Here is a 72089-nt window from a genome sequence, read left to right on the forward strand (position 1 = left end):
TCATACTGTATTTTCATAATAATTTTTAAACAAATACCCCACCCCTGCTAAAAACAGGCCCAATTTCAGTCCAATTTTATTGCCATACAATTACAAAACCGCTTTCGTTCCAAAATAATATAATTCATGAATTTATTGTTTGTAAAATATGTCCATGAAAATTTAGGCATTCATCGATTACAGAGAGATTTCAAACAAAAATGGCATGAATTTCACCAGCTGTTGCACGCAAACTTTCTCTTTTGATCAAATAACTTGTAGACATTGTGGTACTGTATATTGTATATTGGCATGCCAAATACGTTTATGAGGGGGTGTGTAACCCTGTACATTTACCGTTGATTTGATTACTCTGTACCCCGAGCAGGTGTTGTCAACAAACACCGTGAGAGGCGTGGGCTGCCCTCGTCTGTCGGTGTAGGGATAGTGGATGTACATGAACCTAATGAGTTTTCTCGACACCCTCAGTCAAATTAATTGATCTTTATCCCATTCTGTCCTGTCTGCCTGTCGCCAGGAATGTCTTCCATTAAGGTTCGTTCCCTAAACATCCATTAAATGTGACAAAAAGCTGTAATTTCTGATAAACTGTACTTTTTTGGTATGATTCTTAAAACACCATTTTACTGACATGCAAAAAAAAAGGTTCAGCTCTTTGCATCTTCAGTTAATTCTTAAGGAAACTGACTATTCTGATATTTTATTTGAATTTTGCTTTCCATATTTCAGCATTGATAGTGATGGTAGTTTTTGAAGAATTATAACATTCACTGTATAGCTTTGCTGTTACTTAAAGATGAAGGAGAAAACCAATTATTTCAATAATTGAATTAAATTACATGTATGAATGTGAAATTCTAAATATTCATGTGCAAAGGGTAGCAAACTTTAAGGGGGAAAAACAATGTTTTGTGTTTTTTGAAACTTTACAAACATGAAAATAATTTAATCAGAGAGATGAGGATTATAGAATCATTCAAAAACTTGAGAATCTTGTAATTTCTCTTGGGGAGAAATTTTGCTAATATTTCACTTGCCAGTAGTGCTTCAGTTATTGTTTAAAAATATTTTATTGGAGATTATTTCATAACTTATTTACACTGGAAGTGATTTTACAGACACAGTATTGAACATTGAATCAGTGTTTACACGAATGATTGTTTCATATCAATTTATATGCACTTTTTTTATATTTAATTTGAGATTATTCTTTTATAATCTGATTGCATTACAAGTACATATATGTATCTTTAACATCTAATTTGACCCAAGGCTTTTGTGCTGTCATGGGCAACATTCTGAAAATCAATAAAATTCATCTCACGTTCTCCCAGTATCAAAAGGTGAGAGGTAGCAGCGATCCTTTGAAGTCTAAAAAATAAAAGAGCTCAAGATTTTAAGTGAGCATGAGTGCTCTGCTTCTGACATATGACTGCCGGCAAATTAATATTGTTGGTAGGAAATACAGAGTCGCCGTGGATCCTCCTTGATTGTTCACACAAAATGCTGCAATTTGGGAGAATTATGTTTGAAGACATTCACTGTTGATATTTTGTGCTACAATGTATTAAGAGCTTCTATTAGTAAGCCAAATAGTATTCAATATAAGACAAATAATGCATTTTTGGGGAGTGAAAGATTTGATCAAAGCAATTCATGTAATCATTCACTGTATTACAGGAAATAGATCACAAATTTCATTTCTCAGATTAAAAAAAATGAAAGAAAAAAGTTGAGTGATGTTAAATGAGTGGAAAGAAAGATTAATTTTTTTGGTTTAATCAGGTTTCCATGCAGATCCATTATTTCAGAGCTAATGGTTTATTCTACACTACAGTGTGTTATCCTGGTAATAATGATTTTTAAGCCTTTCTATCAAAATTATTGGCAGCTTTGATTTCTCGAGTTCAGCTTTTGTCCTGCTTGGAAGGCATGACCTTTGAAAAGTTTCAAAAGAGCAAGAACATTCCTGTATCGTATTTCAAAGTGATCCGATGGAGTTTGACATACACTATATAACAGGATGATAATTTCTGCATGAATGCAGCCATGCATTGGTTGCTTGATGTGGTGGTTGAATTCACCTGCATGCTGAAAGATAAATCATGTGTGGTGTCCCTCAGGGCAAGCTTTGTGGTACTCATTTGCTCTTCAATTTCAAACCTCAATCGCTAATGCATTCCCACTGGAATTTTGCTCTTTTGCATTCATGGTATTTCGACTGCATCATTGATGTCATTCTCTTTGTATATTTCTCAGTTGTTTTGTCCTTGCTCTTCAAATACCCTTGCTACATTCTGATTCCTCTGTTCTGGGTCTAACTGTTTTACATTTGTGTTTTAAAGGATGTCATTAATCGAACTATTCAGATGGTATACACATTCAGTCAGCATAAAAAGTATACACAGAAAAAAAATGCTGCTATTTGGATTTTTTCAGACAATGTTTTCTGTATAAAGTAGTGGTTTAATTTCAATCTTTAGCCATCAATAAATTAACCTTGGTTGTTTGAAATTTTAAACACCTGTTTTAAACTGTTTAATCAACTACCATACCATCCATACTTTTCATTGAGTAAGCAGCATTGTATAAAAACTTTAAACATAGTTTTTTTTATAGTGTACTATGTAAATGTCAAAAGATTCCCTTTTTGTGTAGTGTAAACTTTATTTATATTCTAATTTAACTGTTGATGGTGTTAATCTGACCTGTGCACATGTTTTCAAGAAGCTAGTTTTGCCATGAGTAAAACCTCTGGCTTGTTACATGTACATTCTTTGGTTAAAAGATAAGTTAGAATAAAAAAAAAAGAGCTTCTTTCTTCATTAGATTTGCCAGGGGGTAAGAAATCTTTTTATTGGGAAATCTTTTTGAATGTGAATAGCTTCCTCTAATTCTCTTGTCACATTTCCTCCTTGTCTGTCCCTGATGGCAATGGGATGCATTTGTGATGAAAATTACACCTTTCTCCTCCAGAGCGGATGTTCATGTCTTCGTGATAAATCCCCCCTACAGAGATATAGCTCCATTTTGTTGCAAGTTGATCTTTATGCTTGTCTTTGTGTTGACTACTTTTAGTTCTGCCCATCTTCTCAGCCATGATTCTTTATTTGATATGCTGGTATCAGCCTTTGGCTATTACATGTATGATGGCAATCGCTTTTCATGCAGGAGATTGTGCAGAACTTTACATGTATTTCCAGTTTTGTATCGTAAAAAGAAAGGGGAACTCTTTGTAAACATGAAAGCTTATTTTGCTTTAAAATTTCTGAAAAAATTCTAAAATCAAAGAAGTTGAATAATAGGCCTTTGAAATTGATATTATTCTGTACTATATTTTTTTATTCTACTTATTTTAAACATATTCCCAAAATAATTCAAGTACATTTCATAATGTACTTTTTAGGAAGTTGTTTGGTGTAATACTCTTTTAATGCAGGTGGAGGTTGTGGAAGTCTGAGAGTTGTTTATGACAAACAGAACAATATGTCTGATAAATTCTTTCATTATTATTGTTTGTTATAAACACATTCAATAAAGAATACTCTTTCTGAACGCATGGATTTGCAATCACATTCTTAATCACCCTATGTCTTTAAACTCTTCATTTTCCTTTGGGGGACGGGAGTGCAGTCATCTCTTCTCATTCCTCTATCTCGATACATACCAACCAACCACCTGTTGATATCTGTTTGTGCATTCCTTTGAGATTGCTTATTTCCTGTTAGTATGTCACATGAAACTAATCGCTGCGGAATTTGATTCATTTCCACTTTATGGTCGCATTGACAGCACCCAGTTTTGATTGTTTTGGTTTAATTCCCTTATAATCTAATTCTAAATTGTCTAATATGACTATTGTTTTCCTAGTGCTCTACTCCAGTTTCATCAGCTGCCATTTCTGAGCCTAATTTGATTTACCGCCCTTTCACAACGGTAAAAAAAAATCGTAATTTGAACGATGATTCCAGTGAAAAATAAGGCTAATGACGAACATTTAGCACATGTGAAACTAGAACATGATTAGAATCACGAACGCTAATCACAGTCACGATTACAATAGCAATCATCATTACAATGATGATTCAAGAATGAGAATTTAACATCATATAGATAATACATTGTAACTCAGTATAAAATGAATTCATACTGAGTTACAATGTATTAATTATCTATATGATGTTAAATTCTCATTCTCTTTTCTTTTATTGTGAATGGTTTTTATCATGACTCTTTCCTTTCTACCTCCTCCACCTTCTCTGTCTCCCCTCTCTTTCTGTTTCTCTCTCTCTAATTTATGTGTATGCATATGTGTGTGTGTTTTATTGTTACATATGTATTTTTAATGTATAATTTGTATTATGTTATAATGTATAATCTGTATTATAATGTTTACCCTAAATGTTTATGTTGGGACCCTGCTTACAAGCACTGTGCTTATTAAGGGTATCCCTCCATTTTTAAACTATGTATCGGTATTTTATGTCATATTTTTATGTACACTGATTATGGTGAATAAATTGAAATTGAATTGAATTGAAAAAAAAAGATTCACGTGTGGTAGTGGAGCAATTGGCTATCCATTGTGGTCACTAAATCTTCCCTAGATATGAAATAACTTTATTTGACCATCTTTGTGAAGAACGGAGATGCTTGCTCTGCAAGGAATAGAAGGCAGTCCTAGTGGTAAAGAATATGGGATAAATAAATAGCATACCTGATATACGTGTAATATGCATTTAAAGTTCAATTTAAATATTGATGACAAGTCGAGGGAGACTTCAGTTTCATGGCTTAACATGAAATGCCTGAATGTATCATTTTTTCACCATTTTGACTCAGAACTGTTCAATGAATATTTTTATCTGAACTATAGATGTTCAATTTGTGGTCTCTGCGTGTCTTTGTTATGACTTGCACAGATACGTGATACAAATAAGAGGCACCGAGTATAAAACAAGGGCATTATGGCTTTCATTTGAAAGTTACTCTCCTTTTTGCTATTGTATGTCATGATGTAACATCTTTTTTCCTTCCTTTTGAAAGATTAGCGTATTCCGTCGAGCCTTTTGGGTGGCAACATGTTTGTCTTCCATACCACGTGGTTGAGATGTAATGATATGATTGAATAGTGTGGGTTTAATTGGAAGTCACAGTTCTATTCTTCTGATATCCTGTGTAATAACATGCACTTCTTCTTTCAATCTTTCTTGACAGGAGGAATGTAGTGTGTCCAATCATCGACGTCATCAGTGACGATAACTTTGCCTTCCATACGGGTTCTGATATGACTTACGGTGGTTTTAATTGGAAGTTACAGTTCCGTTGGTATCCCGTACCGCAGAGGGAGGTAGACAGGAGAGGTGGAGACAGGACGTTACCCCTCAGGTGAGGTCTTTAGATCCCATTTTTTCCTTTGATTTTTGAAGGGGAAGTCCACCCCAACAAAGTGCAGGGAGAAAAATTAGAACGGGAGCTCAGGGTGATTTCACCTCCAAAATGATCCAAAAGGAGCCCTGGAAATAAAAGAAAAAGAGCCCCAGAATATCCCCACTCGCTGCCATGTTAATGTATTTACAATATCTCAGATATAGGCATTTGGTTATGGAAAGTAGCCCCAGAAGTTAGTTTTTTGCCTGATTCTTTGGATTTCCATTCTGTCTTTAAATTCTTAAACGGGAGGTCCACCCCACCAAACATTTTAAAAGTTGCTAAAGGAATAAGGAGAGAATAATCAAATACCGGTAAGTAAAATGCTGAAAATTTCATCGAAATTGGATGTGAACTTCACTGTAAGAAAGTTATGATATTGTTAAATTTCGCCTAACTTCATATATCAGCTATATGCGCATCCTGGTTAAAATGCTAATGAGGGAGCCAATGACGTCATCTGCTCACTATTTCTTGTGAATTATGTTTTATGAAATATGAAAATTTTCATTTGTTCTTGTTACAATGTGAAACAAAGCAAAGTTTGATTCCTCCCTGAACTCCTGGACATGTGGGATTTGCTATGGTTGCAACCTATTATGATTAGATGAAAAGTCTTGCTTTTGTCAAATCTGCAATGAAACATGAGCTATTGTACAATTTCATATAATTAAACACAAAAGAAATAGTGAGTGGGTGACATCATCAACTCTCTTTAATATTTTCATGACACTTATGTCAGTTATGTGCATATAACTGAAGAATCAGCAAAATGTTAAAAAGTCATAAATTCTTATGCTATATAGATTTAATGAAATTTTCAGTGTTCTGCTTTTTTTATTATTCTCTATTCACTCCAAATTAACTCATTGTTGTTTGGACTTGCCAATTAACACCTTGCGAGAGACAACTAAGCACCTTTAAAGGTCATATACACTAGCACCACATCCTTGTTATAGCACCTACAAGCCTGATGAAGGTCACATGGAGCACCCTGATCGTGCGTCAAAGTCATGAACTATTCTCTGTACATTACTTCATATACGATGGCAAGAGCAATCACAGAAATTCTGTAAATTAAACTTCATGTGAGATAGTCCCGTTTCATATAGAGTTGCAACTGTTGTAACTTTGCCATGAATGGCAAAGTTACAACAGTTTAACTCTTTATGAAACGGGCCCCTATTATGCCAGAGCAAAGACTGAAATACACTCGACCTATTCTATAGATGATACTTCTTGTGAGATCTGGGCCCTGTCTTTCAAAGAGTTGCGATTGATCCAATCAATCACAACTATGGACGGCCAGCAACGTCAACATCTATTATGCACATTTGTTCAAAATATGTTCTAACTATGATGTATATTCATGCATTCATTGTTTTCTTGAAAATTCGCTGTGCTTCTCTTCGTTTACGAAAAACATTGTGCAAATTTCCTGTAGAAAAAATTATGCCACAGATGGAGTTAAGATTGATTGGATCAATCGTAACTCTTTGTAAGATGGGGCCCTGATGTATAGTATTTGAGAGCAATGACTGAAATACAATCTAACTAGCGCTCTATAGCTGTTCTGTAAATTAAACTTGATGTGAGATCTGATGTATAGTATGTGAGAGCAATGGCTGATATGTGCTCTATAAAACTAGTGCTCTAACTATTCTGTAAATTAAACTTGATGTGAGATCTGATGTATACTATGTGAGAGCAGTGGCTGAAATGTACTCTCACTCCCCACGTTCACATTCCATCATGATCTAGGGGAAGACCTGTATCCAGTCGGGTCGGCTGAGTTCACTTTGAGGCGCATGACGGCTCGCAATCAACCTATAAATAGCTCTTGGGCAGTCGTGTAGTAGTCTATGCAGCGCCTACTCCAGTTTGCCACTTTAAGGTTGTTCAGGTTGTACATTGATCTACTGGTGTGATATAACTAGGAATTAATCAAATTGGTATGTTAGCTACCTGAATTAGCAGCATGTGAATCTACTCGTACCCACTCCATTTTAGATAGCTCTGAGATATGGCCTGCTTTTATAGGTGAAGGAAAATCAATATTTAGAATATTCCAAATATAAAACTGTTTAGTAGACCTACTGCAGGTATCACAGAATGAATTTTTACCCCCCCCCCCCAAAAAAAAAAAAGGTGCCCAGGCCTACATGTATGTCTGTAGTGGAGAAAGGGTGAAATGAAGGAAAGACATTCATGAATGATTCACGAATACCCTTAATCTTGAGGCACATTGCATTAGATTTGAGGCAGTCTGTGTCTGTAGAATAATTTAAATGGGGGTGTAATGTATGTACAGTAAATCCAGACACACAACCCCCCCCCCCCCTTACCCCATAAAGCTGATACGTGCTTCTCCCATTCATTCTCCGACATTGGTATTTGGATTCAAAACATCCTTTTCCACCTGCTTCATTGCTGCTCTGCATTTTGCATCTAGAGACACTGCCAGCAGCGCCTTGCACTTTCTGCTGCCATCACTTGCATACATGTACATGTAGGTCTCCTATTAAAGGCACTGCATACGTTTTTTGCTGCCCAAGCTGATTGCCTCCCGAGTCCAGTGAACTTTACGTGTGGATGAAATTCATCATGCACATGTACATTAGATTGTGCGTCCTTGTTCACTGTACAAGTCTTTGACGATATTTTGTTATCGATTCGATGTCAGTTGTAAATTCATTGACATTTTCTGTCGATTCGTCTTATTTCAATTTGGAAAAGTGTAAATCATTATGTCTCCTTTAATGAAAAACAAAATGATATCCGGATCATCTTTATATATACTCAAGTCTGGCAGACATGGAATTAAACTTTACTAAGTTTTATTGTCAGATACTGCATGATTGTGTTTATCACTAATGACAAGTTGCAAAAGACAAGAGACTACCCCATGGACCTCGCCTGTAATAAATCTGTGATAGACGATAGCCCTTGAAATTAAGCATTCCCCCTCAATACGTTACCCAAATTAAACTTTCTAACAAGACCTGATTTGCGCCTCAAGATTTTGTTAAGAGCGCGCCCGCGGAGACTGCGTTTTTTCGTCTGGCCATGTTTACACTTGGGAAATCATAGCGATCTTCTTTACGTCCCAACAGGATGGATAGGATTCGTGCTGTAATCAAAAGTGCAGGCGAAATGGCCGAGAGAGCTTGATGGGGTCTGCGGTGGTTTTGTCAAGTAATTGCTCAGGATCATGTGCAGTCGGGCCTATAATGTAATTATTCACCAAGCACATGGATGTCAGCAGCGTTGCAAGGTAGTGAAGTTGTGTGATATTTTGTACCATTCACTGGCCCTGAGCAGCTCTGAAGGATGTCTGATGAGGAATGTTTGGAAAAATTTTGATATGATAAAGAAATTCTGTGGAGCATGCAATGAATGAATTTCCATGTTATCCCATTAAAAGAGTTATATAATTATCTCTATTTGCAAGATTTGAATGTCATCTATCAATTACATTATCAAATGAATATATTTCCAAAAGTCTTAGACATGCTTAAGAGTATCTAAAAACTGCATCTAGACTTCCGTTCTGGTGCCTTTGAAAATGAATAATGCGCTATATATCAACTGTTCTTTTATCAGTCTTTATATTACAATTCACTTTAACAATTAAGGAAAATTATATCTCTACCCTTTGAACACCAAAATAACAGTAACAAATTCCAAATGAAATCCACACTTATACAAACCAAGGCTCCAGTGCATATCATATAATGGAATCCTTTAAAAACATTTGTATTGATTTTCATCTCTGAAGTCAATTTTGATCTTAAGGGCAATTCTATAAAATATGTATGCCCGACCCCCTATATTTGGGACCTTTGTGAAATTTTCTGTCTCTGATTTCTGGTTCTTTATATGACAGTCTGTAATGCTGTCAAATGACTATGACTTGGTTAGTTTATTTCCAAAGTGAAGTAAAACTTGAGAAAACCGGGGTCGGACGTACAAAAAGGTTGATCATTTTATGGAACTGCCCTTAAAGGACAAGTCCACCCCAACAAAACTTGATTTGAATAAAAAGAGAAAAATTCAACAAGCATAACACTGAAAATTTCATCAAAATCGGATGTAAAATAAGAAAGTTATGACATTTTAAAGTTTCGCTTCATTTCACAAAACAGTTATATGCACATCTCGGTTGGTATGCAAATGAGGGAACTGATGACATCACTCACTCACTATTTCTTTTGTATTTTATTATATGAAATATGAAATATTTTGATTTTCTCGTCATTGTCATGTGAAATGAAGTTTCATTCCTCCCTGAACACATGGAATTCCATTATTTTAACGTTTTGTGCTTCAGGCAAGGAGGTCCTAATCATCAAATTCGTAAAAATTGAAATATTGTATAATTCAAACAATAAAAAACAAAAGAAATAGTGAGTGAGTGACATCATCGACTCTCTCATTTGGATGTAACTGGCTCGTTCATATAACTATTTTGTTAAAAATAAGCGAAACTTTGAAATGTCATAACTTTCTTATTTTACATCCGATTTTGATGAACTTTTCAGCATTGTGCTTGTCTGATTTTTCTCTATTGATTCAAATCAACATTTTTCTGAGGTGGACTTGACCTTTAAGTTACTGAGATCTTAGCCACTTAATGCTCTGTAATTGCTCAACTTCTTAAAAAGCAATGTGAAAGCCAAATAATAGTTTCTTGTAATTTGATCTTGATAGATCTTGATTTTCTTCCATCGTTAATGTAAATACTCATTGGTATGCATTGCTTTTGAATCTGTTTAATACTAATTTGCCTCTGATTACTAGAGCTTTCTGCAGCATTAGAGAGGCGTCACACATAATTTCAGACACATTAAATGGATTTTCTATAGAGGTAGGAGGTTGTTGATACTTTAGTATGTACACTTCATGTATTACAATTTCAAGTTTTGTCCCCATTTTGTCTTCAATACCGCTTTAATTGATGCAAAGCATTACGCAGTATAAAATGGTACAAATGAATATAACTTTCTCCCTCTCTCTCTATTAAATTCCTTGACACATTTTTCTTGCTCAGAAATAGAACTGACAATAATGAAACTTCTCTCATAGAGTGAGCATTTGAATTGATATTATAACTATACATCCACAGAGCACGATAATATGCTTTTCATGCTTTTACTATTCACATGCTACATTGCCTTTAGTAGGAGGAATGGTTACTTTTTTCAAAAAGAATATTGCGTTATGTAATAATTTTGATCAAAATGCGAAAGCATTTAAAATATAAACATCATTTCAAGATGTTTAGAATCTATGTTGTGTTTATGCTTCTATCTTTTTCTTAAAAATGTTTAATGTAAATTTACCTTTCAATGTTTAAATGAAAATGAGCAAGGATCCGACTGAATTCTAACCACACAAGCAACAACTTTAAGGCTTGGTTTTGGCCTGAAAATCAAAAGCATAATGCACCTATAACATCTCTCAATACTGAGGCTGTTCTCACTACGTTCCTAAAACTAGTTTACTGGAAACTAGTTTAGTGGAAACTAGTTTAACGCGTAGTGAGAACGGTAGAAGCGGTCTTGGAAGCGATCTTCCAAACCAGTTTGGAAAACCACCTCGCGATGTAGTTTTCAAGATCGCTTTGCCTCGTTAAACTGGTTTTAGCGTAAGTGAGGACACAACCGTTCTTCGGGAAGCAATCTTCGCACATTTTGAGCGCGCTACTCCACACGACAGGTGTAGAATGCCTATGCTGCGGTTTCGAATTTCGCGCGAAACGTGTCACCCCACTGAGAGCGTTTCCATAGCAACAAGAGCACTTTACGCGAAGTGATTTTGAAAACCACTTTCGTGTGATCAAGTGGGAACGCTAGCAAAGCGATCTTCCAAAGCGGTTTCCTGAATCGGTTTCCAGTAAACTAGTTTTAGAAAGCGTAATGAGAACGGCCTCTTTGTCACTGGAGGATTTTGAGTGTGGTAAAACAAATCATATTGGGAATTCAAATGAAAAGATGAAGGCATCAGAAAATATTCTCTGCCTCCATTTTGATTCAACAAAAGGATATTTCCTGTGATTGAACAAGGCGGCCTTGTGTAAATATTCAAGAAAACACTCCAATTATTCTCTCGTTAAAAGCCATATTACCCTGGGGCTGTATAGTTTCGTTATTGCTTGAATGGATACTTCAGTGTAAGAGTGATTTTGAATTGCTCTACAACCGAAGTAAAAACAAACTTCGTAATGCAATTCTTTTGTGAATAGCAAGTATGGGAAAGGAAAAATTTTGATAGCCAAAATATATAAATCAATATGCTTTTATCAGGTTTCCAACACACTTGTTATACTCTATTATACTCTATGGGGTGGGATATCTAGAGGCATGATCAAATATTTCCCATTTTTCAGGTCTTGCAGCATAATATTGTGTAATTCCATCACTTATTTTTCTACAAAAAAAAATCAGTGCTCAAAGACAATCTGCAAGTCTTACTTACTACTATGTCTGTCAAGCCTCAGACAAGCTCGTGGCTGGTCCACAAACAGTATTTGCAAAAGATGACAATCTGTTGGATTATCCTAATATGCTAAAGTTGTTGGCAATGGGTCTTTAGAACTGGATATAAAGTCTATTCCAATGTGTACTGTTGCATATGATTAAACAGAATACAAGTACATGTACATTGTAACTACTAATCTAACTTAGATATGGCACAAGAAAAGAAAAGGAAAATATATTGGATGCATCTCATCCTCAAAAACCTTGTTGACATTGAAAAGAAATGCAATATATTCGTCTGGTTTGCTCCAGGCTTACATCCGTTATTGATCTCAATCACAGCTGAGTGGATCTCGGTAAATATCTGATATAATTGTTTGAAGTCGGTGGAGATAGAAGTGTTCAATGATGTGTGTGATTTATGCCTGTGACCATCTATGATCCTGTTCACACCTGGAGATATCTGCGGAGCTGCAGTGGTGAGGTTCATTTAAACTTCTAGATTTTCACATCACATTCAGTCCAGATTGCATCAAATCTTCAGTTTAACCTCTCTATGTACCTTCAGTTTAACCTCTCTATGCACTCCATCACCACATATTTAATTACAAGTGAACAACATAAAACTGCACTTTCTATAGGCACAAGACCTATTGCTTATACAGTGTCTTGTGGTTGGCTAAATGTGGAAAATGCATCATTCGCGTGAAAGTCCCTATGAGGAATGGCATTCTTTAGATGGTTGAACTAATGATTCACTCTGATTTGATGCAAAGAAGTATTACGGATTCTTCTACAAGTAGTTTATTATTGATCAGAAATACCTCCTTATTTCCCATACTCCAGATTTGCCAAAAATTTTATATAGAGATTAAAAGAGTAGGCCTATACCATGAGCAACCCAAGTCCCTTCTGCCCGAATGGACAAAACAAAGGATTTAACTTATTACTATTTGTATGTAACATACTGGAGATGAAATTTACATTTCAGTGAAAGTGATATTTTTTTCATTGCAGTGCTGGTCCTCATCAAAATGATTTTTTACTTTTAAAATATTGAAATGTTCTTGTTCAGGTTGGCAGCTTTGGAAAAAAAAGGTTTCGAAATACAATGGGTAGTACAAGCTAGATTACAATAATAAAAAAAGAAAAACCTGCTGTTAAGAGCTACCATTGTTCATAACAAACATAATTTTAACCTCACTCAGCTCGATGGGAACATTCACATAGCAATTCTCATTTCTCTTTCAATTTTCTAACCTAATTGTTATCCAAATTGATTTGGAATTTTATGAACTAGTTCTCTCTATGAATTCTGGAATAGTGATATTGATTGTGTTAGCTGTATATCTGGCACAATCAATTGAATGTTCCTTCAATAATTTATCCATGTCATTTTTTCTGAATTTGATATCTGATTGAAAAAAACAGATTGCCATAACAATAACTTATTTTCTTTCTCTTTCTCTCTCCCTTTCTCTCTTGACACTATTTCCAAGGATTCAAAATAAATCCAGATTGGCTGTGAATAGTGAACAGCCAAATTTTGAATTTATTTTAGATCTTTAAGGATTAACTTTAAAATCTCAAAAGATTTGAATTTAAATCTTGTAGATTTATATTCAAATCAACAAGGTTTAAATCTAAATCTAATATCCGGCTGGTCACTATTCACAGCCGATCAGGATTTATTTTAAATCCTTGGAATTTGAGTGTATCAGTGAGAAGCAGTGAACAGTATCAGTGTCTAACTTCAAATAGTTTTTCAAAATTTTCATCTTTAATAGTGTCATATAAATATGAAACATTTACTACAATTTTAGAGGATTCATATTTCATATCTTAGGGTCCTTTTCTGTGAAAATGTTTTTTGTATGCTCACCATGATGTGTAATAATTCTTAATTTTCAATTTTTATAAATACTGCACTTTTTAATTAGAAACATTAGAAAGTGCATAAAAATATCCCAGACCATTAAACTGAATATTGAGGGCATCCTTGGCCTTGGATTCATTTAAGCATGAATCGCAATGATAAATTAGAAATTAATGCAGTACTTAAGCAAAACTATTTCCAGCGCACGACACTGGCACTGGTCCGACGGTCCCAGACCGGTAAACATTGCTGTTGGGCCAGTAACTTTTCAGAAATAGCCAGATTTACTGGTCCGAAATGACCAGTAAAAATTATATCTTACTGATACAAATATTTTCTTCTCTTTTGTAAAAATCATGGCTCTGGTGTCTCACTAAAAATGCTCTTCAAAATTGAGAAATGCAAATGGCTCTCATGAATTATGTTGTGTGTGTGTGTACTGTTTGATTATTATTTTTTTTGGGGGGGGGGGATAACAATTTGCAAGAAAAGACGGCAAGGTAAACTCAAGCCTGTTTTTCTTTATTTTTGGAGACCATTAAATTTTAGGTTCGGACCAGAAAAAAATGGTAAAACTGACTATCTACTGGTCCGACATGATCAAGGTGGGCCAGTAGAAAAAAAGGGTTAGTGTGGAGCCCTGCTGTTTCTAATCAAAGAATGTGAAAAGTCTACTTATTTTGTTGCCATGTTTCTAAACTTAAACTCTCCTGTCTACCATTCGGATTGTCTATGACAGCAACACACTTCTGCAATTTTCATGCCAGATGATTGGCAGTATTGATAGGTTGTTGCCTTACCAGCAGAAAGGCAGTATAGGTAGCACGTGTGCAGCGATTTCAGATTCCTTTGTGGCTGGCTAGCATGAGGGCGTTCCTTGGTTAGCTCATGCATGCGCTATGTGAAATACATGTATACAGTGTTGCGCAAGAGTCCATGCCAATTTGTCTGACCAAAGGATTGGATGTTGACATGAATGTTATCCTAACGCCTTTCTGTCAGCATCGCTACAAGTTCTTGTAGTATATTGATAGAATTAGATCCGTGTTTCCAGGCCTATTTGAATCCACACTTATGCTCAGAGTACAATGAATTTCCTGTTATCATTCATTCATTGAATCCAAAGTTTTATTTTTTTGAAAATTCATCCTACCTACCTGGTCTGCCACACATTTTCTCGTCATCATATTGGCAGGAATGAGTTTTATCTTGTAATCCAATGTATGAATTATTGACTGTTGAGCAGGATTTACTTGGTTGGTAGCAGCATTTTGTCGATAAATCAATCCCACATTCTTTCATTCATCCCTGCATTTATTTATTCATTCATTCATGTTGTTACCGCTCTCAACATGCATCACTTTTCTTCTCGCTTTAGATCGCCAACGATGGCAGGGGGCTTATTCTCTATCGACAAAAGCTATTTTGAGGAGATTGGAACATACGATGCGGGCATGGACGTCTGGGGCGGCGAGAACCTTGAAATTTCATTTAGGGTAAGCAATTCGTCAAATGAAATGTTAACATTAACAATTCAGTGTTTACAGTAGGGACTAGGTTTATTCATGCAAAACTGGAATGATTTGAATTGCCGTTTTATGGCTCTCTTCCCACGTTTTTTCTTCAAATTTTCTAAGGATGATTACTTGTAATGTAGTTTGGCACATTAATGGAATCATGGTATTGGCAACTGGAGGCAAAATCTAATTTAATCAAATTCTTGCACCATGATGGAATTGTAATACATATATTCCTATTTATGCAAATATCTATTAAGAACTCACTCACAGTTTTAATGAGAGTAACTTTCACTCAAACATGCTATGACTCATTGATAGAATATGTCTCTGGATTGTGTTTCATAAAGCTGTTTCGTGCATTACTGGTGACTTATCAGGTGCTCTAAAAGATTCTTAGTCTTCAGATTCCCATTAGCTTAAAGTTGAAATTCAACCTTCATAAAGCCATGTTGCTGTAAAGCATCCTAATGCTATAATATTTTCTTTTATTTTTTATTAGGGTTGTTGTATATTGTATGTCTATAAAACAAGACTTGTTTTATTGAGCTATTTAGCACAGGTCTGATGAGGTGTGTGTAACTCACTGACACCTACTATAAATATTTGGGATCATTTCATTTTTTTTTATAGAAAAGTCAAGATTAATGGTTACCTATTGCACTCTTGTATTAAACAATACATTGCAAATTGAAATTACCATTCGAATGCAAAATGATACCCTGCGAAATGATAATGATGCCATTAGAGCTTCGAATGATTTATATCAATATTTTCAGAAGACTTAGTTCTATGGTCAATTTCATCAATTAATTTGTCAGCAAAGACTGAGTTTTGCCTGTGTGAATGATCTTTTTGAGACCCCCTAATTGATAGATAAAACATAGAAGCAGGCCGATAAATCAATGAAATTAATACCACAAGAAGCTATCAGACCCTGGGATTAATCGATCGTGTGTTGCTCCTTCCGACTAGGCAGAGTCAGGTTCCTTATTTATCAATAGCTTGTCTTTTTGGAAAGTAGATCACTGATGGATTTCACAAAGGTGGAGAAAATTATAATAATTGGAGAATAAAGAAAGAGAAGCAACCTAATTGTGGTCTGTTTTGGTGTAGTGTAGTAAGCCATAGTTGCCAGGGGGGGGGGAGATATTTTCCATGCTACGATATTGAACCAAACTTGAATTAAAAAAAAATTAAAAATTTGAGGTCTATGCAGCAGTCTCGGTAAAGGGGGCTTTCTGGTTTGAACTTTCAAACATTGAAAGATGTGAATTAATTGTATGAATACTAAGATATTGCAAGCCCCCAAGTAGATAAAAAAAATGATAATGATGGCATGGTCCAGGGCAGTCAAAAATCCCTCCGAGTAGAGAAGGGGGGAGGAGAATGTATAGCTGGGAAAGCATTATTGATCTGCATGAGGATACTAGATTCATCTATCTTATTGTAACATTGATTAAAAACACAAAAAGTGTTTATCCATCAGCCCGAGGTTGCTCAGTCTCGAGATTCTAGCCCGATTAGCTGTCTACGAGATTAATTTCCAGATTCAAGAAATCCAATCTCCGTCAAATCGAGTGGGGATTCTCGCTTGGCTCTGGAATGTGACTTTGGGCTGTAGAGGATCGGATGTTTTTGCTCGATGTTGGAGGTTTGAACAGTATAATCATGATCATGATCATGAATGTTTTGTCCTAAGCCAAAATCTGAGCATGTCTTCACCCGTAGATTGGCTGGATAATTCACCAAATAATGTGCCACCCCCTAAAAAATATAGGTATATATAATAATGATCACGAAGAGGATAATGGTAATTGTGATGAAAAAAATGAAAATAACTCAATTCTGAAAATAAGAAAAAATGAAATAAATGGAAAAAAATGAAATAAAAAGGCGATACTTTAAATAGTGATAATAATAACATTTTGATATTGCTGGAATAGAATGTTTTTAAGTCTTCATTTAAAAAAATCTCTACATTATTCTAAGTGGGATAATCAGCCAGATCTGAAATAGTGGAGGCGTGGCCTAATGGTTCACATGACCTTCACTCCTCCAACTGTCTTTACACAGGTTTCACTGTGGTTACAAGCATACCCCAAGCGATAAGGGGAGATAAAAGTCTTTATTCTGTATTTTGATGGCAAGCAGTTTAGCTCAATAGACTCTCCGAAAACCACCGCTCATGATTAAAATGAAAAAAGGTGGCATATTGGATTGCCTTCATAATAGGAGAAAAGTGCCCTCCACTGCGTTGACAGCAAACAAGAATTGCAACCGAATCTTGTTTGGCAATACCGTGGAACGTGACAGTCTTGAGGAGTCCACCAGCGCCTCAGACGAGTCGAAGCACGGATATTGTGTATCAAGAGGAGCGGTTGCTCGCGCAGAGCGTGGAGGCGGGAGGGAAAATAATAGGATTTCCTGAAGGGGAGAAATTTGCCTGTTTGTGATGAGAAGTCAAAAAGTATTTGCTCAAAATGTATGAACTTTCCTGCCTTGAGCAATGCTTGTAGATGATACAGGAAATGGTCTTTAGTTGTTGCCTATAGGTTTGACGGTTTCTGTCTCACATTGTATCAATTTTCCAAAAACCAGAATTTAGATATTGGTAAAAGAATGAAATTAGCAGCTGAAAAGTTAAATCTTTGGCTTTGGCTAATCTTCCAAAAGTCCATGTCAATATTTCAATCAATTATCAGATAGTGTATCTGCCCTAACATTAATATTTTCAAATAATACATATTATTAAATTGTCCTTATGAATATGATATATACTCTTAAAACAAAGTAGTCAAATTGACTAGACAAGTAGTCAGCTGGGTGCAACTGATATGCTAGTCACATTTCTGACATATATTCTAGTAAGAAATTACTCTAATCTAGCAAAATATGACTAGAAAATAGTCAAATATGACTAGAATAACAGTTGCACCCAGCTGACCCTATTAACTAGTCATTTTTGACTGATTTGTTTTTATAGTGTAGTATATGCATATATTCCCTCGAAATCAACTATATCCTATTTAGATCATAGTCTATATTCAATGATTTAAAGATATATTCTGTGTAAGGGGGTAGTAAGTTGTGCTCTGTTTGGGTGAAAAAGAAAAAATATGAGTTTATTCTTTTTTATATTCTAGGAGATGAAAAAGTACACGAGAGGGAGAGAGAGAGAGAGTAAGAAATAAATCATAAACATTGTAAAAACATCCAACTTTTAAATCTACATTTTCACTATGATATAACCATATGTTTTCAGTAAAACTTTCACATTCATATTCCCAAATGACAATAGCCATGATGATGAGAAATAGATACCACACACACAAAAGCAAACATTTGTTGTTGAGGAGAACCAAACCCAAGTAGGCCAAGACTGCGTCGCCATGGAAACAATACCATCAGATGCTGCAGCTTTCGTGATGATTTTCATTTTGCAGACAGCGATGATGAAGGGAAATAAAGGGAAAGGGTTTTTAGCAAGCGTGCGTATTAATGGCCAGGATTAGCATCGGTTCCGAAGCAGCTTTTCTCTCCTAATTAAAAATGAAATCCTAAACTCTTTTCCCTTGTGCTTTCATGAAAATTCAGAGGAACGGTCTGAAGAAAATCAATAAAAGTAGATTGTGGGAGGAATATTTACTCAAACATTGCCTCAAGATGAAACACTTTAATAAAAGGACTTTAATGTTCAACGGTATTTAAGGGAGATCATTATCCAGTTTTATCTTCCACTGATGTTGTTTTATTAGTAGTAAGTGGGAGGATCAAACACTTTCAGATTTAAGCTTTAAAAATGTGAGAGGTTTATGATATTAAAAAAAACCTTTTAAACAGTGTTTTAGTGATGTAAAATACTGGATGTTCGATATTGTCATTTTTTATCTCCAGTGATAGCAGAAGCGAGGCATACATGTATTTGCTACTTTTCCAAATTTCTTAGACCTACACAATTAACATGGAAGTTTCAGTTTTGAAATGGCACATGTTTTAAAGTGCTGATTGTATGTCCTTCTTTTAATAAAACTTTGAGTCTTTTAATAAAACTTTGAGTCTTGTGAAGGTACTTAAAACATTTTGATCATTTCGTATGTATCTCAGGTCACAAAATCAATCTCTATTTTATTTGATGTCAATGAACTTTAACCATGTTGTTGTATCAATACTAGTACCTTTTGGCAGTCAGAAACCCTTAAATGTGAAAAAAAAGAGTCATGCGTGTCATCTTTCCTGTCTTTGTTCTTTATGGATTTGTGAAGGAAATGTAGAGATTGTTGCAATTTCTTTTCTTATAGTGCTTATAAGAGACTACAGTCAGGGACCCATTTGATAATGAATCAGTCATGAGTTTCATTCTCTCATGCCTTTAGATATGGATGTGTTAAAAAACTAGTGATTTAACCATTTTTCTCATCGTGATGCTAATTACAAGGCAACCGACAAACGAATGCAGTCACGGACCCATACAGCGTACATGTATGTGAACAGCGTTTCATACTCTTATACTTTCAGATATGGATGTGCGGAGGAACTTTAGAGATTGTCACCTGTTCACACGTTGGTCACGTCTTCAGAAAATCAACGCCATACACCTTCCCGGGCGGGACGGGGCGAATCATAAATCGTAACAACCAGAGATTAGCCGAAGTCTGGATGGATAATTTTAGGAATTTCTATTACAGAATATCACCAGGCAAGTATCATGAATTTTGAATCCTCTGAAGTCTTATTTCAGTCTTCGTGGTCTAGTGGTCACGAATCTTGTCTTTCAATGAGAGGGACGTGGGTTCGAATCTCAGCCACGGCGTGTTTTCCTTCAGCAAGCAATTTATCCACATTGTGCTGCACTCAACCCAGGTGAGGTGAATGGGTACCCGACAGGATTAATTCCTTGAATGCACCTTTCGCAGCTGGAGCTACAGCCGGGGTAATATATAGTGCGCCATTGAATAGGAAACTAGATAAATCGGCACCTCATAGATGCTATACAGTGCGTTTCAGAAAAAAGGTAATCCAAATCTAGAGGGCCAATGTACGGATCTTATTTAATTCTTTGAAATTATTCTGCATGGATATAAAAGAGAAACTTGTCAGCTTTCCATTGATATCCTATTTGTACCATTTGCGACTAGCTAGTGGATAGCTTAATAAGTGTTTACTAGGCATACAGAGAAATTTTCAAGCAATCTCTCAACGAGCATGCACTGTTTGCTAGTTTTTAATCACCTTGTAATAAGCTCCATGTTGTGACACAGTTAAATTTCTCTGAAAGTGGATCCTCTAAGTTCAATTTATACAATGTGTAGAACAAGCAGTGTTCTCTCTTTCTATCCCCTTTCTTTATCATCTAGTTTTCTTTCATTAGTCTTGGCATGGATGTGTTGTTATGAGGGTGTTTGTGGGGTGGGTGTGTGTGGGTGTGTTAACTTTAAGGTAGGTATTCAAACAACACAAGGGTCATGTACATACTTTTTTTTTGTATTTGTAATGTACATATTTTATGTATGTATATTTGCATTTTGTTCCATTTAACATTTCTTGATCATGACCTTTCACACAAAGAGTTAAAATCAAACGCAAGTCCAGGAATTGAACGCAACTTGTTTTCAGCCAATCGGACTCTATTATTCTGGAGTTGTGCTTGAATTTTTGGTGGCGTTTTAAACACGCGTCTTTCTGCGACGTACCCCGGGATGCAATTTAACCTATCCAATCATTATCAGAGAGGAGTTAAACGGCGGCACTGACTTGAAACAAAATTTCATGCTGAAAATGAAGGATCGTGAATGATGTCTGTTGTCAGGTATTTAGGCCCGAGAGTCACTCCACAATTTAAGAAGACACAAGGGCTGTCATCTACGGTTGCAAGTCCATTTGTCACAGCGCGAGGGATGTTGTTTCGGGAGACATCATTACCGGCCACTTTGCATGATTTGATTGTGCATTTGTGGCAGGTTTGTGAAGCGATTTGAGGTAGATGAGGTTTTATGTTTCTTTGCGTGTCGGCTTTATCACTCCCTGTCCATCGCTCTTTGTCATTGCCACTCTCTTTCTTTGTAAGTTTTGTCTTGGAATGTGTATTCTCTCCCTTTCTCTCTCTCCTACGTTTTTCTCTCAATTTTCTTCCTCTGTCTTTTACTGACACCATTTTCTTTTTTTTTTATATCTGTTGTCCTATTTTGTCTCCTCTGTTTCTTACTCATTCTCTCTCTCTCTGTCTCTTCTCCCATTCTCTCTCCCTACCCCTTTTCTCTCTTTTCTTTTTTCTTTCTTGCTCTCTTTCTTCCTCTTTCTCTCTCTCTTTCTTTCTCTGCCGCCTTCTCTCTCTCTGTATTTCTCATTCTTTTCTTTCTCTTTGTCCCTATTTCTCTTTATCTTTTTCCCCCTTTCTCTTTATCTTTCTCCCCCTTTTTCTTTATTTTCTACTCTTTCTTTCTCTCTCTCTCTCTTTCTCTTCACTATCTGCTTATCACTTTGTACTTTTATCTCTTTCTATATCCCTCTTTTTCTTCTTCACTCTTTCAACCACCCACTATCTTCTTTGGGGGGGGGGGGGTTCTCATGTTTACCCCACCTCTTCCCTCCATTTCCATGCTCATTTACAATCTACCTTAGATCTCATTCTCACCCCTTCCCGGCATATATGCACTGTATTGCCCCACAATCAAAAATATTTGCTAAAGAGCACATTTCCTATTTACCCACCTTATCCCCCTTTTCCCCCTTTTTCTCCTCATCTCCCTCCCATTCGCTGTTCCTTTTTATCTTTTTATCCCCTTCCCTCTCTCCAACCGTCCCTGTTTACCCCATCTCCCCATGTATCCCTCCCCACCCCCACCCCCTATCTCTCCACCACCTGACAGTACCTATATTTCTCCTCTTCTTTCCATTGTCATTCCCAATTTCATAAACGTCTCCTTACAGATCCTCAGCAGATAGGGAAGAGCAAGTAGTAACTGGGACAAAATATGTAACACACTTCAGAAAATGTCAGAATCATCTGATGTCTTTACCATTATTCTTGCAAATGGCATGTAGTGTTGCAGGCCAGATTGACCGTAGGGGAAAATACCTCACATTGTTTAGCTTTATCTGCTAGCAAATTTATGGGTTTTTTTCCTGAGATTTTGACTATTTACAATTGCTCTATCTTTTAATGTTTTGTCGGCAGAGAGCATGTGGAATGTGTTGTATAGAACACTGGAGAACACAGAATAGGCATTTTAGGCATAGGGTAATAATAATGATAAAAAAGAATGCCCCTCGGAATAGATTGTTTCTAGATATATGGCGCTATATAAATGCCTATTATTATTTTAAATATCTGAAAAACCTATCCTAATCCTTACAATACTCTGAATTTAAAAACCACTACGGCAATCCTTAACCCTCCGAAGACCCCCTTCCCTCAAATTTAAGTCCGACTATTCCCTGCAGTGTGAGTGAATATCTCAGCAGGAGGGCTTTAATGTGCAGAAAGATCACATTGTTGAACAACATACCCAAAGCTAGAAGAGAGAAAAAACCCTGCACCTTTAGGTCTTATAATTACCGAAATAAGAATTCAAATTGAAGTCGACCGCTTCGCTACAAGCCCAAATTACGGCGCCCTATTTCGCCACAGTAGCGGTGCATGCTTCTGCATATTTCACATGAAGGACGTTACACCATTCAAGCATGGGTGGAGTACAAATGTAGGTTCCTCCTTGAGGGCAAGTACGCAGGCATGTTCATACATACTCTTAACGTCCGGTAAAATCTCAACTGCAATTTAAGTGCAGATCTGAAGTTGTCTTATCTAAATGGGGCTCTCTTTCGTCACAGTTGCTAGAGATCGTGTGTTTGAATATTAATTCAGACGAAGCACATGACGCTTTTGATCATGGAGGGGGGGGGGCATTGAACTACCCCAGAGCTCCCTGCACTTGTTGAAAACTAGCTGAGAGGGGGTCGTTGGTGTTCAATTCATACTTGTCTTCCTTCTTGCTGGATGATCATACACACTAATTTTTTCTTTGTGGCATGATTGATCCACCAAAACCTGCAATTTTATATTTTTTGTGGCCCACAAAGCAAATTTGGTGGCCGTAAACCATAGAAAACGTTTCAATTTATCAAAATTTTGGTAGCCCGGCCGGGCCACCAATTGTGGGCATTTACAGAATTTTGGTAGCCCGACTCTCAGTTTAGGTTGCCATAGGCCACCAGGCTAATGTCAAGCCCTGCCTTTTGTAAATAACACAGATGATTCTGATGAAGAGTTTGAATATGTGATATTTTGGATTGTTAACAAAATGCAATTCTTAATAACAATAACAGAATGCTCGATATCAGGAAGTGGTTTAAAAGAGAAAGGGCTGGCCACACTTACTACAGTGTATACATTGGTATATGCTGGATAAAATGTCTACGCGTAGGTGTCACAGTCCTTTTCAAGTAGATTGAACATTAATGTTTTAGATGACCATTCCATTATTCAATTTCGTTGTTTGGAAAGGATCAAAGAGGGATGTTTGCATGGCCACTTGCTAATGCTCAGACTTGGAAACAACCCTATTTTTTATGTTGATATAGACCTGGGTTAAAGTAAAAATACCAGATGTGAATGGAGTCCCATGCTATTATTGAAGGGTAGCGTTCACACGAGGTCATCACTAAACAAAAACACTTCACTATGAAGTCAGCCTGTCGACAATGACAGTTTTGAGAAGTGTGCTCTTTGGTGTTGAGTTAACCTTCCCTTCAATCGCTCAAATCAATTTGATTGTGGAAAACACATAGTGGAAGACACGAGATTGCACTTGGCACTCTTCTATAAATAGAAGAAGTAGGTTCAGGTGACAAACCTCAGGTCGGCAGTGATGGTATCTATTTCTTTCTCTTCATTCTCTAACCCCCTCGGTAGAAATTGCTGAACATACTGCGAAAGATTTGTTGAGCAGTCTAGGTGTTTTGCTTTTGAAATATCCATTTTAAATGGAGTATGCATCTCTTACAAAGACTTCATCATTATTCATGATGTGAAGGAGAAAGATTTGTTTCGACAAGCACTCTATCATTCATCGAAGTGCAACAAACGACCACTCGAAACATGTAGCAATCAATTTATCCAATAGATGTGCATTTTAACTATAGCATTTTCATTGTTTTGTCATGCGAAAAGGAAATCTGTTATGACCTAATACTTCATCTCTCATTGAAGTGCAATGGATGATTGCTAATGAAACTCTAGCAATCGATTGTTAATGAGCTTTTATGGAAGGGGATGATGCTACAGGCGGCTGGGGTGCATCCCCCTCCCTGATGATTCTTCAAGTAGTGATAAAGAGAATAAAATGGAGCAACGAGAAGATTTTAACAAGAAAGAAGAAAGAAAATTATCAAAGAGAGAGGCCTGGGTTGAGAACTCTAATACACCTGTCATTCCATTTAGAAAAATGGGACATCACCGTTGTTTTTTTCATCTGCCCCCCCCCCCCCATCAAAATACCTCAGTTTCTCCCCTATAAAGTATGCAATATACAGTGCTGTCTATGTTTCTTGAGAAGATAAAAGATAAGTTTCAACAATGAAGTGTTTTGTAACTTATTTCTAGGTTATTAAAAAATATGAATTTTTCTCTTCTCCTCATGACATGAGGAGATGGCGTAATGCATTTTCTCATTTTTATTAGCTAACATTCTTTCACAAATGAATCCGAAATGGTTAAAGTTCTTGCGAGTCAGAACACACCCAAGGAACCATGTGAACCATCTAGGTCCTATTTTGTACATGTACAAGTGTGTAAATATGTACCCATCATCAGTCAACTCTGAATATCTGGAAGTGAAGACAAGTGCGCAGAGTGCAGTCATGCAGTGCAACGAGACTGTACTGTACTCTCTCCTCTGTGCATGTATGGTCTCACAGGCATCAGTACTTCAGTCAGACCGGAGAAGCAGACTTCAGGCCGACTATAGCTGTTATGTTATTACCAATGACGTACCATAGTAGCTTTGGAGTCGGATTCGTTAGTGTGACTGTTAACCATCATTAAAGGGGAACCCTGATGTTAGGAAGGTCGTTTTCAGAAGCTGAAAACACGACAGATAATTATGAGTAAATATTGGAGAGTATGATGGTAATGAATGAACAATATCAGTGGGAAAACAAGACAATCAAACTACTTAAAGGTCAAGTCCATCCCAGAAAATGTTGATTTGAATAAATAGAGAAAAATCAAACTAACATAACACTGAAAATTTCATCAAAATCGGATGTAAAATAAGAAAGTTATGACATTTTAATTTAAAGTTTCGTTTATTTTTCACAAAACATTGATATGCACACCTCGGTGACATGCAAATGAGACAGTCGATGATGTCCCTCACTCACTATTTCTTTTTTTTATTGTTTGAATAATATAATATTTCATTTTTTACAGATTTGACTGAACCATATAGTATTGATTGAACCATATAGTATTAAACAATGCTTATTCCACATGTTCAGGGGGAATAAATTGTTGTTTCACTTGGCAATCAGGAGAAAATTAGAATATTTCATATTTTATACAATAAAATAGAAAAGAAATAGTGAGTGGATGATGTCATCAGTCTCCTCATAATTTGCATACCGATCAGGATGTGCATATAACTGTTTAAAACTGCATAAAATTTTAAAATGTCATAACTTTGTTACTTTACATCCGATTTTGATGAAATTTTCAGTGTTACATTTGTTGGATTTTTCTCTTTTTATTCAAATCAATTTTTTGTTGGGGTGGACTTGTCCTTTAAACAACAATGATGGTGATTTGTACTACTGATCAGGATGATGGTGGTAATAAGGATGATGATGATGATGATGATGATGATGATGTTTGATGGTGATGATAATGATGAAGTGTTTATTTGGTGGCATTTTGGGTAGTTAAAATTAATGTAAAAAAAATCTTGCCAGTGTGCTGCCCCCTGGACCCACTGGGGGCTTCATCTCTAGACCCCAAACATTTTCAGACTTTTTGAGACCTAGTGGCATAACTGATCATTATAATTCTTATCATTATTATAAAAAAGATCATCTGTGCAATGTTCCGGAATTCTATTTGCTTATAATACTTTAATACTACTTTTTAGACTCATATATTTCTATATATTTCAGTTATTTCCTCATTCAGTCTTTCATTCTCTCAATCAATTAATCGAGTATTAACATCTCTATAACTTGCTGTGTTTGAAATCTTGGAAAAAAGGTGATCATGATCCCCTTTTCACCATGCTTTGTAAGCAAGAGACAATCAACTTGAGACAGAGTGACATTTGAGATGTAGGTTGTCTCAGTAATTTGATGATTATTATTGAACCCATTTCACCATGGTTGTGACATACATGTATCTCTTGATAGCGACTGACGTGTTTGTCTACATGCCCAGTCACAAGTGCAGATTGAATTCAGAAAGAAAAAAAATGTTTTAGTGATGGCCTTGTGACATTGGAAACATGTTTTGGCTGGCTTGTGAGCCAACATACCTTTGTGTACACATTTGTTTTTGCACAGCCTTATTTGATGTATGGAAAGCTATGTGTGTGCATTGCGATTGATTGGCATTTTTGTGCCTCTGTGTGTGCATGCATGTTTGCATTTGAACTTTGAAAGTGTTAATTTTCATGCAGTATTCGATGAAATCCATAATTTAGCTTCATTGCGTATAGGTAGTCTCTTGAAGTGTTTCGATATGAATTTGGAGTTATTAATTGGAATTATTCAAATTCAGAATTTACTTTTAGATAATATCATATCAAGAAGTTCTTTATTTACCTTTGCAATGTGATGACAGAATCATTTCAATGTACCTTAATCATTCTTTACTTTACTTGTTGGCTTTTTTCTTGCTTGCATCAGTTTTGTTTTCAATTCTGTATTTTTGTTGGAGGGGGGCAGAAAGTTGGAGATGGTAAATTTATAGTTTTCTTGTATTGTCTGATGTTTTACTTTTAATACACAACAGATTATTTGCAGTCTGTGGAGTTTTTTCTGTTTTAAAAATCCATTTAACAAATATCTGTGTCATGTGCTTATTTCAATCACCATCTTAAATGGTGTACTACTATCTGTTAATTGAGGTTTTGGAACAAATTTATATCTGTCCATTATCCTATTCATTTTTATGTCTCATTGCTAATAGCAAGAAGTCCAAAGTTGTACAAGTATAAACAGATCAAAGTAAATCATGTTTTATTTCATCTTTTTCTGCTCTCTACCCTATAGGTGTGAGGAAAACAGAATATGGTGACGTTACGCAAAGAAAAAAGCTGCGAGACAGGTTAAAGTGCCACACTTTTGAGTGGTATCTAGAAAATATATATCCAGAGTCCCAGTTTAGATTGGACTTTAAAACTATAGGAGAGGTATGTATAGTGATGAGGAGTTCGATTCCATAAGGACCTAAATCCATTCTTTCAATACTTAACAAAAATGAAGAATTGTGTTGTGCAAATGAATCAAAGAAATTTGATATTAGAATGGAGATTGTTAAAATTTAGAAATGTTTGGTTTCAAGACTGTTTCATCGTGGAGAGTATTCTTTGATCAGAAGCTTCATTTTCATGATAAAATGGATTTAGTTCCTTTTGGAATTAAACTTGTTTAACATTCAATCAATTTAATAAGATGCAACTTTAAAAAGGATCTTGATATTTTTTTTTTTTTCAAAGTGCTCATGCTTCGGCTAAACATTTTTCGTTTATTTTCTTCTCTTTTTTTAAAACAAACAAATCAAACTTGGTATGAGTGTGGACTGTCTCCCCTAGCTCTCGGATAGTGTCTCCAAAGACTTGGTAACCTAGATTCCACACAGGGTTGAAGGACACTATGATATTCACATGTATTCTTGAACTATTAAGTCCATTCTTGGTCACGTGTGGGACCGTAATTATGACAAATCTTGACTTCAATTAGTTATAACTCTAAGATTTGAAATTTTTGTGAATTTCAAAATAGATTAAATTTTCAAACTCATCATAATTAGTTATAAATCTCTAAAAAGATTAGATTTATAACTATTAAAGTGAAGATTTTTCATAATTTTGGTCACACATGTGACCAAGAATGACCCCTTAGTGGTATACTTCACTAAGAGACCCTGTTCACAATCACCTTGGCTGGGATTGGAACCCATGACCCTCTGTTGAAAGATGAGAGACAGAACCACTAGACCATGACAGACCCAGTAGATTCTTTTCAAACTTACAAGAACTTCCAGAGGAATGTCTCCAAATGTGATGTTCAAGAATGTTACAGGCCTTTTGATATGAGGTGAAGTGAATGCATAAGGCAAGAGAAATGTGGCAAGCTCATAGCTACAGGAACTTGATTGGGGTTAGGTGGATTTTAAACGCACAAAGGAATTCCACGAAAATGATCAAGTTCTCAGAATTTACAGACATTCAATTCAGTTTATTTTTCTCAGTATAAAAACATCAATATAGATAGTACAAACATGAAATAAATCAGACATAGAAGTATTATACTGAAAGGGTAGCAGCCAAAAAGAAATTAGCCTTGTGTACGGTCGACCCAAATAAAATAATATATTATTTGAACAATTAAAGCAGAAAAGGGGAAAGAATTACCTACATGTAACTAACCCAAACAAACAATCAAAATAATTAAGTAAAAAATGAATAAGTAGTGATGATTTGGTATTTACATTCTCATGATCGATCGGGTATGAAAGCATCCATTGGAAGAATGGGGTCTTCGGAAGTGTTATCCTGTCCAGAAAAAAAAATCTGTATGTTTGGATGAATATATAGCCTGGAGGATAGAGAGAATGTCATCTAGGGTTCAAGTGTCCCAGAGGGCCAAGACGCACAGAGGAAACTGTTACAACTGCTCTTTGACTGGCAGAGTGGGTGTCAGGTTTCATAAAGTATCTGTACTGCCCAACTTTGGCAAAAGGAAGCAAGTGACACATCAGTCAGATTTGAGTTATTGTTGTTTCTGAAAAACCCTTTGTATGTTGCACGTTCAGGCAAAATTTGGGGAAGAAATTATTGTTCTATGGAAAGATATTGAAGAAAATATCCTGTTGAATTGAAGAACACACATGGCTCATTTACAACAAATGGTACTTTTGTAACTTGCTTCCTTTTTGCCAAAGTACGGCAGTATAGTATACATGTAATTGTACTCCGATCTTGTTTGGTTGCTTTTTCAAATCGGTTCACTCTTCTTTGGATGTGACTTTGTGTCTTAAAATTTATTCCAAAAGTATTTTATTGCTGTCCAGGTTCCATTATCCTATTCGGACCCCTCCCACTCTTTATTACAACCTTTTGAATTATACCAATATTTTTCAAAAAAACTGCAGGGGTATAATTCTATATATATATTTTTGAATATTATGTAATAGAATTTGAAATGGATAAAATCCTTTGCCTTTCTGTTCATGTTAATTCACGAAAGAAGAAATTTCCTTAAAACTGCAGAGAGATAGTTTGAAACACATCCAGCATTTTGAGACAAATCTTACTAAACAAGATAAAACCGACAAAAAATGAATCACATAATATAAAACACCCAAATTATTAAAATTCCATCATTGTGTGACGTATCCTGCACAACAATTTAAATTAGAGAAAACACAACAACGACCCTGCATCATTTTACATGTAGCCTACATTATATTCAGCCTTGACATCACCAAGAGGTGTTCTTAGAGCTCCCTAGAGCTTCTTGGCACATAAAATGAGAACTTGGAAGAATTGGTCTTTGGCTGTTTAAAGTGAGTATAGTGTTTCATTGCTCAAGTGCACGAAAGTCACCAGGGTTAGTATCTGTGTGAGGCACTTGATGATCGCTGGAGGTTCAGTTCTATGCATTTAAGTAGGGTAGTAGGTGGGAGGTACATGCAAGGTACAGTGCTGCCATGTAAGAGAATGTTTGATCTGTGTTTGCTCATCGAATTGCCAACGTTCATTAATTTGATAATATTAGATAAAACATGAGTTGAAATGAATGATGAGGCAAAATTTTCAAGAAAAGTTGCCAATTTGCATTTTTCTATAGTAATTTTATAATTTGCATGGAAATGCCAATTTAGAGTATTTTTTACCTTGGAAGAATTGGTCTTTGGCTGTTTAAAGTGAGTATAATGTTTCATTGCTCAAGTGCACAATGTCACCGGGGTTTCCGTGTGAGGCACTTGATGATCGCTGGAGGTTCAGCTCTATGCATTTTAACAGGGTAGTAGGTGGGAGGTACAAGCAAGGTACACTGCTGTCATGAAAGAAAATTTTATCTTCAAATTGGCAACAATCATTAATTCGAAAATATTGAATATGGATATGACATGAATTGAAATGAATTATGATAATCAGAATCTAAAAGAAAAGTTGACAGGTTGCTTTTTTTCGATAGTTATTCAATTGTTTTAAATTTAATTTAATGGAGTTACCCATTTAGAGTGTATAATTATTGTACCTTAGGTTTAACAGTGTTTATTCAGACATGGCACCATTATACAACACTGGAATTTTAAGAATTCAATGTAAAGAGACACTGGTCTTTATTGGAGGAAGAGAAAGCTCTTTAGAATGCTCCCCATTTGGATTCACATGGCAACACTGTACCCAGTACCATCTTATGATTGGCTCGTGACACATTACAAGCATTTGATGTTAGCATTGAAACATGAAACATTCTACTGTCCAAAGTTAATAGTCATCATAGGAATACTTCATTCAATTTCTTGTTTTATAATTTTCATATACAAAATTACCAGCAGATAATTGGATAATTTCTTTAGATGTTTCCAGGCTTGAGTGTGAATATGGACAATGAAGTTGCTCACATTTTCTAGGCAGTGCAGGATTTTCACCATCTTACTGCTTGTATGAACAGGGTTTTCTTATGAGAAATGGTCAACACATAATCAGATATTAAAGTTAAATAGACGTTTCCGGTCCGAGTGTGAATAGGGCCAATGAAGTAGCTCACAGTTTCTAGGCAGTGCAGTATTTTCATCATCTTACTGCTAGTATGAACAGGGTTTTCTAATGGGAAATGGTCAACACATAATCAGATAATTTAAAGATGTTTCCGGTGTGAATATGAACAGGGCCGATAAAGAAGCCACAGTTTTACATGTAGATCTAATTTCGAGATCCACATTTCTGTCCAAACACAAATGTAATCGAGAATGTCAATCTCTCTATTATAAGGAGAATAAAGTCTAGTTAAGATTGCAATAATATGTAACTGAGCTTGTTTTTCACAGTAGTGAGTAGGGTCCTGGGCATTCCCACTTTTTTTAACAGTCTACAAAAAACGACGAATGCAAAATGAAACCGGAAAAGATTCAGTTGCATGAATCTGTCCTTTTGATATCAGTCGTATTCTTGACACATATCTGAAGATTTCATGGGTTTCACTTTAAAATGCAACTTTTCTTATTAAAGTCTCAAGGTTTTTGTCGCTTTACTACTAACAAAAAATGTAAAATTGTCATATGAAGGTGTATTCTGTATATTTTTTGGATGGTTTCAAACTTCATATTCGTGTCACAAGTAGAGGTCTAGAATTGCTAATCAGATTTGCATAATGCAGTATTGTTGTCGGCACAATTTACTTTTTTTGTCCACTTAATTGGTACTTTCCTTAATTGGCTCATACAAAAGATTAGGCCTTCATAATGTTTAGGGCCCTGTTCACACAAAACATAGTGATCGATTGTGGGGCTGATTTGTATTATTGGTCATGTGTTTAATATTGTGCATGGTCAATTGTAAATGGCAGTCCCATGATCAATTGTTAAGCTTTATGTCCTAACAAGGAGAAGCACACTGAATTCTCAAAGAAATGATGATTATACATCATATCTAGAAAATATTTTGAAGAAATTTGTAGTTTAGATGTTGACGTTGCTGGCCATCCATAGTTGTGGTTGATCGGATCAATCGCAATTCCTTGTAAGACGGGGTTCTGGTCTTAATCTTTTCAATTGATTTATACTCCTAATTGTGTTTAATCCATGATGACAGATATTATTCAGTTTAATTATTCTCCCTCCCACAGCATTGTTAATGATAATCATATCGTATTGAAACAGACACTGTAGTTAATATCAAGTGAATCTTCAATAATTGACATGATTTTTCTTTAAATCATTTGTCTGTCTCTTATTTTTCTTAATCTTTGGCATTTATGCTTAAGATATTGCCTTTTTTGTTTATTACTTTTTGTATTGCTTAATTTAGATGCCTCAGTTAAGTTTTGGTTCAGTTTATTATATTTCATATTCCACATGATCAAACTTTCTACTTCGGGCAATAATTTTCTTCCACAAGAAATTTATCCACATAGTGCTGCACTAGACCCAGGTGAGGTGAATGGGTACCCAGAAAGATTTTTTCCTTGAACGCTGTAGCACCTACAGTGCGTCCCAAAAAAAACTATACACTTTTGAAATGATGCCAAATAAAAAGTTGATCACTTTTGGGGAAAGACTTATATATATGGAAGCCAATAAAGTCATCTTTCAGATGGCACCAAAATGTTGGAAAACTATTCATGCTTGAGTGAGCACTGCTCAGCTTCAGCTGGGGTAATGATATGGTACCAAGTAATCAGCGCAGTAGAGTATTACTAATTTTTATTTTTATTCTTTTCGTGTGTAGGTTTTTTTCCTCTTTAAAGGGTTAGAGATCTCTATAAACTGAAATATTGCTTTACTACTAACAAATAATGTAAAAGTATCGTAGTTGCGCCTTATAACGGGACCTATTTTTATTGAAATATCACTTTGTAGTTGAAATACGTGTATGTTTTTATATTTTCTTGTCTGCAGATCCGTAATATAGAAACTTATAAGTGCGTCATAATTGCTTTACTACTAACAAAAATGTAAAAGTACTGTAGTAATTGTGCCTTACAACGGGACCTGTTTATATCTAGGTATCACTTTGTAATTCAAATTTATGTTTTTTTTTCTCATTTCTTTTCTACAGATCCGTAATATAGAAACTGATAAGTGCCTCATAATTGCTTCACTACTAACAAAAATGTAAAAGTACTGTAGTAATTGTGCCTGACAACGGGACCTGTTTATAATTGAATATCACTTTGTAATTAAAATTTATGTATATTTATTTCTTTTCTGCAGATCCGTAATATAGAAACTCATAAGTGCCTAGATAATATGGGGAGGAAGGAGAACGAGAAGGTGGGCATCTTCTCGTGCCATGGTCAAGGGGGTAACCAGGTGAGTAACACAAGGGCACTCAAAGATATGCATCAACCTCCGGGGGAGGGGGTATGGGTCGGGGTCACTTCCAAATTCAAGATTTATTCATTCCACTTGATAAAATGATGTTAATTACACAGCTGCCAATTAGTACAGATTTCAGCATAAAGTACTGAAAAATGAGAAAAATATTGCAGATTTCTGAAGTTTCGTTTTTGTGTGTTGTCCTATGGTATTTGTTAGAAAATGCTGATTTTCGTCTTTTCAAATGTTAAAATATTCTTGTGTCTGGTTGGCAGCATTGCAATTACACACAAATTCATAAGATTTTCTATTATACAAACACAAAAGAGGGCAATTCATTGTCAGCATCCATGATAACAAAAACGCGGAAAGAGGGTGTTTTCTGGAGGTAGGCGTGGAATTCACATATTGTTAAAAAGCATAATTTATATATATTTTTTTTAAATCGGGGCCACAATTCAGAAAGACTTACGTTTGAATGCAACTCCAAAACTTTAGCACTGATATCAAATACAAACCTCTGATTGGTCAAAATCCATACTGTGTTTTATTTTTGGAGTTGGATTTTCATTGCAACACTTTCAGCAATATCCCCCTTGTCATTTATCCTGCATTTGAAAAAAAAACACAGAAAAGTCTTCAAGTTTTCTGCATTTTACGAGCTGGGGTATTTATCTGAGCTCCGAGTTTTACAGATAAACACATTTTTTCCCCTTTTGTCATTTTATGTCTCCATTGACAGAAACCAGATATGTACTGTCACTGTATTGGTCCCTGTTTCATAAAACTTGTTATTAGTGGGAAGCGTCTATAAGCTACACTGTTACTCCTGATATGGTGCTATTTGATTAGCCGAGAGCGACTTTGCCTTAGAATTCTAGCATATGATAAGTTTTTGTGAAACAGGACTCATGCTGGTCTTCTGGAGGGGGGGGGGGGCAATCACAACTATTCATGCAGGTTGGCTAATCTAGACCAGGGCCATGTTTCACAGTGACTTGTTATTGTAACAACTTATGCAAAAATTCTATAACAAGTTCACTGTCAAGCCAATCAAATCAAATGATTTTTATTTGCTTAAAGCTGTTATTGCAAATACATTATTATAAAAAGTTTTTTTGAAACAGGGCCCCAGAGTTTAAAATAAACCCCCCCCCCCTTCACTGTGATAGGATTCAGGAGAATTTATATATTTCATTAATTTCATTTTTTCCTACATATACATGGATGTAAGCATATCAGAATCCAAGTGGAAATGTGTTGTCTGGGCATGTTACCTGTGGGATTTTATTACGAAAGTGGTCCAACAGATATTTTCCAAACTGTGTACCTTGCATTTTGTACAAATATGTCTTATTTTGTGTTATTAATTCATTGTATTGTGTTAAATATTCATGATGTATTTTGTATTGTGTGTGTTCATATTTGCTTGCAGGAGTTAACACAGTACTATAACACAGCGGTAAACAATATACCACGAAGATTGCATAATAAAAAACAAATAATAGTGCATGGGTAGTGAAATGCATGGTGCCTGTTGGAAGCTGTATGAACATGTATTTGGGTCTTCATTTAGAATTTACCATTGTTGGACAAAGATTATATTGTTAAAGGACAAGTCCACCCCAACCATTAGTTGATTTGAATACATAGAGAAAAATCCAACCAGCATAACACTGAAAATTTCATCAAAATCGGATGTAAAATAAGAAAGTTATGACATTTTGAAGTTTTGCTTAATTTCACAAAACAGTTATATGTACATCCTGGTCGGTATGCAAATGAGGAGACTGATGACGTCATCCACTCACTATTTCTTTTATATTTCATTATATGAAATATGAAATATTCTGATTTTCTCCTCATTGTCAAGTGAAACAAAGATTAATTCCTCCCTGAACACGTGGAATTAGCATTGTTTAATACTATATGGTTCAGTCTAGTTGGTCCTTATTGTCAAATCTGTAAAAAATGAAATATTGTATAATTCAAACAATAAAAAAACAAAAGAAATAGTGAGTGATGGACATCATCGACTGTCTCATTTGCAAGTCACTGAGATGTGCATATAACTGTTTTGTGAAAAATAAGCGATACTTTAAAATGTCATAACTTTCTTATTTTACATCCGATTTTGATGAAATTTTTAGCGTTTTGCTCGTTGGACTTTTCTCTATTTATTCAAATCATCATTTTTCTGGGGTTTACTTGACCTTTAAATGACTTCAAATTGGCATTACCTTTTTTCATATTTCGGCAGTGTTAACATAGTATTTGACAGATCTCAAAGGCTACTCTACCATATGGGCAATATCCAAAATATGGACAGTGATAAGATCTTGTCAATATGAAGCCAGATTTCAGGCTTGAACAACAAAACTTGGGCTTTTCTACAACAGTGTATTGGGGATACATGTTTACTTCTGAACTCAAAATTTCAAATTCAAATGTCGCTCCCACCCCCCCCCCCCCCCACCCATAAATTGAATGAATGTAATTGAAAGTATAGAACTAAATTCAAAAAGATCAATTTAATAAATTTTGAAATGTGAAGATTTTGTTTAAAGGAGATGACACATAAAGCAAGAGAAGGTGCCATTCTTGATCTGTTAAATAGAAGAACTGTTTCAAACAGATATATGAAATAGAAGTTTAATCGCCCCCCCCCCCCCCCCCCCGAAAAAACCCGTTCATAATAGAATAAAAATAAATAAACAAATGAAAGTAAGGGAATATAAATAAATGAATAAATAAATAAATAAAAAATAAATGAATAATGAAATAAACAAATATGAAAATAGAAGAAAAAAACAATTGAAATCCTTATTAAGAGCTCTGCATTAAGTTTATCAGGGGATTGAAGTGAGCTAGAGACAAACTTGAAGGTTTTTTTTAGCTGGAATAGTAAGTATGAGCTTTTAGCAAAGTATATTACATTTTGTTCAACAGGAATCAGATCTTGACTGATTGCATCATCACTTTATCCAATATATCCACTACATGTATATTCTCTTCCATTCTAGAGCACTGCTACATTTCTAGAGTACTAAAGTTTTTGACATCCTTTGTAATTGCTTCATGCTGGCCTAGCTCCCTTTTCTCTCTTACCAGCAGTCAACTTTACAGTAAAATCCTCAAATATCCCAGCGTTAGTTGCATTCATGCATGCATGCAAAGTGAATTGAATTTCTTGCATATTTTAAATTTTAGGGTAGCAGTACATGTGTGTATACTTTATCCCTGCCTGTCTGCATCATATTGAAAAACTTGAGCTATGAAAAATATTTATACTGACTTTTGATTGGGGAGTAGGCATGTATTACTACTAAATTTATATAAGTTTGCTGGGGAAAAAAATGCAACCAACAACAGAAATTTACCGATCCTGTAGGGTAGTGCTTGTACATGTATGCATATTAGCCAAGCCTGTTCTGTATGCGAGTATACATTCAAGCAACTCAACTCATGAAGCAAAACAAGAAATACTGACCATTGATCGAGGAGTAAAGCATGTACAGTTAAATTATTGGTGACAATTTGCCAGAGAGGCTCAAAGTCAACTAAATTTTACACCATTTTCTATACGCATATTCAGACTGACTCTACGTTTGAGAATACCAGGTATTTTCTCATCAGGAAATTTACCCCGATCTACCCCAATCAGAAAATACCAGGTATTTTTGCCAATGCGAAAGAATTTTTTTGGTAATATTCACAAAAGAAAATAGTAGGTACTCGTCAAAATTACAAGAACTTTGGCAGGAATTTTTCCAAGATCGTTGGAATGCTTGCACTCTGAAAGTAAATATTATGGGAACTTACAGTTGTGTTGCCTTTCCTGTTAAACAGACTGCGCATGCTTGTAACTTCAAGAACTTACCCAGAGTGGGTTTGCTTCAAGCCGATGTCATATGTGAATAATAAAATATATAATGTAAAGTAAATAATGTGTTTTTCCTTGTTTTCTTTCCAGATATTTGCCCTCACTAAACAGAACGAGATCAAGCATGATGATCTATGTTTAGATGCCTCAGCCAATTCTCATTATAAAGACGTTGTTATGATTAAATGCCATGGTAAACATGGTAACCAGGAGTGGCTTTATAAAGAAGATGTAAGTACTGTTACAATGATTCCTTTTATATGATAGTAATAAAGGTGAAATCAATGATATCGAAATAAATGGTGAGAGTATGGAGCATTGTGGCCCAGTGGATTATTCCGTGGACTTTGAAACAGAGGGTCGTGGGTTCAAATCCCAGCCATGGCGTAGTTTCCTTCAGCAAGGAATTAATACACATTGTGCTGCACTCAACCCAGGTGCGGTGAATGGGTACCTGGCAGGAATTGATTCCTTGAAATGCCGAGCGCGTGAAAGCCGGGGTAATAATATCCAAGTCCTTTGGAAGCGCATAAAGACGTTATTCATAATGTGTTATGCGCTATACAAGAACTGACTATTATTATTACTATTATTATTGATAGAGTAAAATTCAATGAGCAAAATGCTGAAAATTTCACAAAAATCTGGTGCCAAATGACAAAGTGATTGAATTTTACAGTTAAGTGATATTTGTGATAACAGTTATGTGCAAGTTGTCATGAATATTCATTAGGTGGGCCGATAATGTCATGTCCCCACTTTCAATTTTCTTATGTTATTACATGATATCATATATATTTCATATTTTCATACATGTGGGTATGGCATGTCTCTCTTGTAATAAAATAAGTTGCAATATATCAGTTTTCAATCCAATTATTTTTATTATTGGGGACAAACTTTGAATAAACAATGTCATAATAAAATACAAAAGAACAAAGGGGGAATTGACATAGATTTAATAATTGAATATTCATGAAGACATGCATAGCACTGTCTCACCAGAATAATCCAAATCTATAAAATGTCATTAACTTTGTAAATCCTTGTCCGATTTTGATCCAATTTCCAGCGTTTTATGTGTCTGATTTTTCTCTATCTGTTCAAATCATATTATGTCCAGCCTGGAGTACCCCTTTAATATAATGTATTTTATATTTTGTATGTATTTGCAATCAATCAGTAGACTTGTGATTGATTTTAAGACCTGAAATGGACTTGCAATCGATTCAGATTTCTTGCATCGCCACATTAGCCAGACTTGGCTTTTTGTGAAACAATCCCACTGGTTTTTTTTCTTAATGCAAAAGTAATAATAATAATAATAATAGTTGGATTTATAAAGCGCTTTTTGCCAGAGGATACAAAGCGCTGCTATTATTACCCCGGCTTTAGCTCGAGCTACCATCACCGGCGCTCAGTGCATGCAAGGAATTACTCCTGCCGGAAAGTAGGGACTTTCCCCTTGTTTTATATCCCTAGGTGAAGTGAAATCTGTATTATTGGATGCTACAGTGCACTGAATCTGATTTTATGATTGATTTGCTTTACAGGGGAATTCCATGACATGGAAATGTTATGTGAAGCTGGATTTCGATAATATGTAAACTCCTTTTTTGCCAGAGGTTCATGAAAAATACATGATGTGAAGAGGGTGAAAAACATTGAATGTACACTTGGTGGAGCTTCATATTTGAAATGCGTACCTGGGAGTTTTAAAATGTGCAGTAGATCCTTGTTTTACTTATGTGGAATGTGTTGTGCTAATGTACTGCCAAAGGATATTATTTTCTGGGTTTTGGAAATATATCAATACTAAAAATCTGGATCTTTGCTCTTAAACTCATGCAAGCAGTGGTGAGCATGTTTAAAATAAGAATAATCTAAAGTGAAGCTTTAAATGAATAGCTAGATATAAGTTCTATACCAGATGAACCAACTTTATTGATATGGTGGTGAAAATCTATATGTTTTATACAATTAGCAACTGTATTAATCTTCCACCTTTTGATTTCAATGATTTTTGCAACTTTGGTCAAATTGTATTTCTTATTTTCTTTTCTCTTTTTGCAGGCCAAATCTTTTGTCCACAGTCCCAGTGGGTTATGTTTAGAAAAAGCCAGTGGCGGGAAGGACACGCCCAGCGTCGCCAAGTGCAACGGGTCACCGGGGCAACAGTGGGAGTTGATTGACATCTCCATGACGTCTCGGCGGTAGCCCCGCCTACTCTCAGCTCTTGGAGTAAGAGTTGAATGGACCTTTCTTGCCTTGGAGGAACAGCAGGTTCCCATAACACAAAGGTTAATAGCAATTAATTGAAAACTAGATTTTCACGATTAATTGTACATTGTAGTCAATGCAATCAGTCATAGAAAAATCTTCTAAAGCTTTGTGTTATGGGCCCTGAAGTTATATTTGAATCTGTGAGTCCAGGAACTGACTAATCTATGTATTACGCATGACTAGAAGTGAGAGGACACCATAGACTTATGCATTTGACGTCATGATGTCGTAGCGCCCTCCCTCAGAGGATATAGGAGTGTACGTAAACGGCGTTGTCAGAGATGCGCCAGCTTCAGATCACCAATGAATGTAAGGCATTGACTTTGGCTTCTATGAGATGACAACAATGCATTAAAGGGTTACTGGGACCCGTATGGACTGATTCCGCCCACCTGATAGCGAGGAGAGATGCTCTTCTATCCTTTTCTATTCATATCGCAGGAAATAATTAGGATGATGTACTGATGAATGATCTCAGCCTCGTGGAGTTGGTTTTTTATTGTGTCTTGTAGGAATAATAATGATTAGAATTAAGATGAGAGAAATGGATCCATTACTTACTGGGCGAGTACGGTATGATCTCTGCCCAAAGCCTACGGGAATTACATAAATCAATAGTCAACAGGTTAAAGTGTTGCCTACCAGACCCAGAAAGTCCATGCCCAAAGCCTGTGGGAATTACAGGATTCAGTAGTCAACATTTTAACCCATTGCCTACTGGATTTATATGGTCCTCGTAAAAGGCCAATAGGAACTACAGAACTCTGTAATCAACAGCTTAACCCATTGCCTACTGGAACCATATGGTTCCTGTACAAATCCTATGAGAATAGAATTCATTAGTCTAAAGGTTAAGCCACTGCCAACTCGACCAGTAGCCAATGGGTTAATGATGTGGCACATGATGTTATCAATGTTCTTTTACTAAAGAAATCATTGATAAATAGAAGGGATAATCATGAAGATTTTGTAATAATTCATGATTTTCGTCAACTCTCGTAAATTTTTTTTTATCTGTCGCCGTCCTTGTCCATTTCATTACTTTCATTTCTCTTTTGATAATCAATTGCTCTCCATTTTAACCATTTTGTTAGATTTTTCACGACCGTTCTAGTTTTAAGTAAATATTTTGCATCATTGTTTGTGGGAAATGGAAAGGGTACTATAAAATCACAGTAGACCTTGATAGGCTGATTTTTATATACATTAAGTAATGCAATCAATCATGTAATTCATCCTCGATATCAGTAGCTAAGGTTTATGCTTATACAGGTTTCAGGGCTTTGATTGTTAGTGATTGATTGTGCTGTCCATTTGTACTGTACCACTGAAAGGACATATGGCCCGAATTCACAAGGTGGTTTTCAAACCATCATTGAACTCATGGTTTATGCAGATTTCCTGTATAAATTATGCTTATTTTCCGCGTATATTAAAAACTGTCCAATGCTGATGCGCGCTTTGGTCACAGTGCGCCAAATTGACGCCTGTTGCCATGATTCAGTACGCTATTTTATTCATGAGTCCACTGTTTGAAGAGTAGACTCATAAATAAAATAGCATGGATGACCACTGCAACAGGCGTCAATTTGGCGCACTGTGACAAAGGCGGGCATTAGCAAATGAATATACACAGTAAATAAGCGTAATTTATACAGGAAATCTGCATTAACGGTGGGGTTCAACTGATGGTTTTAAAAACCACCTGTCTGAATTTGGGCCAATGCCTTTTATAGAGATCATCCAGTCCCGCAATGGACCCTGAAGTGTTGTGTTATGTGACCCAGATAAGAAACCTTTATTTAGGATGTTATCTTTTGAGAATAAAGTTCCAGTGAAAGAACAGAGAGCCCATGCTAATTGGACCATCGGAGTGAATGCCTTCCAAGATTTGATTAAGTATTAGACATTGGACATCTTTTTTTCCTCTACCTCCGTTTTTTCCCCAGTTCCACTTGCATTTCCATAGAGTGATCTTTCGATTTATAACTTGTTTTATGAACATAATGTATAATGTACAGTGGAAAGAACCTGCGCATAAATAGTGCCATTTGGAGACTGGTAAAGCATTGTACAGAAAATCCGTAGTCAAGATAAAGAGATAAACTGGCCTTTCTGCATGGACAGATCAAGCTTTTGGAAAAGTGGTATAAAGAAGGGTCCGGTCTCATTAAACTTGTTAGATATTTTAAAACTGATAAATACCGTTAAAAGCTACCGATATCATGGCATGCGATTGGCTGTTACGGATTTGTCATTAGACAGGTATGCTTAGTGAACATTAGGAGAAAACATAGTCAAGGTAAAAGGAAAATCTGGCATTTATTGACCGACAGATAATACTGTGGATGAGCTATGTAAAGTTGGGTCCAGTCTCATAAAACTTGTTTGTTGAGAAATTATGATAACTGTTAAAAGCTACTGATATCATGACATGTGATTGGCAGGTAGTGAATCCATCATCTAAATTTTGCAGTAATAGAATTTACAAAACAATGTTATCTCCTAAATTATGAATATTCATTAAAAATTTGCTCACCATGAATAATGAACTTGAGTTGATCATCCCCCATGGATAGAAAGTAGTGCATGTTTTAAAAAGTTGAAAGGAAAAGCCAATGATCATTTGAATTCCCTACAGGAAACCTGAAAGCAGCTTTTCATTTAATACCAATTCTCTCATCTCATCATAGACTAACCAAAGGCAAAAGCTTAAAAGCTGCTATAGAGATGCATTATGGCTGTATAGTGTGATCCCTGCTGAAAGACATTGGCTGGCATATACCTTTGACAAATTGCCTCATTGAAAGGACAACGAGTGAATATTTGGTACAGAAATTGTAGAGAGTTGACTGAAATGAACAACTGGGCCAGTATTCAGTTCGATACTTAAGCTAGAGTTTTAAGTATTTTACTCAGTATTTTCCTTAAATCCAAGTCAGCCAACCCCCCCCCCTCTGTCTGAAGTCTATGAAGTCTAGCTTGCATGCAGTTTATTAAAATTTAATATCATTTTGCCTCGTCAAATGTGCCCACAGCAGGGCCCTGTCCACGCAGGATTATTCTATTGTTAATGAAGGTGCTGAGCATTTCTTGACTTAAACTATGTGATCTTACATTGGTTATGTATAAGTATTTCCATAAATTAGGCCTGACAAATAAATACTTAGAAGACTAGAAATAAGTATATTTCTTAGCTAAGTAAAATGGTAAGAAATGTACTTAGCCAATCAGCACTCTGAATTGAATACCGGCTCTCGGAATTTACACTATCAACATAAGAGGATAACTGTAGAAATTGCTATGAATGGCAGGTTGATGGATTCCATATTTATTGGATTTTATGTAACATCGTGTGTGTGATTACGAGTGACATTGATTATACTGCATGTACAAAAATTATAAACACTTAATGTATTAACTATGCAGCAATCATAAATGTGATTTTTATCAAAATTTCTAAATGGCCGAAGGATTTTGTTGTATTTTTGTGTTATATCTCTAGTTTCTTTCATTAGGTTTATTAGTCAATCACTTGTTTCTTCTCTCAAAGCTTGCATTGTTTGTATTGTTTTTTGTTTGTTTTTAATTGCCCCTTCTGCGATAACGAAAGAGGCTCTAATTTTACATTGTATTTGATAGTCTTCGGACTGTTGTTTGATGCCAAACAATGTCTGAAAACGGTTCTTGACATTCAAATTTTTCAGATTTAATTTTGACTTATTTTTCTGATATTTAGCTACAGAAAGATTATGAAATGAAGTGGCTTTTAATTATAATTTTTTTGTCGTAATGTAACTCTTAGTGTACGAATACACATATCTGCAACACTTTACTAAATTGAAGGAATTACATATCCGTCATAATGTTTTTTTTTAATGACATGTTATTGTTATGAAACCCTATTTGTTTGTGTCGCATATATGTATTCCTACATGTATATGTATGTTTGATATTTTTCTTGGAAATTTGCCTTTGTTGAACTATAATGTTATGATAATTGAATTAAGTTCATTTTTTCTTCAAGAAAACTACTTTTATGGTACAAAATTAGGTATTAAGCTTTATGAAATGAGAAATGCTTTTTTGTCAGTTGCAAGGAAATATTTTTGAATGAGCCCATATTGAGTGCTGCACATAGAAGAATGCGTCCTTTATGGTGGAAAACTATCTTCCTTTTTTACAGAAACCTGTAGTCATTTATGACAATACTCAACCCATTTTGATTTTCTGTTTTTATTATAGGTATTGTCCACAAGAAAGAAATATATTCATAGAAAGAAAAAAAAATATTTCAACAGCTCTGCAATGTTATGCTCCTTCCGCTATTAGTATTTAATCATGCACTACAAACTAGTTTTAAGAAATCCTAAAAAGTTTTAAGAAATCCTAAAAAGTTGTAAAAAGCACAAGAACTGTTAAAGCTACTGATAACATGGTCACTCATATGACAATACATTTGACTTAACCTTGCTCAAGCCTACTAATATAACCCAAATATCCATAATGAAATTTGCACATAAAATTGAATTGTGACATTATGGTCATACAATATCAAAATAATTAAAAAGCCTTGAATTGAACTAAGTACTGTAGAATCCCTTCAATCTGAAGAGGATGCACAATGGTACATGTATATTCCATGTAAGATATCAAAACCTTGTCATATTGTATCTGTTCATTTACCAAACACCAAAGTAGACCGATAAATAGGTATATTTCTGTCAGGGATATGCTCCGCTGAGACTTCGTCTGGCTCCGCGGCATCACCTCCATCAATAGCCCGATTGATAAAGAGCCTGGCTTATCCTAATATGTTTGTCATCAAAATTCGCTTTTTTCCAGCATATTTTTCAGAAAGATGGTCATCTGTTTGTATTTGATATAAATTTATCTTAATTGTTCCTTCCCTTTTTTCCCCCGTCAAAAAGCAAATTTAGGAGTAATCGAGGAGGGTGCAAAAGTGCATCCTTTCTCCTAGATGCTGTAGTTAAGCGGCGGTTGTTTGCTCCACCTTTACGAGCCCAATGGCCGTCATCCGTCTGTAGGAGGAGGGCAAAAAAAAAATCAGAAAATGTTGAAAAACTCCTCCGAAACAGCTGATTTATCAGTCTAATACCAAAGGTACTTACTGTTTCTCGAATTATGATAGGTAGGGCTCACTGAAGGAAGAAATGTGTTTTACTTTTTTTGCTTTGGGATCCTACCCTAATCAGCATGGTTTAAAGATGGGTGAAATGTCAATGAATAAATGTGGTGAATTATTAAAAAAAGTTATTTCACCATCTCTTTTAAATTGAGAATGGAAAAAATACCTCATTTTTTTTAATAGTAGACGAAAGTTTTACAAGAGAACCTCAATGCATGAAAGTTTGTAGAGAATCATTAAGAGATCAAGTCAAAGAGTACATTATTTCTAGTTCCAATCAGTGAATTCTAGTTTATATATACTTCGATCGTATCAAGTTTTTGCTAATAGAGACTCACATTTCATCTAGAAATTTAATGTTTGATTATTCTCGTACTGCTTTCCAGCGGCGGTTGTTTGCTCCACCTTTACGAGCCCAATGGCCGTCATCCGTCTGTAGGAGGAGGGCAAAAAAAATCAGAAAATGTTGAAAAACTCCTCCGAAACAGCTGATTTATCAGTCTAATACCAAAGGTACTTACTGTTTCTCGAATTATGATAGGTAGGGCTCACTGAAGGAAGAAATGTGTTTTACTTTTTTTGCTTTGGGATCCTACCCTAATCAGCATGGTTTAAAGATGGGTGAAATGTCAATGAATAAATGTGGTGAATTATTAAAAAAGTTATTTCACCATCTCTTTTAAATTGAGAATGGAAAAAATACCTCATTTTTTTTAATAGTAGACGAAAGTTTTACAAGAGAACCTCAATGCATGAAAGTTTGTAGAGAATCATTAAGAGATCAAGTCAAAGAGTACATTATTTCTACATGTAGTTCCAATCAGTGAATTCTAGTTTATATATACTTCGATCGTATCAAGTTTTTGCTAATAGAGACTCACATTTCATCTAGAAATTTAATGTTTGATTATTCTCGTACTTCTTCCCAGTTAGCCCATTTGAAAATAAAATTAAGGTTGGCATGCACCTGATGTAGAAATTTAGCAAATTCATGCAGTAGCAAATATATCTACAACTAAATATAGACCCAAAGAAATTGTTTTAAAAAAAGAAGAAAATAATGAATAATTAAAAATGAACTATGGTGGCTGAGAAGTGAGAACATTCTATGCTGTTGATCTTTTAAATCCCCCCACCCCTTAAAAAAAAATAAAACTGAATTGAAAAAAAAAACATCTCTAGGGATATTTCCTTTGACACCAGGGCTCCATCTCACAAAGAGTTACGATTGATCCAATCAATTGTAACTCTATGGAAATCCATCAGTGTCATAATTTTTCTACAGGAAATTTACACAATGTGCCTCGTAAACGAAGAGAAGCGCAGTGAATTTTCAAGAAAACAATGAATGCATGAATATACATCATAGCTAGAAAATATTTTGAAAAAACATGCATAATAGATGTTGATGTTGCTGGCTGTCCATAGTTGTGATTGATCGGATCAATCGCAACTCTTTGTAAGACTGGGCCCAGGATTAAGTGGAAATGAATGGTGCATGTTGGTATCCATGGCATGATTTTAGAATCATAAGTGGAGAACAATCTATTAAATGCTATTTATTTTTGTTACCCCAACGCCCTCCCTCATTTTTTAAAAAATCTCCTCTTGGGTTTATTTCCTCACCAAGATTATGTAGCAACCAAAATCGCATGTTGGTTTTCATGACATGATGGATAAATCTTATTCCTAATTTGGAGAAAAGTTGGCAAATTTACCTGAGGTGTTTTATCATGAATTTTGTGTGGTGTGCCTTTCTGATACAATTCATTGTTAACAAGACAATTTGAATTTATTAGAACTTCGATGGAGTCATTAAAATAAAGTGATTTATTTGTTCAAATGTGTTATTCTATTCTTTACAGCTGAAATCTTCTGCCAGCCTTTGACATGAATGTATTTTGCGACTTTGATCGTCAAAGCTGTTGGAAATGTTTTGTGTTTATTAAATTCTAGGTAGGATGTGCTGTTGATAATATTATGGGGAGGGGGGTGAACACATAATGGTGGTGGTGGTGATTTTTTTTTTTACCTGATTGCTAAGAAAGCATTAATGCTTGTAAGCAAGCAACCAGAGGACCGACGGCTTAAGGTCCTCTCCGAAAGACCTGGTACTGAGGATTAATGCCTTACCAAAGGGCACTAGCGCACCAAGTGGGAATCGAACCTGGGTCACCGGAATACGAATCCCCCGCTCTACCGACTGAGCTATCGCGCCTCCATGCAATTATGATATAACACAAATTCATGATGCAAATACCATGGCAACAGAGAATGTACGGCCTTGCATAACGTTTCTGAATATTTTGTTTAATAGATATGATTTGTGTTTGAAAAACTTCTAAAACAGAATAATGCAGTGAAGAAAAAGAGGTGCGAGTAAAATAGAACTACTCATGCTTATAATTATAAGTACCCACCAAAAAAGAATAGTCTTTCAGGTATACATTTTGGAGTTTGATATTAGCATATTTAATCTTGTTATTGATTTCTTCACATTTTTTGTGATTATTTGACTATGTAGTCATGCAAAGTGATAGACGTTAGGAATATCCAAGGCTGCAAAATATCAATTTGGAAGGCGAGTCATTAAGGCTTTGATACAATTAGGGACAAATACCTATTCATATTAAGAGTTTTGCTGTATAGTATGAATATCAAGGAGTAAATGGGAGTGTCTTTAATAATTTGTAGACATTGCAACAATTTTTTATATCAGGCAACCAACTTGTATGTAAGAAATCGTTTAAAATGTACCGTTTGTGGGTTATATGCTTTTTTAGGTCATGGCATACAAGATATAGCCCTTACTACGTGTGTTTTGAAAATGGAAGGCCAGTGCCGTTCACATCCCCCTTGTCGTACACATTCCATCCAATGAGGAACCATACTAGTCCAGAGTCAAGTAAAGTCATAATGTGAACGGCTCCATTGTGTTATCCTTTATAACTATACACGATGGAATGACTTTGTATTTGCAAGAAATGATGTGAGTGTATGTGTACCAGTGTATTGATTTACATACGTGGGGTTCTCCAACAAAGGTCAAGAGCCATAATGTCTTTTACACAGCAAAATTGTCGATTTATTGTAGATAGAGGACCTCATCACTTTTGGTGTTAAATTTTACCTTGGTGTTCAACACCTGTGGGAATTATTACACCTTTGGTTTTAACTTTTACACTTTATGGTGTTATGTCCAGTCTCTAGGGTATAATTTTAACTCAGGGTCTGGTCCTCTAGCAGTTTTAGCACCCCAGTTTTAACCCTAAGAAGACTAAGGTGGGGGGGGGGGGGGCTGATTCAGCCCCCCTCAACATATTTCACGATAAATCCATCGTGCAAATTTTTTTGACCGCCGCATTGCTCGCTGACTTTTGAGTCTTGTGTAACTTTTGAGACCAAAATTGCGACCCCCAAGATTATGTAGATTATGCTATGGGTAACATGCGTGCCAATTTTTGTCGCGATCGCATGATCAACAGCCAAGATCATAAGTGGGGCTGAATCAGCCCCCCCCCCCCCCCCCCCGTCTTCTTCGGCGTCAAAATAGCCCAGTCTATTTAGGGTCAACAGTGTCTTTATATCTTTCCATCGTAGAGACTAACAATGGGGGCTGTGATAGACCCAATGCAGTATCCTTGCTAAAAGTCTTGGTACCACCATTTTGTTATAGTGCTTTAATGGAACACCATACAATTATATAGTATTGATAAGCAACAATGGGGCTATATGTATGTTAACTTTCTTTGTTGTTTGTGATTTTGTAATTGATTCTTATACCAGTACTCTTTGTGTGTTGTACTATTTACTTGAAACAAAGATATTTAATTATAAAAAAATGGTAAATAAAACAAAGAAAATATATTCTATTTACCTTTCAAGTTCATGTATATGTGAAAGATTTATATCATGACATGAACTGTTCTTTTTATTATATAAAACTAGTTAATAAAAATGATTATTTTGTTTTTTCATTCATGGGACAATAGATCCCTGCCATGTGAACAGTGTATATACTGGTACTAAGAAGGATTTACTTTGCCTTTTTCATTCACAATTGCTTGTAAAAGAATTTTGCAGGTTTTGGCTTATAATCATGCCATGTTGATTAAATTCAAGTAGTTCCTCCCTTAGTGTAATTTTGATACAGTGAGTAACTTGCTGTTTTCTCTCCCTTTTTATAGCCATTTTGTAGCTTTTTGAAAAATGGGTAGAAAACGGCACATTTTGTCGATTTGCACTGTATCTACTAAAGGAATTTCAAAAACTATCTCGGTACTTTTGATTATAATGTAAAAGAAACTGATTTCTTCCTCGTGATTTAAGATTGGTCAGAAAAAAAGGGATGTCCAAACATTTCAGAAGGATTTTGGAATCGATCGCTTCTCTCTTAAATAAAATGGATTTTCAAAGTATGTTATGTATTATGAAGAATAATGCTGATCATAGATTTATGTGGAAAAGAAGGATTATGACCATTTTGAATATTTCACTTTGAAAATGCTTCAATTTTAGTCACCAAATTCCAATCCCTTTTTATTATTTCAACACCTAATTTGCATAGCTCTACTGAAATTATTTTTTTTCTTCACTTTTTCCAATTCTGTGTTTGTAGTTAATCTTGTTGACTTTTAAATTGCAATTTATATGTTATTCTGTTGGATGTTTTATATATTTTGAGAAATGTCTTTATTTCATTCTCTAGTTAAATGCAAATGTGAATAATTGTCGTTCATTTTTTTTGTTATGTTGCTTTGTATACATTTCTTTAAATTTTCATTATAATAATAGAGTAATATTGGATATGACAATGGAATCCTTTAACAAATTTCCTATCAAGATATTGTGTAATAATTTGAGTTTGTGGATTTTCATGCTATTTTTCCCTTCATTTTATATCTGAGTTTGGTTGCATTTATATATATCTTTATTTTCTTGCAAGATTCAGGTTTAAGTGAACTGCAGGAGAAATGAAAAATGCTTTGAAATTGTAATGATTGATATTCATTGAAAGATGATTAAAATAATGTTGTGCAAATAAAGCGAATTTTCAAAAAAGATAAATTATTTTTTACCTTATTGTATACTTTTTTAGTTTGACCTTTTGTTATGTTAAAGGAGAGCGAACTGTACAAACAGTATAATGATGTTGTTTCTCACTGTGACTGTGTGTAATATAATGTTTTATAAAAGTAGGTAAAACAGAGGATGATTAGCCTATCAGGCCATTTGCATAGAGAAACCGGAATATTTTCGAGAGTAAATGAGGGAAGGGAGAGTGTAGGGAGAGAGAAGGGAAGGGAAATAAAAGGATGAGGGGGAGAGAGAAAGAGACGGGTGAATTGAGGGAAGCAGTCCAAGCACAATATTTGGCCGTATATATTGTGACAGATCCACTTGTATATTTCTCTCATCGATCATGCTCACACAGTGTAATATTGCAGGTACCGCATTCTCCGTCAAATTAGAAAATATTTATTTCCAAAGAACGAAACTTTATACAATGATCATGGGAAATTCCAAACTGATTCCATTACCGGTTCTGTCTATAATAACTTTATTGATAGCAACTTTTATTATTAGATAAAAAATGTTTTCTATCACTATTATTATCATTAAGTATATATGAGAATGATAGAGCCCGTCTTAATCTTTGTCAAAGGACCATCAATGTGCATTGTTAACACTCCTGTATTTCACTATTATAAATTTTTAGTGGCCATCCCGGTGTTTTTCAGCCTTTTAAAGTCAAATTTGCCCTTTTTTCAGCCGTTCTGTTTCAAATTTCGCACCCCTTTTTGTGATTTGTTTTTAATTCTTATTTTAAAAGATCTCTTTGAGCAAATCTAGTGATGCTCTCATGGTAAAGATTGATGAATAGGTCTAAGATCAGAATTTCGTCGCGGACTTGGAATAAAAGTTATATTATCATAATTATTACACACCCATCTCTTGATCATAAAATCATTTATTAAATCGAAATTATTGTTCTTCTTACTTCGGGCAAAGTTTATGGGATCGTAAAAATTCACTCTTAACGCACTTTGCAGTTGATAACACTGGCTACAGCCCACCATGCACATAGGCGGATCCAGCTTTTGGCGAAAGGGGGGGGGGCGCACTGTCGAGCGGCGCACATATTTTTGCACTTCACCGGCTCCATAAAAGAAAATGTTGAAAAAGGGGTAAAGTCTGACCCTGTCAAATGCTCTTTTCAAAATATAGGATATCCAGTCATGTCATTTTGCATAACCACACGCAGATAATATTTCCGGGGGGGGGGGCAAGACTCGAACCTATTTTTGAAGAAAAAAAGATAAAAACGATAGAGTAAACGGACCGAGCTGCTCAATGGGGCGATTATTTTTTTTTTACAAGTGTAATAAAAGTATTTGGTGCACATCTCATTTGCACATCTTTCATAGTTTTCATGAAATGTTAAGGGAAAAAATGTGTTTTCACAACAGCTGATCGGGAATTTGCCCCCCCCCCTTCCCCCTTGCTGCGTAGGCCTACGACCATTCCCTAAAGTCCACTTAAACATATCTCATTATGACAGAAAATATACATCAATTTAAACATTATAATCTTTCTAAAACATATATAGAGAGAGAGATTGAAAAAAACTTATTAAAGATTTTGATATTTCGAAAAAAAAATGGACGTTTTTAATAAAGAACAAGATTATATCCAACAAAAGATTATTGCAAATCGAAGCGGGAGTTCTTTTGAGGTTTAGAACTGAAAACGGGACATTCTATTCACCTATTTAATCATGAAAAGTATGGGGTTTTGCTACAGAAATGATGCAAGCGCGAAGCGCGAGCTGAAAAATTTTATATTCCAATCTGAAAAGCGGACAATTTGAGCACGACTTTAAATAAAGAACGAGTTGTGTAGCTCAATCTCACTTCCTGATTTCTCTGTAACATTACCATCTTATTTTATTTTTGCACATGCGGAATTATTGGGGGGGGGGGGGGGCAAAACGATAGTTGCCCCCAATATTTTCATTGGGCCTGCCCCCCCCCCAGGATCGACGCCTCTGTATATCATCATGAATCATTCGGAATAGGCATCACCAATCCAGGTTTATATATTATCATTCAATTTTCATGTACATGATGTATAGGCCTATATACAGAATTTGGTATATATTGTGATGCTTTTCACTAAATCTAATGCAATTTGTAATGATGAGTAATTTTTATCTAATTACTTCGATGAAACTGGATATGATGCTTATGACCTGAATTCAGAAAGAGATCCTTCAAGACAGAGCTTTGGAAATAGTTCTCCAGTTTTACAGGTATCGTTATCCTTGTTTTTAACTTCTTCCTGAGTGATCAGATGAATAATATTTAACTTAATGGAAGATGAAAATAAATCAAATTTTGCGGCGTAAACATTTAAATGTTAAAACAAAGGTTTTGACAAACTGTATTTATACATTGAAAATTATATTTAGTGGTCAAGTTAAGGTCTATATACGTCTGGTTGCGTAATTATACACTCCCGGTATTAGCAACGGGTTTTAGCAAAGTTTTGGACTAAAATATCGAATCATCTTCATAAAACACTATACTGTAGTAGCTGTCTTACACTAAAGGCCATAGATGTGGCACAATGTGGAATGTGAAGAAGAAAAGTGACTGACCTTTTTTTTTATTAAAGCATTGGAAAATAAGATCAAAAAAAGAATTTGCTCTACGCTTTTGTATGATTCTGGGATTTTTTAAATAACAAATTAAAGATTTCGGGACATTATTCTGTGGGCAACTGCCCCGCCCCAGTCCACTCTGTAAGGGCATGCGATAAGCTTTGTTATGACCATTCGACAATAAAATGTATAACCAGGTGCCGCTGATCATTCTTGACCGGCGCCGATTTAGATTTGGTTGGCAATGGGCCCTTCTTCATTATTCTACCGGCGCCTATTTATTGGAAATAGGGGACGCTGATTATTCTTGACCGGCGCCGATTTGAATTCAGGTGGCGCCGGTTAAGACAAAGGCAGCGCCGATTTGTCTTGACCGGCGTCGATTTAGAACAATTAAGTAGTGCTGATTATTTTTACCGACGTCACGTAAGATTCAAGCAGCGGCAATTCATAATCGACTGGCGCCGTTTTAGAACCAGGAGGCGCCGATTATTCTTGACTGGCGCCGATTTTTAACCAGGTGGTGCTGATTATTCTTGTCCGGCGCCGATTTAGATTTAGGTGGAGCTGTTTATTCTTGATCGGCACCGGTTAAGACTCAGGCAGCGCCGATTTATAACCAGATGGCGCTGATTATTCTTGACCAGCCCCGATTTAGATATAGGTGGCGCTGATTATCCTTGATCGACGCCGGTTAAGAACTCAGGCAGCGCCGATTTTTCTTTACCGGCGCCGATTTAGATTTAGGTGGAGCTGATTATTCTTGATCGGCGCCGGTTAAGACTCTGGCAGCGCCGATTTATAACCAGATGGCGCTGATTATTTTTTTGTCCGGTGCCGATTTAGATTTAGGTGGCGCTGATTATCCTTGATCGGCGCCGGTTAAGACTCTGGCAGAGCCGATTTTTCTTGACTGGCGCCGATTTATAACCAAATGGCGCTGATTATTCTTGCCCGGCGCCGATTTAGATTTAGGTGGTGCTGATTATTCTTGACTGGCGCCATAGTTATATGCAGGTAGCGCACTGCTGATTATTTTTAACCGGCGAATTTGTTGGGAAAAGGGTAGTTAAAAGAAAAGAAGGAAAATTATATGATTGTGCTTTGCTGGGGGATAGTCTTTCCTCTACTGTTGCTAATATTATATCAGTGTATAATTTTTTTTAAGCGGCGTCTTTTCTTTCCTTTATTTTTATTTTTTCAAGCAGCGGCTTTTCTTTCTTTTACTTTTTTTATTGAGCGGCGCCGCTCAAAATATTAGGGGGGGACGCGCGCCCCCTGTGCCCCCCCTGGATCCGCCACTGAATTGCAATATGCATATGAATTCGGACCCTTATTACTTTATTCTGAAAGAAAAGTGTACCAGCTTTTTTGATCCGCAGTGCATCATACGTCCTTATAGCGAAACCAATAGTCAAAGATAGTCTTATAAGCTATCCTTGTCAGATATCCTTTCTGCATGCCCACATTCCATAATGTTGCACAGATGAATAATATCATGAAGGGGATTTTGACCGCTCGAAAGTATACATAGCGATGTGTTCCACGGTGCTTGCATAATTCTTTATGATAAGTTTTTATCGCGATAATGTCAACTGCAGTTTCACCGCATGATCCATATTCATTTAGAAGAGGATGTGTACTGAAATAAGCTGGCGTATCATCATAAACAAGGCTCAAGATACGCAGTATCGTATGTATTTTTCTAAACAATACTTTTAATGATGCTTTGGAAAAAAAATTGGAAATTGTTATTTTTCTGTGATTTATATTGCAAAGGATAGGCATAGACAATAAGTGGAGACTTATTGAACAAGACTTATGATTTCTACATCATATCAGCGGATTTATTTATAGAAAAAACAGAATGGTTTTCAATGACGCCTTGGAATAATATTGGAGATTGTTCGGCTGAATATATTCTGTGCTTCATGTTGCGATGGCTGGACATTAAATGGAGACTTGTTGATGAACACTTACGGTTTCTACATCATAATTTATCCACTGATCAGGCAGCGATATTTTTTTAGTTTTCCATGACATTATTGTTGTGTCTTACACGACTCTCGTTTTTATCGTGAATTGACAGTATTATGTTACCAGAAAGAATTTGAGTTGAGAAGTTAACTTGGTTTGAAATTGTTATGCGATGTTAGTCCATCCGTAGAAACTCCCTAGATCATAAAGATTTATCTCATACATTAATGTCAAACTTCCGGAACGATTTCAGCAGCACATTCATTACAGAAGCAAACGAAGGCATTATTGTTAAGGGGACTAAGGTTCGTCTCGTCATTCGTACTTTTCGCATTTATTAAGAGGGAAACTCTCTGCAACGCATCAATTCCTTTGAAAATTCAAGGCAAATCACAATGGAGAGCTGAGAGGCTTTTGTCGGAAGTTGGTAGACCGGAACAGCATCGGAATCTCTTGACTCTGGAAAACGACATGGTTTTTTTGCAATTGTTCGTCCGGTGCAAATCTTCGGATGATCTGCTGTCCCAGTCCACCAACTTCCGACAAAAGTCTCTCAGCTCTCCATTGTGGTTTTAATTGCAATTTCAAAGGAATCGATGCATTGTAGATAGTTTCCCCATAGTAAATGCGAAAACTACCTATAAAAAACAAGACATGTCAATAACATTTTATGCACAGTAATCGAAGAAGTATTTTAATATATGAGTATTTTATTTCATTTTTTATGAGCACATTCTTTTGTCGAAGTAGCTCTCAGACCGACTTAGAAAATAAATAACTATAAGAATTATACCTAACCAAAACAGAAAACACCCTTGGTTATGCGCTTTTGAAGTAAGCCTTTGAACCGTCTAACTAATCTCTTCTTTTTTAACAAAGGGATGTCCAAGAGTACAATGTAAACAAATGCCCTTTTGATGAGTGCAGTTACCACCAGACGATCACCTTAGCATTGTCCTAGTTAAGCGTTAATGTAAGTTTCAGTCAGCCTCTTTGGTTGCATGCTTGTGCAAATTTACGACTTTTCGAAAAGCATACGCTTAGTGTAACCTGATCCAACATCAGAGAAATCCGAAACAAGATATCTTTATGCTCAAACGTTTCTTATATCGAATTTAGAACTTGTACAGCCACACATTTTCATCGCTTGTGAAACATGAATATATTGCCGGAACCCATCGATGAGGGCGTCCCAGACGGACCCAGAGACATTGAAAGACTGAAGAAGAAGTTCCTTAGATTGGTCCGCAACGGGGATGCTCAGAGTGTCGAGGCCATGGTTCGAGACCCTGTTAACATCAATGTTTCAAAAGCGCTCTGGAGTTTTGGAATGCAGGTGGCCATACAGCACAAACACTTAGGTATGTTCTGCAGAATTGCCTTTCATAATTCGTCGGCTTCCCGCAAGAAGAGACTTAAGGGCAAATTTTCGAATTTCAAATATTGAAGAGTACATCGTAGGCTATCCAATGATGCAAAAAATATTCCGAAATTTCAAGTTACACTCAAAATATCAGCAATTGAAACGGAATGATAGAAGAAGAAAAAATTCTAATTACCCCCAGAGTCCCTTTTTTAGTTGATGGAAGCTTCTTTCGCTCCAGTTTCATTTCAAGTTGATTGAATTTTGGTGTAAAATTTTGTATATTTTCGTTAATGTGACAAAGGGATTTTTCTGCTGTGTTTGTGCACATAGAAAATTAAAGAAATATGCGACATTTTCGAAATTTCCACTTCATCGCATTTCAGTGCGACTGTGGTGCTATCAAGGTTCTCATTATCATTGATTTGATCTACGTAAGTTTTTGCTTTCAAATTCTATGTAGAAGTGAGCTTGAACCCCCATCCCCTTCCCCATCTCCCCCCCCCCCTCTCTCTCTCTCACTCTCTGTGGATTTATTATAGCTTAGTATATTGACTTGCATATTTAGTAAGCCCTTTCTTCATTATTAAGGGGATTATTAATTTAAAAAAAATCACTATGCAGATTCTCTAAGGGGGAGCTGGGGGTATCATTCATTATGCAACCAAGATCATCGGTAACATCATAGCCTGCCATCGATCGAGTGTCAAATATGCAATCGCATGGTGGCTCTAGTAGTAGTAGTAGACGTCAGAGCACACTTTCTTGGCTGTACGGATAGACACCACTTTCCAAAGGGGATTCTATCTCCACCGGATTTCATGAAATTCTAGATCAATATCGGTGAGAGAATTTAGTTTGTACAAGTATGTAACGGAAAAATAGAAATTATATTTCACTTCTAAGAGCATTTTTAATACAAATTTGCAGTCTGGGTAAACAAGTTTTACCCAAGTACAAAATGGTCTCAACCTATCAAAGTTTCAAAACTTTTTTCCGCGCGCATCAATCTGTCATTGTTTACGTCAGAGTCACGTGTGCGCTAAAGTATAGAAAGCGCATGCGCGTGATAGGGGTAACTACCAACATCGAGTACGTTTTCTAGTTATCTCATTTTGTGCTAACTAGCTATTTGCTATTATTTAGCGATTTCGGGATATCTTTTCGAAATTCTTTCGGATTTTTCGCAATTATGGGTTCGTCGAAATCCAAAGTTGTGCCTGTGACATCCGAGGATAAAATTGAGGAGCAAAATGGCAGCAGGTCTGTGACAAGCTGCTGGGGCGGAATCAAACAACTCTTCTCGAGGAACAATAAGGTAAAATAGATTGTATCATTAATTTGCTAATTAATATGAGATTTTTCTTTTTGGAGTTGAAGAGTGATTTTAGATGTGGCATATTCATTCATGTGTATCTAATTCTAACGTTAAACTTATTTAGTTCTAGATCCAGCGCTATTCATTATTAGAATTTATAAAAGTCTCGAAAGAAAATTAATCTATGATGAATAATAATTCAAAAAGGCATCATACGAAAATGATTCGGGTTATTCTAAAAATAAGAACATGAGATGAAATGGAGAGAGTGACAGTATAAAAATGAAAAAAAAGAAATAAATAAGATGATGATGATGATGAAGAAGAGGAAGTAGAAGACGAAATAGAAGTAGTAGTAGAAGAAGAAGAATAAATAATAATGAGAGGCTAGGCATGGTTATAGGGCAAAATTTCTTTAAAGCTGGGAGCGAGCAAAGTGAGCTAGCAAAAAGTTTGACGCTTTGATAAAAAAAAACAATGCTAAGATAGATCTTGGCATTAAAAAAAGAAAATTCGATAATATTTCTCCTTTTTGTTTTCCCTTATTACTTTTTATCCTTTACTTTTTCTTGGTCAAGATTAGTTTGCTTCCCATGGCCCCAAGCCCCCATATCTGTACGCCACAGATGTTAAAAGATGTTTTGTTGAAAAAAGTAGGTTTAAAAAAACATATGCGTATGATTTGATATTAGTGATTTTTTTTCTTCTTCCTCTTCTCTTCTATCCTCTTATTTTGTATTGCGCTGGGCTGGGGCGGGGTCTATTCAGCCTCCTCTAAATCCGCCTATGGGGTGAGGAAGCCGATTGAGAATTAGAGAATGATGAAAGAATGTTTCTAACTACAATATAGTCATCATCACTATTTCATTAATTGTCAATAGGATACCTGCACGGTTGTTGTCTCCGTGAGCTGCAACTGGCTATTGCCTAGATTACATTTAGATGTAAAATCATGATAATATTCCTCCTAGGTTGTTCCATTGGCATCGGAGAATGAAGCCGACATTGAGGGTGACGATGATGAGGAAGTTGAGCAGACGACCAACACTGCTCAAGAGGCTCCCGCAGTAGCCACCGTCACCATCGAGCCCGCAGAGATCAATCGCAAAGCTGTCATCGTGATTGGTCAGAAAGATGAGCCAATCAGAAGCAAGGAAGTAAAACCCAGCCCTGTGATTCGCCAGAAGCGTGTGCGGCGAGTAAGGAGGGCCCGCCCATCAACCTCCTACACACCAGACATCCGGGTTTCAACCGGTTATTTTCTGTATTATCGTAAGCAGAATTTTGTCTCACTTTAATACGAATATAAAGTGAAATATACCCTCATTAATTTGACTAAAATTAAATTGTTCGGGGGGGGGGTGGAAGTTGTGTTTTTGATATATTCATAATGATTGCTTGTGCATTTTAAAACTAAAAAATTTCCTTGATAAAGAAAAAGTGAAAGACATAACTATGGCTATCTTCAACAATGCACATTTTCAAAATATAAAAGAGTGATATGCCCATCCATTGTTTAAAAATAAGCCAATTAAATATTTTCTAGATTTTAAACGTTTCATTCAAAATTAAAACATCAATGCTCAATGTCCAATGTTTATTGGTAAAAAGTTAAACACTGTTAAATAGTTTGCAGAATATGTCTTACAGAACAAACGTAAGTTAGATAGAGTAAACCATGTTGTGTGAGATTTATACATGTTCTTTAACTTTTTTTGCTGTGTATTGTTTGAAAGATCGCCTGGTCAACGATGAGAGCGAGAACGAGTCCTCTGATGATCAATCAACTACCGATGATGATTACGAGGATGATGCCGACGTCGAATCCGATGTCGATGAGATCGATGACAGAATCAGAGTCCACAGATTTACTCACAAAGTGACTCGCAAGTCGAAGGGTGGGTCGTGGAAGATAATTTATCATTTGTTAAATCTTTGCTTATACTCTTAAAAAAGTTGGGCAAAAAATGCGCAACTTTTAACCAACCCTGGGCAACGTACTATTCACACAACTATTGGTTAAAATCTGCCCAAATTGGGTAATGAAAATAATAATTTGGTAATAAAGTTGCCCAATTTGATAATAATTGCCCAGAATATATTACCAATATACATTACCCAGCACAGTGGACAGTTGATGATCTTTAAATATTATTTTCCATTATCCACCTATTTTCAATAATTATCTATTTCTATTTCATCTCTATTACACATTTATATTTGGCATCTTATCAACTTCACTCTAAAAACAGTTTACCCAATATTGGGTAAAATTGGAACATGTATGCTTGCTGGGTAAAATGATATCAAATACTTTTTAAATTTTACGCAATGTTGTGTTGAAATATATCCTTTAAACTTGCATTTTGCCCAATATGGGGGAAAAATACACAACAAACATGCTTGTTCTCTTTTTACCGAATATGGGGTAATTATTTATTCAATCTTTTTTACAGTGTTACATCCATGTTTTTTCAATGTATTTAAAAGTGCTGGGATTTTTTTTCTTAAGTTTGATTATCATATACAAGTCATATGTCCTAATTTTATTAATCAATATTCAGTTGTTAAATTTACTTGTAAATTGTGAGCGATTTACTTTATTGTACAACTCTATTTGTAGTTCACTTTTAGCAAAATGATTTTCTGTCAGTCATTCTTACTACATTAGCTCTTTACAACAGTTTAAATTCATCCATCAGTGATTTGTTTAATAAATTGTGCAATTTACTATTCGAATTTAAGGAAAATTAAATGTTTTTTTCCTGTATTCATTTGAAACTGCATGCACTCAAATTATATTCGTATTTGTCCTAATTAACGTAAAGGCAAGGGCAAAGGCAAAGGAGGCAAAATCAAGAGCTGCAAAGACAAGGCTGCCGTGAGAAATGAGACACGCCCTGTCATTGGTCAATTGATGAGGGAGAAGATGGACGATGACGTCATCAGCCAGACAGGTTAGGTACAAGTACTTTTATGTGATTTCTTTTTATTTATTTTATTTTCTACAAAATACAAATCAGGAAAAAAACAATTTGGTGAAATGAATCAAGTCAAGACAATTAAGAAGATTGTTCCATCATTGCACAAGCAATACATAAATAAAATCATATGAATACACAATCAATAACAAAAGATGTATGACACTAAAAAAAAAAAAAACCGCAGATTTAAATGTTGTGAAGATGGAGAGGCCCATTATTATGATAATTATAATGATGACAATGATGGTTATTTATAAAAGACCATTTCCATTTGAATTTTATGCTCAAGGTTTGTGTTTTCTGTTTAGAAATTATGATTTTCAAAAGCTTGCCATAACAGCAGAGTCACGATGGGTAAATCGTACGGGTGTATCTGTCTGTCTCTGTCTGTCTCTCTCTCTCTCATTTTTTTCTGTTTTTTAACTTATGGAGAAGAGAAAGAACTAGAGACAGAGGGGGAGAGAGAGGGGGGACAAATACACCTTTACGAAACGCCCATCCTATTTCTGCTAGTATGGCAAGCTTTTGAAAGTCATACATTCTTGATACCGAGAATTCGCATTAACATTTTTTTTCAACAACACCTAATTTTCTTGATATCACAAACTGATTTATTGGTATCAAGATAAGATAAGTACGAATGTTCGTTATTCTTTTGATTTATTATTTGTTATTTATTAATTATGTTGTTATATTTTTAATGAATATTTAATTAGACCAAAAATAGGATCAATATAAAATTGGCTTGCCCTAAATACATACACTGGCTAAATTATCCAGGTGTGATAGTGATTCAGAGCAAAATATGTGACTAATAAACAATATGTTGAATAGTTGTTTTGCATCACTTTATTGAGCAAGAAGCAATAGAATACTCTAAAATAACAATAGGGATACACTTTATACATGAACATAACAAAAGAAAACCCAGGACATGCTTGCATAACTGACACAGGCAGGACATATTAAACATATTGCAATAATAATATAAAGTACCGATATTACCAAAATGAAAATATTTTTATCATCAAATAAAGTACATCAAGATGGAAAATTCGGTGAAAATATTAATCTGTTAAACAATAAAGTTTCGCTATTTTCATTTAATTTCATTTTAGTTCGTTTGTTTCCATTTCCACATTTATAATTTATTTCGTACATTTTAAATATACAAATATAAGTAAGTAAACATATTGCAAATTTCTATATACAAAAATTATAATCAAGTTTATCATACAGAAGGTTTTAAAGTAAATAAGTGCTTAGAATATTTCAGATAATAAATCATAGGTCCCTATTTAAAACTATTATCTTTAAAAAGATGACATGTCTCGATATCCGAACTCCAATACAGTGCACTCTAAATTGCATAGATGTCAAATGAATTCAGATCGACTACAGCGAGGGACTGGTCGAACTCTGGAACCAAATCGGAATATCAGGACCAGGAATCTGACATGCCTCTGCATGGGAACGATTTTATTTTGCTGGGGTGCTGAAGTAAATTTTACAAGCAAAAAAAAAAAAGAATTTACTACAAACTGAAGGTCGTTTCGGTAACAAGAAAATTGACACCCCCTCAAAAAAAACAGATAGGGGGGTCACACTGCAAAATAAAGGTCGTTTTGGTCGGAAATAAATTGACAAGAGAGAAAAAAGGGTCTCAACGCAATTTTTTTTTTAATTGTTTATTTTTTTTATTTTTACCCTTCCACAGGGTTCCTTTTCGTATACAACAAATATTTGACAAAAGATCAGTTCATACAATGCATCCATGAATCTTACTTATTAAAAAAAGTAGAAAAGTATACTTAAAAACATTTGTGGAACTGGAACCACCTTTTTTTCTAAATTCTTTTGTTTGGCTATGTACTTCACCATATCATAATAATTTTTCATCCCTATCAAGATCTTTTCAAAGGATGGTATTTTTTTTCTTACTATAAACAAAACACAATTTAAGGAATTATTATGGCTTCCAAGTAAACCAAACAATTAATTTTGATTTGTGAGTTTTATTTTCGTTTTAGTCTTGATAAAAAAAAACATTGTTCAAGTTTAAACCAAATTTGTTCTGGAAAAGTACAATAACAAAATATATGTACAAGTGTACATAAATGTTGGTAATTTTCGATACATATCTCCAATATGACACACCTACCAGAATTCCAGGGGGTGCTGCCTATGCAAAATAATACTCACAGCACCCCCTGGGAAAATCCTGGGGGTGCTTCAGCACCGCCTATTGCCAGGGCCATATGCCCCAAGCAGGATCGATCAGGATCTTCCATAGAAGACTGACTCAAAGAAGATTGTATTGAAGTATGCTATGGAAACCACATAGTCCAAGACTAAATTTTGAAAGTGATCAGACAATTCAATCGTCGTATATTGATAATTGATAAAAATATTATATACAATATAAATGTTAGCAGCCAACAATTAAGCCAACTCTGCTTAAATGGCTAATAAAATCCATGTTCTAAGAAGTGAAAAAAGTATTGGGCTACAACTGCACTTAAAAAAAAATGGCAAGGGTCTTCAAGTACCAGTAGTTTTTGTGAAACGACGAACGATTATTATTTTATGTAATTAACGATACTAAACTTTGTTTTATTGCGAATTGAGAGTAATTTACTTAACGAGCTCATGGCGATGTTTTATGGGTATATATGCCAGATGCTATCGGTTACGTAATAATACGAACATGGTAGAAATCCATTAAAGCATCATCTTTATCAATGAGTTTTATGACATTTTATTTGGCATAATAGGCCTATCATATTAGACGTATAAGAACGTCATGTGAAAATCAAATCAATTCCATGTTATCTGGTATGGAAATGTCAAATTCATAAGATAATTAGTGCTTGCAGAATTTCTTACACTGATATTTTAAGTTTTTATGAGTGAATTTTAATTATTAATGCTTTCAGTTACCTTTTCTAATCTATTTCACAATATGTTGACATTAGAGGCCTAAGCGAAAGTTGGTAAAACAAAAAGTCTTTGAAATATTTCCTGTATTGTTTGAGATGTCATGGGTGAAGTCAGGCTTGGGTGCACACGTCAGGTGCCCCTTCCCCACTCCCAGGGGAGTATCCGAACCAGTTGTCGTGTCAGATGTACATGTAATTATGGTAATCCTATCCAGGTTCTCACTTAATTCTAACTTATTTCACAGATGAGAGTAGCAGCCGCTATCCCTCCAGCGAGCCCATCGCCAATGACGTCACGAGTGGTGACAAGGCATCCTCCGAGGTCGACGACCTCTTCGTTGACGAGAACCACGACCTGTTCGTCGACGAGAACGAAGTCATGTTCATGATCTCGGTGTCCTGGATCATTCACATCATCATCTGCTTCCACCTCCTCTACTTCTTCACTGACATCGCCAAGGCTTTGGAAAATGAGAACGATGATGATAGTGATGATGATGTCGACGATGAGGGAGTAGCAGCCGAGGTCGTTGATGAAAGGAAGGCCGTCGTCGAGCGTTTGGAGACAAGTGATCTTACTCCGCCGGGTTAGTAAGGCACCCCATCGAGAAAAAAACAAAACAAAATATAAACAATGGCTGTACTCGACCGGCCATCCCTTTGTCATGTATGTAATGGAGTAGCTTCATTTTTTGTTAAACCCATACCCCCCCCCCCAAAAAAAAAAAAATAATAATAAATAAATAAAAACGTTGCATTAATCTTTTATATAGTATTATTATTCATTTTGTACTTTCACAAAAGCATACTTCAGATTACGATGAATTTAATTGTTTTGTTTTTGTGTTTCCTTTTTAATTCCACTGATCAAAATTCATCTTATGGAGGAACACTCATCCAGGGGCGGGTCCAGGATTTGAAAAGCAATGAAAAAAAGGTCCTCAATTGCGTATTCTTGGTATATTCCCCTTTTCCAATATTTCCTTTTACAAGGTAAGAATATAGGTCTTTGATTCAAAATTAAATGGGTGCTTTTATCGTCATGCTAACAAGTCTTTTCCTCTTGATTATATGAACTTGCTTTTATTAGGCCATCCAGTAGAGGTCGTCTACGAACAAGACTTTGAGACCGAGTCTGAGACCAACATCGACCAGCCCTCGACCTCTTACAAGCGAGATAAACACGCCACCTACGACTTCCTCGTCCATAGTAAGTATTTTAGTAATGATAATACCATGTTTGAAACAAAAAAGTAGAATCTTAGTTTTTCATATTGAACTACATATTTTATTTCACTTCACGAATAATTTACCTACTCTTAGAAATAAAATACCCAGAAAACAATAAGAAGCCAACTTGAAATAAACATATTATGTAAAGTTTGATTATCATGATCAGTATGTGATATTCGGAGAAGGCACCACTTTGGGGGTGGGGGCATGGGAGGGGATGACCCCGCTCTTTGGTCTTCAAGGCGTGTAAAACCAGAAAAAAAGTGGAGAAAAAAGAATTATGGTATATATACAATTTAGGTTAAATACCCCTCCATATTAGTCTATTTCTGAAAATTAAGAAAGTTTAACAAATCTTTACAAAAAAAAGTCGTGTGGAATGTTAAAGAGAAAGAAACATCAAATTTTTTTTTTCAAGTAGTTGACTTTTAGATTCTGACCCATTTTTTCCATCAACCATTTTTGTTGTTTTATTAATTGTTATTCTCTTTGTAGAACGTTTTATGGATGTGTCGAGTGATGAGTACATCTGGTAGAAGAGGCGCTCGCAGCCAGACAATAAGAGGGGACGCTAATGGCCAGACGTGTAGGGGAGACGCCCTTGGTCAGACTGTTGAGGGGGCGCTCACGGCCAGACAATCAGAGGGGCACCACGGAAAACTGGGTAGATGAGGACCCACGGACAGACGATAAGAAGGTTCGTCCACTGATAGACGATAAGAGGGGGCGCCCATGGACACAGACATGTAGAGGGGGTACCCACGGCCAGACGTGAAGAGGGGGCGGCCACAGCCAGACGTGTACAGGGCACGCCCGCAGCCAGACAATAGGAGGGGCCGCCCATGGCCAGACGTGTAGAGGAGGCGCCCATGGTCAAACGATCATAGCGGACGCCCGCAGCAAGACGATTAGAGGGGACGCCAATGGCCAGACTTGTAAAGGAGTGCCCACATCCAGACATGTAGAGGGGCGCCCACGGATAGACGATAAGAGGGATCCCTATGGCCAGATGTGATGGGGCGCCCATGGAAAATTATGTAGATGGGGCGCCCACGGCCTGACGATAAGAGGGGCGGTCATGGCCACACAATCAGAGGGGCACCACGGAAAACTGGGTAGATGAGGCACCCACGGACAGATGACAAGAAGGTTCGTCCACTGATGTATAGAGGGGGCGCCCACGGCCAGACGTGTAAAGGGGGCGGCCACAGCCAGACCTGTAAAGGGCGCTTCTGCAGCCAGACAATAAGAGGGGACGCCCTTGGCCAGACGTGTAGAGGAGGCGCCCGTGATCAAACTGTAGAGGAAGCGTTCATGGTCAGACGATAAGAGGGGCGCCCATGGAAAATCGGTTAGATGGGGCGCCAACGGCCAGAAGATCAAGGGGGCGCCCACGGACAGACGATAAGAGGGGGCGCCAACAGCCCACGGAAAATTAGGTAGAAGGGGTGCCCACGGAGAGAAGATAAGAGGGGCGCCCCCAGCCAGATGTGAATAGGGGGCGCCCATGGCCACACGACAAGAGGCGCACCCACGGCTAGACGTGTAGAGGGGCGCCCTTGGAAAATTGGTTAGATGGGGCGCCAACTGCCAGAAGATCAGGGGGCGCCCACGGACAGACGATAAGAGGGGGCGCCAACAGCCAGACATGAAGAGGGGGCGCCCATGGCCACACGATAAGAGAAGCACCCACGGCTAGATGTGTAGAGGGGCCCATGGAAAATTAGATAGATGTGGCACCCACGGCCAGAGGATCGGGGGGGATGCCCACGGACAGACGATAAGAGGGGGTGCCCATGGCCAGATGTGTAGATGGGGTGCCCGTGGAAAAACCGGTAGATGGGGCATCCGCAGAGAGAAGATAAGAGGGGGCGCCCACGGCCAGACATGTAGAAGGGCGCCCACGGACAGACGATAAGATGCCAGACGTGTAGAGGGGGCGCCCACAGACAGACAATAAGAAGGGGCACCCGCGGCCAGCCGGGAAGAGGGGGTGCCCATGGAAAACTGAGCAGGTAGATGGGGCACCCACGGCCAGTCGGGTGGAGAGGCTGGATGACGGGGAGAAAATGAATGTCAGCTAACAAAGTTCAAGAGGTAAGAGATTTTGACCACCTTCCTAGCCTAAATTTATTTGTATCCATTGAATGATTAAAAAAAACCATCTTTAACCATAGGTCACCCATAATACTTACAAAATTAATAGACATCGAGTGATGGGAAGTGAGAGAGAGGGGGAGAAGGGGTAGTCTTAAATTTCAATCAAACCAGCTGGGATCAATCAATCAATAATTAAGACTAAAGTAGCAATCGATGCCTTGTGGAGTTTTCATCCCCCTATTTATTAACTCCAAATAAATACCTTTTATGACTGTCACCGTTTTATAGAATCAATAAACTAGCAAACCAACAAATAAAATAAAAGATCCATCAATAAGACTGGTGTTTTTTTTTACTGCTTGTGTCATAAAGATATCTCAAGGTTGGGTGCCATCAGGACTGAGCCAGGGAATGACCAACATCATGAACACGGCAAGGGAAGGTGGACCTTCAAACTACCAGAGTGCACTCTACAGAGACGGGTCATTGGTTATAGAGCAATCTAAAGATCTCCATCTATGAGGGCCATCAGAATGACGAACATGGCCATGATGGCGAGGGAAGGTGCCTTCGAACTCAAGGACACTCTACAGAGACCATTCATTTGCCATAGAACAATGTACAGACCTCCATTAATGGGTGCTATCAGAGCTGACTAACGTGGACAGGGAACGTACCTTCGAATTCGAGGATTCTCCACAAAGTCCACTTATAGGTCTTAGGGCGATGTAAAGATATCCATCTAAGGGCGCCTTCAGGACTGACTAACATGACAAAGGAATGTGCCTCCGAACTAGAGGACATTCTACAGAGACAACTCATTGGTCATAGATCAATATAAAGATCCACATCAACCGGTACTGTCAGGAGTGGCCAACATGGCTTCAAAGATAGGGGGCTTTGAACCAGAACACACTCTACAGAGACCATACATTGGTCACAGAGCAATCTCAAGATCTCCACCAAAAGGGTACTATCAGGACTGACCATCAAGTCGAATGAAGGTGCCTGCAAACTAGAGGCCAATCCAAAGAGACCACTCATTGGTCATGGAGCGAATTAAAGAACTCCGCTGATCCCCATCTATGGGTGCCTTGCAGGACTAAGCAAATTGGCAAGAAAATGTACCCTTGAGCTAGAAAACACTACAGACACTGGTCATAGAGCTATCTAAAGATATCCATTCATGTGTACTATCAGGACTGACCAACATGGCATGGGCAGGTGCCTTTGAACTAGATGAAATTCCACAGAAATCATTCAGTTGTCAAAGAGTCTTCTAAAGATCTCCATCAATGGGTACTATCAGCACTGACCAACATGGCATGGGAAGTGATGTAAGTATTATTATCATAATCATCCTTATTATTAAACTATCATCATCATCATCGATATCATCATGTAAATAATTATCGTTTCTCTCATCACATTATTACTATTCAATTCAAAGGGACAGCATTAACTTGGCCAAAAGATGCATTTGTGTTACCCTTGGCAATGCTATCATTTTTATCTATCGATTAAATGTAACTAGTCAAATCCATGCACCACATAATGACTGATCACTCTGTTCATAAAAAGAAAAGTTTGATGATCAATCAATTGTTATGATTACATTTAATCATTTAATCATCATATAAATGACCATTGTCATTTTGAAAATAACTTCTTGGACTGCTGAACGAAAATTAAATTTATTAAATTCACAAATCTGTGATTGAAAATATGAACATATTAATGAAAACTCATTGAATGACGTGAATAATTAATAATAACTCTTCATTGTAAAAAAAAATCAATCAAAATAACTATTCATGTTTTTCTCTATTCTCATTAAAAGAGCCCCTAGCCAAGATAACATTTGAAGGAAGGGTACATGTAAGAGGGACTATGAGGAGTGCTTCTCAACATTTCCCAAAGATGGTCACAGGCGATCAGACGGATCAGAGAATTAGGAGAAACAAGGTGCAATGTTTGGTGAGGGCCCATCTCCTCCTTGACCCAACCCTAGATTTAATCATGGTAATGGTAATCAAAATGACGAATGGCTTGAATCTTGAATCACTTCTTTGATTATTATGCAATATTGTGACACTTGTAGGTCTATTGTCGGGTAATTATGATAGATTTAGTTGGGTCAAGTATTTCATTCAATTTTACATCTCTTTTTCATTTTCAGATGCTGGTGGCTGGGAAAACGCATCCAGAGTCAGTCTATCAGAGGAAAGCATGATGACAGTGAAAATGCATTCGGAATCAGCCTATCAGGAGGAATGTATGATGACAGTGAAAATGCATTCAGATTCAGCCTATCAGAAGCAATGCAAGATTACAGTGAAGATGCATTCAGAATGCATGATGACATTGAAAGTGCATTCAGAGTCAGCCTATCAGAGGGAAAGCATGATGACAGTGAAAATGCATTTAGAGTCAGCCTATCAGAGGGAAAGCGTAATGACAGTGAACATGCATTTAGAGTCAGCCTATCAGAGGAAATGCAAGATTACAGTGAAAATGCATTCGGAATCAGCCTATCAGGAGGAATGTATGATGACAGTGAAAATGCATTCAGATTCAGCCTATCAGAAGCAATGCAAGATTACAGTGAAGATGTATTCAGAATGCATGATGACATTGAAAGTGCATTCAGATTTAGCTTATCAGAGGGAAAGCATGATGACAGTGAAAATGCATTTAGAGTCAGCCTATCAGAGGGAAAGCGTGATGACAGTGAAAATGCATTCAGATTCAGCCTATCAGAAGCAATGCAAGATTACAGTGAAGATGTATTCAGAATGCATGATGAACATTGAAAGTGCATTCAGATTTAGCTTATCAGAGGGAAAGCATGATGACAGTGAAAATGCATTTAGGGTCAGCCTATCAGAGGGAAAGCGTGATGACAGTGAAAATGCATTCAAAATCCATTAAAAAGGAATGCATGAAGACAGTGAAAATGCATTCAGGGTTAGCCTATCAGAGGGAAGCGTGACGACAGTGAAAATGCATTCAGATTTAGCTTATCAGAGGGAAAGTATGAGGACAGTGAAAATGCATTAAAAATCAGCCTGTCAGAAGCAAAGCATGACGAGAGTGAAAATGCATTCAGAGTCAGCCTATCAGAGGAAAAGCATGATGACAGTGAAAATGCATTCGGAATCAGCCTATCAGGAGGCATGCATGATGACAGTGAAAATGCATTCAGAGTCCGCCTATCAGCAGGAATGCAAGATTACGGTGAAGATGTATTCAGAGTGCATGATGACAATGACACTGCATTCAGAATCAGCCATTAAAAAGGAATGCATGATGACAGTGAAAATGCATTCAGAGCTAGCCTGTCAGGGGGAAGCGTGACGACAGTGAAAATGCAATCAGAGTCAGCACATTGCAGGAAATGCATGATGACAATGAAAATGCATTCAGAGTCAGCCTATCAGAAGGAATGCATGATGACAGTGAAAATGCATTCAGAGTCAGCCTATCAGAGGGAAAGCATGATGACAGTGAAAATGCATTCAGATTTAGCCTATCAGGGGGAAGCCCGACGACAGTGAAAATGCATTCAGAATCAGCCATTCAAAAGGAATGCATGATGACAGTGAAATGCATTCAGATTTAGCTTATCAGAGGGAAAGTATGAGGACAGTGAAAATGCATTCAAAATCAGCCTGTCAGAAGCAAAGCATTACGAGAGTGAAAATGCATTCAGAGTCAGCCTATCAGAGGGAAAACATGATGAGAGTGAAAATGCATTTAGAATCAGCCTATCAGAGGAAAAGCATGATGACAGTGAAAATGCCTTCGGAATCAGCCTTTCAGGAGGAATGCATGATGACAGTGAAAATGCATTCAGAGTCAGCCTATCAGAAGGAATGCAAGATTACGGTGAAGATGTATTCAGAGTGCATGATGACAATGACACTGCATTTAGATTTAGCTTATCAGAGGGAAAGCATGATGACAGTGATAACGCATTCGGAATCAGACTATCAGGAGGAATACATGATGATAGCGAAAATGCATTCAGAGTCAGCCTATCAGAAGCAATGCAAGATTACAGTGAAGATGTATTCAGAATGCATGATGACATTGAAAGTGCATTCAGATTTAGCTTATCAGAGGGAAAGCATGATGACAGTGAAAATGCATTTAGGGTCAGCCTATCAGAGGGAAAGCGTGATGACAGTGAAAATGCATTCAAAATCCATTAAAAAGGAATGCATGATGACAGTGAAAATGCATTCAGAGCTAGCCTGTCAGGGGGAAGCGTGACGACAGTGAAAATGCATTCAGATTTAGCCTATCAGGGGGAAGCCCGACGACAGTGAAAATGCATTCAGAATCAGCCATTCAAAAGGAATGCATGATGACAGTGAAATGCATTCAGATTTAGCTTATCAGAGGGAAAGTATGAGGACAGTGAAAATGCATTCAAAATCAGCCTGTCAGAAGCAAAGCATTACGAGAGTGAAAATGCATTCAGAGTCAGCCTATCAGAGGGAAAACATGATGAGAGTGAAAATGCATTTAGAATCAGCCTATCAGAGGAAAAGCATGATGACAGTGAAAATGCCTTCGGAATCAGCCTTTCAGGAGGAATGCATGATGACAGTGAAAATGCATTCAGAGTCAGCCTATCAGAAGGAATGCAAGATTACGGTGAAGATGTATTCAGAGTGCATTATGACAATGACACTGCATTTAGATTTAGCTTATCAGAGGGAAAGCATGATGACAGTGATAACGCATTCGGAATCAGACTATCAGGAGGAATACATGATGATAGTGAAAATGCATTTAGAGTCAGCCTATCGGAAAGAATGCATGCTGATAGCAGGGCCGTAGCTAGAGGGGGGGGTATGGGGGGTGTGACACCCCCCAACAATCGTGGCAGTCGGCAAAATCATGTACCAGTTGGCAAAATGGAGGATAGGGGAGAAAAAGAAAGAAAGAAATAGAGAGAGAGGGGGGAAAGAGAGAAAGAAAGAAAGAAAGAAAGAAAGAAAGAAAGAAAGAAAGAAAGAAAGAAAGAAAGAAAGAAGGAAAGAAAGAAAGAAAGAAAGAAAGAAAGAAAGAAAGAAAGAAAGAAAGAAAGAAAGAAAGAAAGAAAGAAAGAAAGAAAGAAAAGGAAAGAAAAATAGGGGTACTAACTTCGAAGAAGGTTACGACTTTTAGAGTAAAGACAACCAATTGGCAAATCCAAGTCCATGTAGCCAGGCTTAGAGCCCTACTAGTCAGCAAAATACTAAGTACAAAACAGATGGAGCTATAATAACACACAAAGTAAGCCCCCGGTCCTCCCCCAATATGAACAAGCTTGTTAGTTTGCAAATTATACCACAATTATTGACGATTTAGCAAACACATTAGTTTTGTAAAATTAGAGGCAAGACTAGGTAAAGAAATATGGGGTGGGATGAATTTTAAAGGTTTAAGTTGAATAATAATCAAAGCCAAAGTATAGTTGGCAAATTATAAAGTGGGCCTATTTAAGTGGCAGAACACTATACGCTCTACCAGTCAGCAAAGTGATGTACAAGTACTGCCCCGTTTCAGATCTGAAAAGAACAGAACACATGACTTAAAAAAACTGGTAACTCTGCAGTTGGCAAATTCATGAAGACAAGTCTACAACT

At 36.4% G+C, this 72089-nt stretch overlaps 2 protein-coding genes across 2 annotated transcripts; both read left to right on the top strand.

The window, feature by feature from the left end:
• Positions 1-4467: 4467 nt before the first annotated feature.
• On the top strand, positions 4468-45827 carry LOC129275134 (polypeptide N-acetylgalactosaminyltransferase 13-like). The gene is made up of 8 exons (XM_064108262.1): positions 4468-4475; positions 5218-5388; positions 15164-15281; positions 19821-20001; positions 27558-27697; positions 33454-33552; positions 37532-37672; positions 39515-45827. Exons 1-8 carry the CDS (start codon positions 4468-4470, stop codon positions 39656-39658), a joined length of 1002 nt encoding a protein of 333 aa, XP_063964332.1. The 3' UTR covers positions 39659-45827.
• An 11241-nt stretch (positions 45828-57068) lies between these two features.
• On the top strand, positions 57069-64886 carry LOC135156307 (uncharacterized). The gene is made up of 7 exons (XM_064108263.1): positions 57069-57194; positions 58166-58466; positions 58931-59092; positions 60023-60151; positions 63363-63704; positions 64208-64327; positions 64846-64886. Exons 1-7 carry the CDS (start codon positions 57069-57071, stop codon positions 64884-64886), a joined length of 1221 nt encoding a protein of 406 aa, XP_063964333.1.
• Positions 64887-72089: the final 7203 nt, after the last annotated feature.

Source organism: Lytechinus pictus, chromosome 13 (genome assembly GCF_037042905.1).
Source record: "Lytechinus pictus isolate F3 Inbred chromosome 13, Lp3.0, whole genome shotgun sequence".
NCBI lineage: Eukaryota > Metazoa > Echinodermata > Echinoidea > Temnopleuroida > Toxopneustidae > Lytechinus > Lytechinus pictus.

What these genes read in the sequence shown, in the direction of transcription:
- LOC129275134 (XM_064108262.1), top strand. An exon ending in ACCTTGAAATTTCATTTAGG is followed by an intron (nt 15,282 to 19,820) that starts GTAAGCAATTCG and finishes TTATACTTTCAG; the next exon opens with ATATGGATGTGCGGAGGAAC. An exon ending in ACTTTAAAACTATAGGAGAG is followed by an intron (nt 27,698 to 33,453) that starts GTATGTATAGTG and finishes TCTTTTCTGCAG; the next exon opens with ATCCGTAATATAGAAACTCA.
- LOC135156307 (XM_064108263.1), top strand. Translation starts at nt 57,069, where the DNA reads ATGGGTTCGTCGAAATCCAAAGTTGTGCCTGTGACATCCGAGGATAAA. An exon ending in TCTTCTCGAGGAACAATAAG is followed by an intron (nt 57,195 to 58,165) that starts GTAAAATAGATT and finishes TATTCCTCCTAG; the next exon opens with GTTGTTCCATTGGCATCGGA. An exon ending in TGACGTCATCAGCCAGACAG is followed by an intron (nt 60,152 to 63,362) that starts GTTAGGTACAAG and finishes CTTATTTCACAG; the next exon opens with ATGAGAGTAGCAGCCGCTAT.